We start from the raw sequence: 72,089 nt of genomic DNA, 5'->3' as shown, positions 1-72,089 counted from the left end.
AAAACTTGTTAAAAACATATAGTGAGCTCAAGATCGGCCCTTACCTCTTGAAGATCGAGAGGAAAACAACCCTAGCTCGAAGATGGGAGAGATTTGAGTTCTTGAACCTCAAAGCTCCAAAACTCGCTTTAAACTCGAAAATCTTCAAAACAAGGTGAAAACTCATAAGAAAAACATGAAAACTCGAAGGGAGAAGCTCAAAACAGAGGAGGGGCGGTGGAGAACTCACCTTGGCCAAAAACGGGAAGAAAAGCTTGCCCGTTTCGGCCATGGGGTCCTTTTATAGGGCTGTCCTTACCACCTTTCGGCGGCCTAACGTGCCCCCACAGCGCATGCAAGTTCAGCGGCCGAACATGAGGTTCGGCGGCCGAACCTTGGCTGATTTAAACAAGGCTTTCGGAGGCCTAAAGCGCTCCCAAAACCTCCCCACGTTCAGCGGCCGAACATGACTTTCGGCGGCCGAACCTGGCAAAGTCTCCAAGGCCCTCTCCACTCAAAACTTGGATTTATTTTCATTAAAAACCATAAAATACATCAAAACATTTTAAGAAAACATGGTTTTACCCTTCTAGAGGTCTCCGATATCCGAGATTCCACCGGACGGTAGGAATTTTGATACCGGAGTCTAGCCGGGTATTACAAGCATGGACTCACTGTTGGCCGAAAATGGGGAGAAAGCTCGCCCATTTCGGCCATGGAGCCCTTTTATAGGGGCCTCCAGACCACCTTTCGGCAGCCTAAAGTGCCTCCAAAACTCATACAAGTTCGGCGACCGAACATGAGGTTCGGCGGCCGAACCTTTGAAACTTTCAGAAGCCTAACTTGCCCCCCTAAACTATCCAATGTTCGGCGGCCGAACTTGAGGTTCTGCGGCCGAACCTGGAAATGCCTCCTTGGTCTTTTTCATTCAAAACTAAATTTCCTTTCTTGCTTAAAACCATAAAATACATTAAAACATTTTATGAAAACATGGTTTTACCCTTCTAGAGGTTTTCGACATCCGAGATTCCACCGGACGGTAGGAATTTGGATACCAGAGTGTAGCCGGGTATTACATTCTCCCCCCCTTAAGAACATTCATCCCCGAATGTTCACCAAACAAACATAGCATGGCATAAAACATAAACATTCATATAAAACACATAACACTTACTTTAAAAAAGATGAGGATATTGCTGGAGCATGGACTCCCGTGTCTCCCAGGTACACTCTTCGATGTTGTGGTGATTCCAAAGGACTTTCACCATCGGGATTTCCTTGTTTCGCAACTTTCTAATCTGGGTGTCTATGATTCGCACTGGTTGTTCAACATAGGTGAGATCTTCTTGGATCTCCACATCAGGCTCACTAAGAACCTTGCTCGGATCTGACACGAACTTTCTTAACATAGAAACATGAAATACCGGATGGATTCTCTCCATAGAAGCAGGTAAGTCCAACTTATACGATACATTCCCGATCTTTTGCAAGATTTCAAAGGGTCCGATGTACCGTGGAGCTAGCTTACCTTTCTTCCCGAACCGAATCACCCCTTTCATTGGAGACACTTTGAGCAATACCAAATCCCCCTCCTGAAACTCTACTTGCCTTCTACGGATATCTGCATAACTCTTTTGCCTGCTTGCAGCAGTCTTGATCCTTTCTCTGATTATGGGTACCACTCTGCTGGTGATCTCTACTAGCTCAGGACCTGTCAAGGCCCTTTCTCCAACTTCTTCCCAATAGACAGGCGACCTGCACTTTCTTCCATACAAAACTTCATATGGAGCCATCCCTATGCTAGCATGATGGCTGTTATTGTAGGCAAACTCCACTAGAGGTAGATGCTGCCTCCAAGAACCGCCAAAATCTAGCACACATATTCTGAGCATATCCTCTATTGTCTGGATGGTCCTCTCTGACTGTCCGTCCGTCTGAGGATGGAAAGCAGTGCTAAAATCCAACCTGGTACCCATAGCGTTCTGCAGACTCCGCCAAAACCTGGAAGTGAACTGGGGCCCTTTATCAGACACTATTGAAACAGGGACCCCATGCAGCCTGACAATCTCATCTACATACACCTGCGCCAACTTGTCCACAGAATAGCCACTCCTGACCGGGATGAAGTGAGTAGATTTGGTCAGTCTGTCCACAATCACCCATATGGAGTCCAATCTGTTGGACGCCGCCGGTAGCCCCACCACGAAGTCCATAGCTATATTCTCCCATTTCCACTCTGGAATAGGTAGTGGGTTAAGCATTTCAGCCGGCTTCTGATGTTCCAGCTTCACCCTCTGACATATTTCGCAGGCTGACACAAACTGTGCCACTTCTCTCTTCATAGCTGGCCACCAATACACTCTCTTCAGATCTTGATACATTTTGGTGGCTCCAGGGTGAACACTGTATCTGGCATTATGAGCTTCCCTCATAATGTCTCCCTTCAGTCCCACGTCATCTGGTGCACACAATCTATTCCCATAGCGGAGGATCCCCTTACTGTCAAATCTGAACTCTTCGTTCTTGCCTGACTGAACAGTCCTGGCAATCTTTACTAACTCTGGGTCCTCATGCTGTTTCTGAGCCACCTGCTCCAGAAACATGGGTGCCACTCTCATCTGGGCTATCAAAGCACCTGTACCAGACAACTCCAACTGTAGACCTTCATTGATGAGCTCGAAGAACTCCCTCACTACTGGCCTCCTCTCTGCTGAAATATGGGACAAACTGCCAAGTGATTTCCGGCTTAAGGCGTCTGCCACAACATTCGCCTTACCCGGATGGTATTGGATCTTGCAATCATAGTCACTGAGCAGTTCTACCCATCTTTTCTGCCTCATATTCAATTCCCTCTGACTCAAGATGTACTGCAGGCTCTTATGATCTGTGAAGATCTCGCATTTTACCCCATAAAGGTAATGCCTCCACATCTTGAGTGCAAAGATTACCGCTGCCATTTCTAGGTCATGTGTAGGGTAATTCAACTCATGCTTCTTTAGCTGCCTAGAAGCATAAGCAATCACCCTTTCATTCTGCATTAGCACACAATCCAGTCCCACACGGGACGCATCACAATACACTGAGAAGTCTTCATTACTAGTTGGCAGAGCTAACACTGGTGCTGAAGTCAACCTCTTCTTGAGCTCCTCAAAGCTTTCTTCATACTGGTCGGTCCACACAAACCTCTGATTCTTCTTAGTCAATCTAGTCATGGGAGCTGCAATCTTAGAGAAGTCCTGGACGAACCTCCTGTAGTAACCTGCCAAACCCAAGAAGCTCTTGATCTCTGTCACTGTGGTGGGTCTAGGCCAGTTAGCTACAGCTTCCACTTTCTTGGGGTCTACCTCGATTCCATTTTCTGACACCACATGCCCCAAGAATGAAATGCTCCTCAGCCAGAATTCACACTTGGAGAACTTGGCATACAAGCCGTGTTCCCTCAAGGTCTGCAAAACCAACCTCAGATGATGGGCATGCTCCTCTGCATTCCTGGAATACACTAAGATATCATCTATGAAGACAATAACAAAGTGATCCAGGTATTGACTGAAAACTCTGTTCATGAGATCCATGAATGCTGCAGGGGCATTGGTTAACCCGAACGGCATCACAAGGAACTCATAGTGCCCATATCTGGTTTTGAACGTTGTCTTCGGCACATCCTCTTCTCTTATCCTCAGCTGATGATACCCCGATCTCAGATCTATTTTGGAGAAACAACCTGCTCCTGCTAGCTGGTCGAATAGATCGTCGATCCTTGGCAACGGGTACTTATTCTTGGTAGTGACCTTGTTCAACTGCCTGTAGTCGATACAAAGTCTGAGAGATCCATCCTTCTTTTTCATAAATAGCACTGGAGCACCTCAAGGCGAGGTACTCGGTCGGATGAATCCTCTATCTACCAACTCTTGCAACTGCTCCTTAAGCTCCTTCAATTCTGCTGGTGCCATTCTGTAGGGAGGGATAGAGATCGGTCTAGTTCCAGGCATCAACTCAATTTCAAACTCTATCTCCCTAGCAGGTGGTAAACCTGGCAGCTCGTCTGGGAACACATCTAAAAACTCACTGACCACGGGTACTGAGGCGGGCTCTCTGACATGACTATCCAGCTCTCTCACATGAGCTAGAAAACCCTGACAACCCCTCCTGAGTAGCCTACGAGCCTGTAGGGCTGATATCAAACCTCTAGGTGTACTCCCCCTGTCTCCTCTGAAGACAACCTCTGACCCATCCTGACATCTGAACTTGACTACCTTGTCTCTGCAATCCAAGGTAGCACCATGGGTAGATAGCCAATCCATCCCTAGAATGACGTCAAAATCTGTCAAATCTAGAACCACAAGGTCGGCAAAAAGGCATCTTCCCTCAACAAAAACTGGACTACACTGGCAGACTGACTCTGCCATTGACGGGTCACACTTGGGTCCACTGACCCATAGGGGACACTCTAACCTAGAGACTATCAAACCTAATCTCTCGACGGCCCTCGGAGCAATGAAAGAATGAGATGCACCAGGGTCCATTAAGGCATAAACATCTGAACAACCAATGATGAGATTACCTGACACCACGGTGTTTGATGCATTTGCCTCCTACTGTGTCATGGTGAAGATCCGCGCTAGAGCTGATGGACCTTCACCTCTGAAACCCGCTGAAGAAGAGGCTGCCCCTTTCCCTCTGCCTCTGCCACTAGCCTGAGTCGCGGCTGGAGCTGCTGGCTGAGCCACACTACCAGAAGCTGTCTGCTGAGACTGTGCCATAAAAGTTGCTCTAGGACACTCCCGAGCCATGTGTCCCTCCTGCCCACATCTAAAGCAGGCTGTCGTCCCAACCAGACATACACCCTTGTGCGGCTTCCCACACTTCCTACATACTGCATTATCTGCACCTGAGCTCGAGCCACTTCCTAATCCCAGACCTGACTTGATCTTGTTCCAGAACTTGTTCTTCTTTGACTTCTTGGTGGTATTGCTCCACCTCTTACTGCCAAAACTCAAAGAAGAAGGGTCTAACCTTCCCCCACCTGGGGTCTTGGAACCAGAAGGCTGTGCCATTGACTGCTTGAATTTTCCCTCGATGATTGCACTAGCCTCTATCCTCCGGGCCATATCCACTATGGTATGGAAACTCTCCCTCTCTGCTGACTGAATCAAGGAGGAATACCTGGAATGGAGCCTCATGATATACTTCCTTGACTTCTTCTGATCTGTTTCCAGATTCTGCCCAGCAAATGGCAATAGCTCCAAGAATCTGTCTGTATACTCATCCACACTCATCTCTTCCGTCTGCCTCAACTGCTCAAATTCGATCATTTTCAATTCCCTTGAACTGTCAGGGAAGGCCCATCCTGCAAACTCATTTGCAAACTCCTCCTATGATAGGTTGTCCAAACTCGGGTTCACATAGTTTTTAAACCACTCTCGAGCCTTCTTGCATTTTAGTGTGAACCCAGCTATCTGAATGGCTCTACTGTCATCAGCTCCTATCTCATCTGTAATCGTTCTGACCCTCTCAAGATACACAAACGGATCATCACCGGTTTCATACTGGGGAGCACCCAGCTTCATGTAGTCGGTCATCTTGACCTTGCTCCCTCCAGATGAGCTAGGTTTAGGCATTTGGGTTTCTGGGACAGTAGGTGCTGGTGGTGGTGGAGGAGGTGCAGCATCCCCTGGGGTAGGGTTTGCTGTACCTGGGTAGAAGGACGGGAGTGGGTACATAGGGTACTGTGGGTATGGTGGGTAGAAAGGTGGATATGGCATGTGGGAGTGGTAAGGGTTAAAGCTGGGGTAATCCGATGTACCTCCCATCGAATACCCGGGATTCTAAGAAAAGGGTGGGTACTGGGGTGGCTGAATAAATCCCGAGGCCTGAGTGCCTCCTTGGGACTCTCCCATACCCTCCTCCGACATACTCACTCCAAGACTGCCATCCCTCCTCTGATCCACATCCATATCATCCCCCACATCTTCTGACATTCCTCCTTGAACTGTTCCCCTTACTGATCTGCTTCTGTTCATATCCAAAGACCTTCTAGGGTCTCTCACTGCTCTTTCCCTGCTAGACCTGCTAGACATTGCCCTTGGCAATGCAGGGGGATGGGCATTCATGCCCTCATCCTCCGGTGGTACTCTAGTCAATCGTGCAGATCGACGAGTTCCTCTCATCCTGTTTACTGAAAAACAGCACACATCACATAAACATTAGCATCAAATGGTTCAAGTGCAAACACATGAACCCGCATCACATACATCACATACATAGCATATCATTAATGCATATGCATATAATCATGGCATTTCACATCATTATTCAAGACAGGACTCTACATCCTATCCTAGTGGACATGATTTTCCTATTGTGCTTGATCTTCTAGAACATCTATGAGCCCGACACTCTAGGTCCGACTGTAACAGCCCGCTTACCGGACCATCACCGGCACTAGGATCCAGATCGGCTTAAAGCCGCCGGGACCCGTAGTAAGCCTACTGTCAACTCTGTGTACCTGATAAATCCCATACATGATCATACTTAAGCTTAAAACTGTTACTTACTCTTTTTTTTTTCTTTGCTTGACTATCTTTTCTTTCTGTATAACTTCCACTAAGCCTGGACTATGCATGCTCTGTCTGTATGCACTCGAAGAGTGATACCTGCTATGGTACCATACAGTAACTACAGAGATAGAGATACTACCATGCACCAAGCCTAGCTCTCATAACAACATTATCTCAAACATATATAACATAAAAAGATCATGTATAAAGGAATAACAAGCACTAGGGCCAAGCACAATTCTATAACTCAGTACATAACTTACTATTACATCATTTCTATACATTACATAAACTCTGTACTGTACATCATTATCATGTCCACTATTCTATACTATTACATATGCCTTTTACCCTTGCTATCTCTTTCTCTTTCTCTTCTCTGAGGCCCTGTAAAATGGGGTTAGGGAGAGGGATGAGCTACTAAAGCCCAGTGAGCGGAATCTATAAAAAACATCACAATTAAAACATGCTATCATATGATGCATCACTGCACAAACATTTCACATCTCGGATTGGACATGATCCCAAAACTCCCTCTGTCAGTGCCCGGCCCCCAAAGAAGCTCACACAGGACTTTCACTAATCTACTCATGGTGCCCGACCCTAAAAGGGCTCTCACAGGACTTATCCAAGTAAAATGCCCGGCCCCAAAGGAGCTCACACAGGACATACAATAATGACAGACTTATGGGCTATTGAGATCGCCTCGGTCCAATCCACATATACAAGTAATAATGCAATGCATCAACTTGGTGTATACTAATGCAGAACATCCTACATACACATGGCATTAATGATGCATGAATCATGCTAAAACAGTTCTTAACTTTTAAAATAAAGTTCTGTTCCACTCACCTCTGTCAACTGCTGAGCAGTCTCTGTAACTCTAACTCTGTGGGCCTCCTTGGTCTCTCGGGTCCGTACCTACACAGGTGGACTCAAATGAGGACCAAACTTACTTAAACATAACTCTTACTATCTCCCCAAAACCCCTCTAAAACATCATAGGCATGCATGGAAAAATGGGCAAAAGAAGGCTGGACTGGGCACTTTCGGCGGCTGGTTCGGCGGCCGAAACCTCCCTCCAGAGACGAAACTCATGCATGTTCGGCGGCACCTTCGGCGGCCGAAAGTCTCATCCAGAGACGAAACTCATGCACTTTCGGCGGCCGAACTCCCTCTTTCGGCGGCCGAAAGTCTCTTTCTCACCCAAAAGCCTAGCTTTCGGGGGCAAGGTTTGGCAGCCGAAACTGCCTCCACAAGGGGTTCGGCGGCCGAACCTTGCTTCGGCGGCCGAACCTGGATTCTCCAGAAAGGCAGAATCCGAGCACAACTCATGCTCACAGCCTCCAAACTCTTAGCAAACACCCATAACATGCATACCAACACTTCTCAACTAACATATAACATAACTCAAGCATATAGAGGCCTAAAAACTAGTTCAAGCCCCAAAAACAACAACAAAACACATATGAGCAACATATGCTCAAACTCATGCTTATACCCCAAAACATGCCATAAACCTCTCCAAAACTTCTAAAACTTGCTTAAAACATAAGGGGAGGTGAGGATCCATGCTTACCTCTTGCAGAACTAGAGGATTGATGATCCAAGCTTGGAGATGGGGAAAAACTCAATCAAACTCTCCAAGTGCTCAACTTTGCTTCCTTTTGCTCAAATCTCTAAAACAAAGTTCAAATCAAGTGAAAACATGCAAGATTTGAGGAAAACATGAGAAATCACACCAAGGAGAGCTTAAACCTACCTTTGACCCAAAAACAGAGTGTTTAACACTCAAGTCTCGGGCAAAAGGGGCTTTTGTAGTGGCCAACCGACTCTTCCTTCGGCGGCCTAACGTGCATGCGAAACCATGCAACTTTCGGCGGCCGAACTTCACCTTCGGCGGCCGAACCTGGCTTTTGTCCCCTTGGCCTTTTCATTTCAAAACTCAATTTTCTTAACTCAAAACATGCAAACATGATAAAAACACTTAAAATACATCTTAAAAACCTTTCTTATACCCTTAGGGCAAGCTCCAACATCCACGAATCCCGACTTCCAACGGAAAAACCGCCGGAACGTAGGAATTCCGATACCGGGGACTAGCCGGGTATTACATTCTCCCCCCCTTAAGAACATTCGTCCCCGAATGTTCCTCTCTAACTCAAACATACTCCAAACATAACATAAGGCACATAAAGAACAAAAGAAACTAGAACTAACCTCAAAAGAGATGGGGGTACTGTTGGAGCATAGACTCCCTTGTCTCCCAGGTGCACTCTTCGATATTATGGTGGTTCCAGAGGACTTTTACCATCGGGATCTCTTTGTTCCTTAGCTTTCTGATTTGGGTGTCAATGATCCGTACTGGCTGCTCTACATACGTGAGATCACCTAGGATCTCCACATCTGGTTCGCTGAGAACCTTACTCGGATCTGACACAAACTTCCTTAGCATCGAAACATGGAAGACTGGATGGATTCTTTCCATAGACATAGGCAAATCAAGCTTATACGACACATTTCCGACCTTCTGCAAAATCTCAAAAGGTCCAATGTACCGCGGAGCCAGTTTACCTTTCCTCCCAAAACGAACCACCCCTTTCATTGGAGACACCTTCAACAAGACCAGATCCCCCTCCTCAAACTCTATGTGCTTTCTGCGAACGTCTGCATAGCTCTTCTGCCGACTAACAGCAGTCTTAAGCCTCTCTCTGATGATGGGCACCACCCTGTTTGTGATCTCCACTAACTCAGGCCCTGCTAGGGACCTTTCTCCAACCTCTTCCCAACAAACTGGTGACCTGCACTTCCTTCCATACAGAGCTTCATATGGGGCCATCCCTATGCTAGCATGATGACTATTGTTGTAGGCAAACTCCACTAAGGGTAGATGCTGCCTCCAAGATCCGCCAAAATCTAGCACACACATTCGAAGCATATCTTCTATGGTCTGGATGGTCCTCTCTGACTGTCCGTCAGTCTGTGGATGGAAAGCAGTGCTGAAGTCTAATCTTGTGCCCATAGCCTCTTGCAGACTTCGCCAAAACCTGGAGGTAAACTGGGGTCCTCTGTCAGACACTATAGAAACAGGAGCCCCATGTAACCGCACAACTTCCTCAACATATACCTGCGCTAGCTTGTCCACAGAGTAGCCACTCCTGACAGGAATGAAGTGAGCAGATTTAGTCAGTCTATCCACAATCACCCATATGGAGTCTAGTCTGTTGGACCGAGGCGATCTCAATAGCCCATAAGTCTGTCATTATTGTATGTCCTGTGTGAGCTCCTTTGGGGCCGGGCATTTTACTTGGATAAGTCCTGTGAGAGCCCTTTTAGGGTCGGGCACCATGAGTAGATTAGTGAAAGTCCTGTGTGAGCTTCTTTGGGGGCCGGGCACTGACAGAGGGAGTTTTGGGATCATGTCCAATCCGAGATGTGAAATGTTTGTGCAGTGATGCATCATATGATAGCATGTTTTAATTGTGATGTTTTTTATAGATTCCGCTCACTGGGCTTTAGTAGCTCATCCCTCTCCCTAACCCCATTTTACAAGGCCTCAGAGAAGAGAAAGAGAAAGAGATAGCAAGGGTAAAAGGCATATGTAATAGTATAGAATAGTGGACATGATAATGATGTACAGTACAGAGTTTATGTAATGTATAGAAATGATGTAATAGTAAGTTATGTACTGAGTTATAGAATTGTGCTTGGCCCTAGTGCTTGTTATTCCTTTATACATGATCTTTTTATGTTATATATGTTTGAGATAATGTTGTTATGAGAGCTAGGCTTGGTGCATGGTAGTATCTCTATCTCTGTAGTTACTGTATGGTACCATAGCAGGTATCACTCTTCGAGTGCATACAGACAGAGCATGCATAGTCCAGGCTTAGTGGAAGTTATACAGAAAGAAAAGATAGTCAAGCAAAGAAAAAAAAAAAAAGAGTAAGTAACAGTTTTAAGCTTAAGTATGATCATGTATGGGATTTATCAGGTACACAGAGTTGACAGTAGGCTTACTACGGGTCCCGGCGGCTTTAAGCCGATCTGGATCCTAGTGCCGGTGATGGTCCGGTAAGCGGGCTGTTACAGATTGGTATCAGAGCATAGGGCCTCTAGAGTACGGTGTGCTGAGCTAAAATGCTCAGGGATTAGAGAGATCTCACATCGGAAAGAGGTTGTTTTAGAGGGCAAGCACAATAGGAAGATCATGTCCACTAGGATAGGATGTTGAGTCCTGTCTTGATGTGTAATGCCATGATTTTATGCATGTGCATTTAATGCTGTGCTATGATATGTTATGTTATGAGTTGCGGGTTCATGTTGTTACATGGATCCTATGATGCTAAAGTTTTTGTTATGTTTTCAGAAGCTAAGATGAGAGGCACCCGTCGATCCGCTAGATTGACTGGAGCTCCGCCCGAGAATGAGGGTATGGAAGGGCGTCCCCCTGCTTTGCCAAGAGCTATGTCCCAAAGGGCAGGCAGAGAAAGATCATCAAGGGACCCTAGAAGGTCTTTTGATGAAAGCAGGAGGGAGACAGAACAGAGAAGAAGATCTAGTGATACAAGGGAAGAGATGGATGTGGATCCAAGAAGGGATGGAGGGTTAGGTGTTGGCACTACGGAGGAGGATGTGGGATCATCACAGGGAGGCGGTCAGGCCTCGGGGTATGGTTATCCACCCCACTATCAGCCCTACCCACAGGGCCCAGGATATTCGATGGGAGGTACATCGGATTATCCTAGTTTTCACCCATATCCCACATATATGCCTTATCCACCGTATTACCCCCCATATCCACCATATCCCATGTATCCACCCTCACCTTTTTACCCCAGTCCAGCATACTCTACACCAGAAAGTTCTGCACCTCCCCCACCACCACCACCAGTGGTACAACCAGAAGCCCCAGTTATCCAAACGCCTCAACCTGGCCCATCTGTGAGGAGCAAGGTAAAGATGACTGATTACCTAAAGTTAGATGCTCCTAAATATCAATGCAGAACATCCTACATACACATGGCATTAATGATGCATGAATCATGCTAAAACAGTTCTTAACTTTTAAAATAAAGTTCTGTTCCACTCACCTCTGTCAACTGCTGAGCAGTCTCTGTAACTCTAACTCTGTGGGCCTCCTTGGTCTCTCGGGTCCGTACCTACACAGGTGGACTCAAATGAGGACCAAACTTACTTAAACATAACTCTTACTATCTCCCCAAAACCCCTCTAAAACATCATAGGCATGCATGGAAAAATGGGCAAAAGAAGGCTGGACTGGGCACTTTCGGCGGCTGGTTCGGCGGCCGAAACCTCCCTCCAGAGACGAAACTCATGCATGTTCGGCGGCACCTTCGGCGGCCGAAAGTCTCATCCAGAGACGAAACTCATGCACTTTCGGCGGCCGAACTCCCTCTTTCGGCGGCCGAAAGTCTCTTTCTCACCCAAAAGCCTAGCTTTCGGGGGCAAGGTTTGGCAGCCGAAACTGCCTCCACAAGGGGTTCGGCGGCCGAACCTTGCTTCGGCGGCCGAACCTGGATTCTCCAGAAAGGCAGAATCCGAGCACAACTCATGCTCACAGCCTCCAAACTCTTAGCAAACACCCATAACATGCATACCAACACTTCTCAACTAACATATAACATAACTCAAGCATATAGAGGCCTAAAAACTAGTTCAAGCCCCAAAAACAACAACAAAACACATATGAGCAACATATGCTCAAACTCATGCTTATACCCCAAAACATGCCATAAACCTCTCCAAAACTTCTAAAACTTGCTTAAAACATAAGGGGAGGTGAGGATCCATGCTTACCTCTTGCAGAACTAGAGGATTGATGATCCAAGCTTGGAGATGGGGAAAAACTCAATCAAACTCTCCAAGTGCTCAACTTTGCTTCCTTTTGCTCAAATCTCTAAAACAAAGTTCAAATCAAGTGAAAACATGCAAGATTTGAGGAAAACATGAGAAATCACACCAAGGAGAGCTTAAACCTACCTTTGACCCAAAAACAGAGTGTTTAACACTCAAGTCTCGGGCAAAAGGGGCTTTTGTAGTGGCCAACCGACTCTTCCTTCGGCGGCCTAACGTGCATGCGAAACCATGCAACTTTCGGCGGCCGAACTTCACCTTCGGCGGCCGAACCTGGCTTTTGTCCCCTTGGCCTTTTCATTTCAAAACTCAATTTTCTTAACTCAAAACATGCAAACATGATAAAAACACTTAAAATACATCTTAAAAACCTTTCTTATACCCTTAGGGCAAGCTCCAACATCCACGAATCCCGACTTCCAACGGAAAAACCGCCGGAACGTAGGAATTCCGATACCGGGGACTAGCCGGGTATTACACCGACCATATGAACCTAGGGCTCTGATACCAATCTGTAACGACCCGAAAATCGGACCGCTACCGGCGCTAGGATCCAGATCGGCTTAAGGCCGCCAGGACCCGTAGCAAGCCAAACCTTCATCCTGAATACCTGCTTAATCCCATACATGATCAACAATTACATAAAAATTTAAAACTTTCTCATTTAATCATTCATTCTATCATTCATTAATCATTCATTCTATCATTCATTCTTTCATTCATTCTTAACCTGTGCAAGCACAAATCATAATATAAACCTCGCACTGGAGTCCTCATCAATTACTCCAATGGGGTAACATAACATACATTAAGCCTGGTTTACAATAATCATCATTAAACATTTAAGATCATGTACTAGAAAGGGATTAACATAATACTATGGTCAAGCACAACTCTAAACTTCCATAAGCATCAATACATTACATTTCTATACCATGCTTTTACATTACATCATATTCATGTCCACATCTAGCTATTACATAACATGACTCTACTCCTGCTGACCTCCTGGTCTACCCTGTACCTGCAAACCTCGGGTTAAGGGAGTAGGGTGAGCTACTAGAGCCCAGTGAGCAGAATAATAAAACATTGCATTTAAAACATATGCTATCATGGAATGCATCACAGCACAGACAAATCACATCAAGGATGAACTTGTCACCAATAGCCCTCTACATTTCCATTAGTGCCAGAACGTAGAATGGGTCCTGGTCTTTCTCTTACATAACATAACATAACATAACATTCCAAGATGCTAGGGACGTAGAATGGGTCTTCCTGGACTTCCATACCGTATCATCATCATATCATGACATAACATACGAGGGCTAATGGATCACTCAACATTCATCCACATCAACAACATAATATGCAATGCAACATATTCGTGAATACTAATGCAAACACCCTAACATATCACATGGTATCCATGATGCGTGAATCATGCTGAAATATTCATTATTTACTTTAAAACATAAAGGGTTATTCCACTCACCTCTGGCTAGCTCTGATCAGACACTGGAGCAGCTGATTCACTGCTGGGGTCCTCGGTTCCTCGGGTCCGAACCTACACAGGTGGACTCAAATGAGGGACCAAACATACAAGAACATGACTCTAAAATACTCCCCAAAATTCCCCTAAAACACCTCAAAACAATCATAGAAAACATGCAAAGGAGGGCTGCACAGGGCACTTTCGGCGGCAGGTTCAGCGGCCGAAAGGCCCTCCAGAGCCGAAAGTCATGCACTTTCGGCGGCCGAAGGTTCCCTCCAGAGATGAAACTCATGCATGTTCGGTGGCACCTTCGGCGGCCGAAACACCCTTTCAGAGCCGAAAATCCTCTTTTGGGGGCAGGGTTCGGCAGCCGATACATGCTACCACAGGCAGGTTTGGCGGCCGAAAGAGCCTTCGGCTGCCGAACCTGAGTTTTTCCCAAAGGGCAGAAACTCAGCTCCAACATGCACAAAAGCCTCCCAACTCATTCAACATGCATTTACCTATTCTACAACAAGCAAACTCAAGCCAACAAGCACATGGGGGTCTCAAACTAACTTAAACCCCAACCAAAACACATCAAACATGCATATTCAACATACATTGTTCATAAATACACATTTAACCAAAAACTCATCATAAACCTACACATGCATATCTACCCCAAGAAACTTCATAAAACTTGGTTAAAACATGAAATAAACTATGGATCTACTCTTACCTCTTGAAGAACCAGAGGAGAGACGATCCTAGCTCGGAGATGGGGAGAAATCAACTCTTTGGTCTCCAAGCTTCAAAACTTGCTCTTTTTGTTCAAATATCTTCAAATCAACATAAAACTTGTTAAAACATGAAATATCGGAGGAAAAACATCAAAGATCAACCATGGGAGAGCATGGACTCACCGTTGGCCGAAAATGGGGAGAAAGCTCGCCCATTTCGGCCATGGAGCCCTTTTATAGGGGTCACCAGACCACCTTTCGGCAGCCTAAAGTGCCTCCAAAACTCATGCAAGTTCGGCGGCCGAACCTTTGAAACTTTCGAAAGCTTAACTTGCCCCCCTAAACTATCCAATATTCGGCGGCCGAATTTGAGGTTCGGCGGCCGAACTTGAGATTTGGCGGCCGAACCTGAAAATGCCTCATTGGTCTTTTTCATTCAAAAATCAATTTCCTTTCTTGCTTAAAACCATAAAATACATTAAAACATTTTATGAAAACATGGTTTTACCCTTCTAGAGGTTTCCGACATCCGAGATTCCACCGGACGGTAGGAATTCCGATACCAGAGTCTAGCCGGGTATTACATTTTCGACATCCGAGATTCCACCGAAAAAATAGAAATTCCGATGTCGGGGTCTAGCCGGGTATTACAAGTTAGATGAGAACAATACATATTTACACGGTCATGTCAAAGAAGACTTGTATATGCTACCACTAGAAGGGTATGACAGAGCTTAACTAAGACAAGTATGCAAATTGATTAAAAGCATCTACAGCCTAAAACAAGTAGGGAGTATGTGGAACAAACAACTTACCAACTGCTTGAAACACTAAGGATTCAACCAATCCACTTTTGACCACTGCCTGCTCATAAGATAACAAGAGAATAAATTTTTAGCCTTACTAGTTTATATTGACTATATACTCATAACAGGGTAATCAAAAGAAGACATATCAAGTGTAAAAGCTCACTTAGATGGACTCTTTACAATTAAAGATTTGGCGTATGTCATATACTTTATGGGGTTAGAAGTCACTCATTTTGAAACCGGTATTTTCCTTAACCAAAAGAAATATGTGTTAGATATTCTCCAAGATACTGGATTCACACATGCTAAAACGTCTGATATTCCTTTACCACAAGGACTCAAATTAGACAATGAGACTAGACCAGTCTTACAAGACCCAAATAGGTAACGAAAGCTAATAGGTAAACCAAGCCAGACATCTCCTTTGCAACCCAATACTTCGGTTAGTTCATGCAACAACCACGCCAACAACATTGGGATGCAACCTTTCATATACTTCGTTACTTAAAAGGTTGTCCAATACGGGATTTATTCTTTCTAGCCCAAAATAACTTCAAGATCCGAGCTTTCTCCAACGCAAATTGGGCTTCTTGCCCAATGACCAAAAAATCCCTCATCGATTATTGCCTCTTTCTTAGAGAATCACTAATATATTGGAAAACCAAAAAATAGAACACTGTTAGTAGATCTTCTGCAAAAGCTGAGCATCAAAGCATGGCAATCACAGTATGCGAACTTTAATGGATCACTTACCTATTAAAGGAGTTCCGTATACAGCCGGAGCTCCCCATTCCTTTGCATTGTGACAACCAAGCAGCTCAACATATAGCAGCCAACCTCGTATTCCATGAAAGAGCAAAGAATCTGGACATCGATTGCTACATTATCCATGATCAACTCTCCATAGGCTTTGTTTCGACGATGCATGTACCATCTCACCAATCGTAGATAAAGAAGTAAAACGATAATGTTTTATTTATAAATACAACTCTTCCTAGATAATTCTAGAAAGATATAGAGAGTTTTAGTTTGTTAGCCTGTTAAGAATCTATTACATCCAAACCGTGTATATAAACATTCATGCATAATCAATGGTAATTCAATTTTTTCCTTCCTAAAATTACAATTACTTTCTCAAAGGTCGAGAGTTTCATTCTCATGAATGGTCTAAATATTCGCTCGAAGCATTTTACCTCTTAATGGGCTGATCCGGTGCAAACTGAATAATTTGAGCAGTTTTGATTACCATCCCTTCTTGTAGAGTAAAAATAAATTACTAGAAAACCATTTGCTAACTTTTAGAAATCTCCAATTGCATTTTGAATGCTCAAATGAGTGTAAGCTTGAATGTCTTTTTTCAACCAAAATTTATTAAAATTGAAAATTTGACTTAAAATTTAGTTTTTAGATGATGATGGAGGTTCTATTAATAAGAAGTATTTGGAATAAAGATGGTCTATATTTTTTAAAGATATTCGTGATGTGAAGAATATCATGAAGAGATGGTAATAAGATTAAAATCTTAGAGTTTACAAATTAAAGGTAATTGTTTTTGAATTTTGTAGAACTAGTGTAGCCAAAAATCAAATGAGTCATTGGATTCATCTAAGATGGATGAAATTCAATCAAATCTAGTCATTTTCACAATTCTTCCATTTGATTGTGCGGATTTTCAACATAAGCATTGACGAATTTAAAGGTAGGCAGGGCTATGGCTTCCCTTAAAATTTTAATTTTTAATTAAAAATTAATTGAATTTGAATTTGATTAAATACGAGTCTATTTTTAATATAATGTTTTGCTCATTTTTTTAAAAAGATGAAGCGTCGGAAGTAAATTAATTATGATTTTATTTTTAATGTAATGCTATGTTTAACCTCTTCCAAATAAAACTTTGACTTTTTATTGGTCTAATTTAAAAAAAATTAATGAGTTTAGAATTATATTTTTACTAAATTTATTTTAATTAAATTATAATTAATTTAATATAATTATATTAAATTTAAATTTATTAAATATATATTTTACTTATAATAAGATAAATACCATAGTAGTGAAGATTTTAACTTTTAAATATAAATATTACATCCATCAATGGAAATTAAAAATATATATAATTTATTTTTTTTTTAATTTTAGATCAAATATAAAATATATTTATTATTTAATTTATATAAACTCAAAATACAAAATGAGTGAATTTATGAAATTTAGACTTTATAATTGATAATTTTTATCTATATTCCTCAATTAATTTCGTGTTCATATTTTTTTTATCTACAATTCATTTCAATAAACTGCTCTTTTGTTACTTTATGTTCCAGAAAAATCCATGTAATACCCGGCTAGACTCCGGTATCGGAATTCCTACCGTCCGGTGGAATCTCGGATGTCGGAAGCCTCTAGTAGGGTAAAACCCTGTTTTTATGAAATGTTTTAATGTGTTTTATGTTTTAAGCATGAAAGAAAATGAGTTTTTGCATGAAAATAGCATTGGAGGAAAACTCAGGTTCGGCCGCCGAACCTCAAGTTCGGCCGCCGAACATGCATGCGTTGCGGGTGTGCTTTAGGCCCCCAAAAGCATAAGTGAGGGAAGTCCAGGTTCGGCCGCCGAACCCCAAGTTCGGCCGCCGAACATGGCATGCATGCGGAGGCACATTCGGCCCCCGAACGTGGTCTGGCCAGCCACTATAAAAGGGTCCTTTAGCCGAAAACGGGCGAGTTTTTTCCCCATTTTCGGCCAAGGTGAGTCTCCGCCGCCCCTCACCCATCTTTGGCGTCTTTCCTCTAGATCTTTCAAGATTTTCATTTGTTTTAACTTTGTTTTGAAGATTTGAGCTTTTGAGCAAAGTTTTGGAGCTTGGAGGTTCAAGAACCCACTCTCTCCCACCTCCGAGTTTTAGGTCGTCTCTCTCTCGATCTTCAAGAGGTAAGAGCCGATCTTAAGCTCATTGCATGTTTAAAGTAAGTTTTAAGTAGATCTATGGGGGTAGAATGCATGTTTAGGTTATGGTTATGTTTATGGGTATAATATGTTCTTGAACAATGTGGATGCTTGATGTGTTGTAGATGGGGTTTATGATGGTTTGAGGTCCCTAGGAACATGTATGCTTGTGTATGTGTGTTGTAGAATAGGTTTAATTCATGTTGGAAAGGTTTGGAGGCGAAATGTGCATAGGGAGCCAAGTTTCTGCCCTTTGGCAGAAACCAGGTTCGGCAGCCGAAGGATTTTCGGCCGCCGAACATGGCAGGGGAGGCAGCCTTTCGGCTGCCGAAGCTTGCCCCCGAAAGGAGACTTTCGTCTCTGTCTGGCAGTTTCGGCCGCCGAAAGTGCCGCCGAACATACATGAGTTTCGTCTCTGTCTGGGAGTTTCGGCCGCCGAAGGTGCCGCCGAACCTGCCTGACTTTCGGCTCTAGAAGGACTTTCGGTCGCCGAACCTGCCGCCGAAAGTGCCCTGTCCAGGCCTCCTTTGCATGTTTTTCTATGGTTGTTTCTTGATGTTTTAGGGGGTTTTTGGGGAGTAGTTTATAGTTATGTTTAGGTATGTTTGGTCCCTCATTTGAGTCCACCTGTGTAGGTTCGGACCCGAGGAACCGAGGACCCCAGCAGTGAGTTCAGCTGCTTCGGTGTTGTCAGAGTCTGCCAGAGGTGAGTGGAACTAAACTTGATCCTTTAAATTGAGAAATTAAATGTTTTATCATGTTTCATGCATCATGATTATGCAATAGGATGATTGCATTAGATTTCACGAATATGCCGCATTGCATCGATTGTTGTTGATGTGGGTGAATGTTGGATGACCCAATTAGTCCATGACAGGAAGACCAGGACCCCATTCTACGGCCTGGCACAGAGTAAGGAAAGACCAGAACCCCATTCTACGGCCTGACACGGTTATGGGACTCGAAGACCAGGAGCCCAGAGGAGGCCCTGGGGCAATGGTAAGTAATGTATGTATGACAGGAAGACCAGGACCCCATGCTACGGCCTGGCACAGAGTTAGCTTGGACTAATTGGTGACAAGTTCACCCAACCCTTATGTGAATTGTCTGTGTTATGACGCATTTCATGGAGCATAGTGTTAATATGTTTTTATAGTCCTACTCACTGGGCTTTTAGCTCACCCCTCTCCCTTTTCCCCCAGACTTGCAGGTACAGGATAGAGCAGGAGTCCGGATAGAGTAAAGAAGTCATGTTTATGTAGTAGTTAGTAATGGACATGATCATATTGTATTGTAATGTTTTAATCAGTATAGATGATGTTTATGGATGCTAGAGGTGTGCTTGACCATAGATTGTTGTTATCCCTTTTATTACATGATCGTAGAGATTTTTATGATGTTTATGTAAACCAACTCAACACATGTTATGTCACCCATTTGGGGGCACTGATGAGATCCCACAGAGGGATCAATGTTATGTTAATGTTTATGCACAGGTTGAGTTTGGTTGATGAGTATGGAAAGGAAAGCTTTAATTTTTATGTATGTTGTTGATCATGTATGGGATTATACAGGTTTATAGGTTATATGTCAGGCTTGCTACGGGTCCCGGCGGCCTTAAGCCGATCTGGATCCTAGCGCCGGTAGCGGTCCGATTTTCGGATCGTTACAGAATGGTATCAGAGCCCTAGGTTCATATGGTCGGACCTAGAGTGTCGGGCTCATAGATGTTATAGAAGGTCAAGCACAATAGGAAAGATCATGTCCACTAGGATAGGATGTGGAGTCCTGTCTTGAATAATGATGTGAAATGCCATGATGATATGCATATGCATTAATGATATGCTATGATATGTGATGTATGTGATGCGGGTTCATGTGTTCCCACATGAACCATATGATGCTAATGTTTATATGATGTGCACTGTTTTCAGAAAACAGGATGAGAGGAACTCGTCGATCTGCACGATTGACTGGAGTGCCACCTGAGGATGAGGGCACGAGCGCCCGTCCTCCTACATTGCCTAGGGCATTGTCTAGTAGGTCTAGCAGAGAAAGAGCAGCAAGAGACCCTAGAAGGTCTCTGGATTTGGGTAGGAGCAGATCAGTTAGAGGAACAGTTCAGGGAGGAGCGTCTGAGGACATGGGGGATGATATGGATGTAGAGCAGAGGAGGGATGGCAGTCTGGGAGTTAGCATGTCAGAAGAGGGAATGGGAGAGTCCCAAGGAGGCACTCAGGCCTCGGGATTTGTTCAGCCACCCCACTACCCACACTTCTCACAACATCCCGGGTATTCGATGGGAGGCACGTCGGATTACCCTAGCTTCACCCCTTATCCCACACAGATGCCATACCCACCATACTACCCACCATATTCACAATACCCAATGTATCCACCCCCACCTTACTATCCAAATCCAGCAAACCCTACCTCAGAAAATGTTGCACCACCTCCACCACCTACAGAACCAGCAGCCCCAGTTACTCAACCTTCTAGACCTAGCTCAGCCAGTGGGAGCAAGGTCAGGATGACAGATTACATGAAACTGGGTGCTCCTCAGTATGAAAAAGGGGATGACCCATTTGTATATCTTGAAAGGGTTAAAGTGATCACAGAGGAGATTGGGGTTGATGACAGTAGAGCCATTCAGATGGCTGGGTTCACGCTTAAGTGCAAGAAGGCACGAGAGTGGTTCAAGAATTATGTGAACCCAAGAGTGGACAGCATGTCCTGGGAAGAGTTTGCAAACGAGTTTGCAGGATGGGCTTTTCCCGATAGTTCAAGGGAGCTGAAGATGATAGAGTTTGAACAGTTGAGGCAGACGGATGAAATGAGTGTAGAGGAGTACACCGAAAGATTCTTGGAGCTGTTGCCTTTTGCTGGGCAGAGTCTGGATACAGATTTGAAGAAGTCAAGGAGGTATGTTATGAAACTTCATTCCAGGTATTCCTCCTTGATTCAGTCCGTGGACAGGGAGAGCTTCCATGCCATAGTAGATATGGCTAGGAAAATGGAGGCCAGTGCCATCATTCAGGGGACAGTTAAGCAGACAGTGGCACAGCCTTCTGGTTCTAAAACTCCGGGTGGGGGAAGATTAGATCCTTCTACCCTGAGTGCAGCAGCTTCAGGCAGTAAGAAATGGGGTAAGCCCAAGGGTAAGAAGAACAAGTTCTGGAATAAGGTTAAGTCTAGTCTGGGATTTGGAAGTGGCTCAAGCTCTGGTGCGGATAATGCAGTTTGTGCGAAGTGTGGTAGGCCACACAAGGGAGTATGTCGGTTTGGGATGAACGCCTGCTTCAGATGTGGTCAGGAGGGGCATATGGCTCGAGAATGTCCAAGAGCAGTCCCGATGGCTCAGTCCCAGCAGACAGCTTCAGGCAGTGTAGCGCAGCCAGCGGCTCCAGCCATGACTCAGGCCAGTGGCAGAGGCAGAGGAAGAGGGGCAGCCTCTTCTTCAGCGGGTTTCAGAGGTGAAGGTCCATCAGCTCCAGCACGGATCTTCACAATGACACAGCAGGAGGCAGATGCATCTAACACCGTGGTGGCAGGTAACTTAATCATTGGTTGTTCAGATGTGTATGCCTTGATAGACCCTGGTGCATCTCATTCTTTTATTGCTCCGAGAGCCGTGGGGAGGTTAGGTCTGATGACTTCTGGGTTAGAGTGTCCTCTCTGGGTCAGTGGACCCAAGTGTGATCCATCAGTGGTAGAGTCAGTCTGCCAGTGTAGTCCTGTGTTTGTTGAGGGAAGATGCCTGTCCGCCGACCTGGTGGTTCTAGATTTGACAGATTTTGACGTCATTCTAGGGATGGACTGGTTATCTACCCATGGTGCTACCTTGGACTGCAGGGACAAGGTAGTCAGGTTCAGAGGTCAGGATGGGTCTGAGGTTGTCTTCAGAGGAGACAGGAGGGGTACACCTAGAGGTCTGATATCAGCTCTTCAGGCTCGTAGGTTGCTCAGGAGGGGATGTCAGGGGTATTTGGCTCATGTGAGAGAGCTCAGCAGTCAGGTCAGAGAGCCCGCCTCAGTGCTAGTGGTTAGAGAGTTCTTAGATGTGTTCCTAGACGAGCTGCCAGGTTTACCACCTGCTAGGGAGATAGAGTTCGAGATAGAACTGATGCCTGGAACCCGACCGATCTCTATCCCTCCCTACAGGATGGCGCCAGCAGAATTGAAAGAGTTGAAGGAGCAGTTGCAGGAGCTGGTAGACAAGGGCTTCATCCGACTGAGTACCTCACCCTGGGGTGCTCCAGTTTTGTTCGTAAGAAAGAAGGATGGATCCCTTAGACTTTGTATCGACTACAGGCAGTTGAACAAAGTCACTACCAAGAACAAGTACCCATTGCCGAGGATCGACGATCTATTCGACCAGCTAGCAGGAGCGGGCTGTTTCTCCAAAATAGATCTGAGATCTGGGTACCACCAGCTGAGGATCAGAGATGAGGATGTGCCAAAGACGGCTTTCAGGACTAGATATGGGCATTTTGAGTTCCTTGTAATGCTGTTCGGGTTAACCAACGCCCCTGCAGCATTCATGGATCTCATGAATAGAGTGTTTAGCCAGTACCTGGATCACTTCGTTATTGTCTTCATAGATGATATCCTAGTGTATTCCAGGAATGCAGAGGAGCATGCCCATCATCTGAGGTTGGTTCTACAGACCTTGAGGGAACATGGCTTGTATGCCAAGTTCTCTAAGTGTGAGTTCTGGCTGAGGAGCATTTCGTTCTTGGGGCATGTAGTGTCGGAGAATGGGATAGAGGTGGACCCCAAGAAGACGGAAACTGTGGCTAACTGGCCTAGACCCACTTCAGTGACGGAGATCAGGAGTTTCTTGGGTTTGGCAGGTTACTACAAGAGGTTCGTTCAGGACTTCTCGAAAATAGCAGCTCCTCTGACCAGACTAACCAGGAAGAATCAGAAATTTCTGTGGACCGACCAGTGCGAAGAGAGTTTTGAAGAGCTTAAGAAGAGGTTGACTTCAGCGCCAGTTTTAGCTCTGCCATCTAGTGATGAGGACTTTACAGTCTTTTGTGATGCGTCCCGTGTGGGACTAGGTTGTGTACTGATGCAAAATGAGAGGGTGATTGCTTATGCTTCGAGGCAACTAAAGAAGCATGAGTTGAATTACCCCACACATGACCTTGAGATGGCGATAGTAATCTTTGCACTCAAGATGTGGAGGCACTACCTCTATGGGATAAAATGTGAGATCTTTACAGATCATAAGAGCCTGCAGTACATCCTGAGTCAAAGAGATTTGAACTTGAGATAGAGGAGATGGGTGGAGCTGTTGAGTGACTATGATTGCAAGATTTAGTATCATCCGGATAAGGCGAATGTCGTGGCAGACGCCTTAAGCCGGAAGTCACTAGGCAGTCTATCCCACATCACGACAGAGAGGAGACCAGTGGTGAAGGAGTTTTACAAGCTCATTGATGAAGGTCTACAGTTGGAGTTGTCTGGTACAGGTGCCTTGGTTGCTCAGATGAAAGTGACACCCGTGTTTCTGGAGCAGGTGGCTCAGAAACAGCATGAGGACCCAGAGTTAGTGAAGATTGCCAGGACTGTTCAGTCAGGCAAGGACAGTGAGTTCAGATTTGACAATAAGGGGATCCTCCGCTATGGGAGTCGTTTGTGTGTACCAGATGACATAGGGCTAAAAGGAGACATTATGAGAGAGGCTCATAATGCAAGATACAGCATTCACCCCGGGGCCACCAAGATGTATCAGGATCTGAAAAAGGTTTATTGGTGGCCAGCTATGAAGAGAGAAGTGGCACAGTTTGTGTCAACCTGCGAAGTGTGTCAGAGGGTGAAGCTGGAACATCAGAAGCCGGCTGGAATGCTTAACCCGCTACCTATTCCAGAGTGGAAATGGGAGAATATAGCTATGGACTTCGTAGTGGGGTTACCGGCGACGTCCAACAGATTAGACTCCATATGGGTGATTGTGGACAGACTCACCAAATCTGCTCACTTCATCCCTATCAGGAGTGGCTATTCTGTGGACAAATTAGCGCAGGTGTATGTTGAAGAGATAGTCAGACTGCATGGGGTTCCTGTTTCTATAGTGTCAGATAGAGGATCCCAGTTCACCTCCAGGTTTTGGCGGAGTCTGCAGGATGCCATGGGTACCGGGTTGGATTTCAGTACTGCCTTCCATCCACAGACTGACGGACAGTCAGAAAGGACCATCCAGACTATCGAGGATATGCTTAGAATGTGTGTGCTGGACTTTGGCGGTTCTTGGAGGCAGCATCTACCTTTGGTGGAGTTTGCTTACAACAACAGCCATCATGCTAGCATCGGGATGGCTCCATATGAAGCCTTATATGGAAGGAAGTGCAGGTCACCTGTTTGCTGGGAAGAAGTTGGAGAAAAGGCCTTGGCAGGGCCTGAGCTAGTAGAGATCACCAGCAGGGTGGTACCCTTAATCAGAGAAAGAATCAAGACTGCTGCAAGCAGACAGAAGAGTTATGCAGACATCCGTAGAAGGCAAGTAGAGTTTCAGGAGGGGGATCTGGTATTGCTCAAGGTGTCTCCAATGAAAGGAGTGGTTCGGTTCGGGAAGAAGGGTAAGCTGGCTCCGCGGTACATCGGACCCTTTGAAGTCCTGCAAAGGATTGGGAATGTATCGTACAAACTGGATTTACCTGCTTCAATGGAGAGAATCCATCCGGTTTTTCATGTTTCTATGTTGAGAAAGTTCGTGTCAGATCCGGGCAAGGTTCTTAGTGAGCCTGATGTGGAGATCCAAGAGGATCTCACCTATGTTGAGCAGCCGGTACGGATTCTGGACACTCAAATCAGGAAGCTGAGAAACAAGGAAATCCCGATAGTGAAAGTCCTTTGGAACCACCACAATATGGAAGAATGCACCTGGGAGACACGGGAGTCCATGCTCCAACAGTACCCTTATCTTTTCTAAGGTTAGTTCCTTGTGAGTTTTATGTGCTTTGTGTGTATGTTATGTTGTATGCCTTGCATGTGCTAGTTGAGGAACATTCGGGGACGAATGTTCTTAAGGGGGGGAGAATGTAATACCCGGCTAGACTCCGGTATCGGAATTCCTACCGTCCGGTGGAATCTCGGATGTCGGAAGCCTCTAGTAGGGTAAAACCCTGTTTTTATGAAATGTTTTAATGTGTTTTATGTTTTAAGCATGAAAGAAAATGAGTTTTTGCATGAAAATAGCATTGGAGGAAAACTCAGGTTCGGCCGCCGAACATGCATGCGTTGCGGGTGTGCTTTAGGCCCCCGAAAGCATAAGTGAGGGAAGTCCAGGTTCGGCCGCCGAACCCCAAGTTCGGCCGCCGAACATGGCATGCATGCGGAGGCACATTCGGCCCCCGAACGTGGTCTAGCCAGCCACTATAAAAGGGTCCCTTAGCCGAAAACGGGCGAGCTTTTTCCCCATTTTCGGCCAAGGTGAGTCTCCGCCGCCCCTCACCCATCTTTGGCGTCTTTCCTCTAGATCTTTCAAGATTTTCATTTGTTTTAACTTTGTTTTGAAGATTTGAGCTTTTGAGCAAAGTTTTGGAGCTTGGAGGTTCAAGAACCCACTCTCTCCCAACTCCGAGTTTTAGGTCGTCTCTCTCTCGATCTTCAAGAGGTAAGAGCCGATCTTAAGCTCATTGCATGTTTAAAGTAAGTTTTAAGTAGATCTATGGGGGTAGAATGCATGTTTAGTTTATGGTTATGTTTATGGGTATAAATGTATGTTCTTGAACAATGTGGATGCTTGATGTGTTGTAGATGGGGTTTATGATGGTTTGAGGCCCCTAGGAACATGTATGCTTGTGTATGTGTGTTGTAGAATAGGTTTAATGCATGTTGGAAAGGTTTGGAGGCGAAATGTGCATAGGGAGCCAAGTTTCTGCCCTTTGGCAGAAACCAGGTTCGGCAGCCGAAGGATTTTCGGCCGCCGAACATGGCAGGGGAGGCAGCCTTTCGGCTGCCGAAGCTTGCCCCTGAAAGGAGACTTTCGTCTCTGTCTGGCAGTTTCGGCCGCCGAAAGTGCCGCCGAACATACATGAGTTTCGTCTCTGTCTGGGAGTTTCGGCTGCCGAAGGTGCCGCCGAACCTGCCTGACTTTCGGCTCTGGAAGGACTTTCGGCCGCCGAACCTGCCGCCAAAAGTGCCCTGTCCAGGCCTCCTTTGCATGTTTTTCTATGGTTGTTTCTTGATGTTTTAGGGGGTTTTTGGGAAGTAGTTTATAGTTATGTTTAGGTATGTTTGGTCCCTCATTTGAGTCCACCTGTGTAGGTTCGGACCCGAGGAACCGAGGACCCCAGCAGTGAGTTCAGCTGCTTCGGTGTTGTCAGAGTCTGCCAGAGGTGAGTGGAGCTAAACTTGATCCTTTAAATTGAGAAATTAAATGTTTTATCATGTTTCATGCATCATGATTATGCAATAGGATGATTGCATTAGATTTCATGAATATGCCGCATTGCATCGATTGTTGTTGATGTGGGTGAATGTTGGATGACCCAATTAGTCCATGACAGGAAGACCAGGACCCCATTCTACGGCCTGGCACAGAGTAAGGAAAGACCAGGACCCCATTCTACGGCCTAGCACGGTTATGGGACTCGAAGACCAGGAGCCCAGAGGAGGCCCTGGGGCAATGGTAAGTAATGTATGTATGACAGGAAGACCAGGACCCTATGCTACGGCCTGGCACAGAGTTAGCTTGGACTAATTGGTGACAAGTTCACCCAACCCTTATGTGAATTGTCTGTGTTATGACGCATTTCATGGAGCATAGTGTTAATATGTTTTTATAGTCCTACTCACTGGGCTTTTAGCTCACCCCTCTCCCTTTTCCCCCAGGCTTGCAGGTACAGGATAGAGCAGGAGTCCGGATAGAGTAAAGAAGCCATGTTTATGTAGTAGTTAGTAATGGACATGATCATATTGTATTGTAATGTTTTAATCAGTATAGATGATGTTTATGGATGCTAGAGGTGTGCTTGACCATAGATTGTTGTTATCCCTTTTATTACATGATCGTAGAGATTTTTATGATGTTTATGTAAACCAACTCAACACATGTTATGTCACCCATTTGGGGGCACTGATGAGATCCCGCAGAGGGATCAATGTTATGTTAATGTTTATGCACAGGTTGAGTTTGGTTGATGAGTATGGAAAGGAAAGTTTTAATTTTTATGTATGTTATTGATCATGTATGAGATTATACAGGTTTACAGGTTATATGTCAGGCTTGCTACGGGTCCCGGCGGCTTTAAGCCGATCTGGATCCTAGCACCGGTAGCGGTCCGATTTTCGGGTCGTTACAATCCATTTATCATGTTATAAAAAATTTTCATATTATAAAAAGAAATTAATATTTGCAGTCATATCTCCATTCTCTTTCTCTGTCTCCTCCTCATCTTTCTTACTCTCTCTCAGTTATTTTTATTTTATTTGAATTTTATTTGTTACAATTATTAATTTAAGTTTTAATTATTTTTGTCACATTTTATAAATTATCAATTAACTATTATGTTTTAATTTATAAAATATTATGTTTATATATGATTTTTTTAAAATATTTTATTTTACAATGATTTAAAATACTTACTAAAACAAAAACACTTTATATAAAAGTAAATAATATAGTATTAATTTCATAAAATAATAATTTTAATGGTTTTTTTTTTTTTTTTTCTGAAATAGAAAGGAAAAATGTAAGAAACGAAGTACTTGCACAATCCAGCTGATTACGATATTCCCGGATTCCGGAAGCATCCACTGCTGAGCATACACAGCGACTGATCATTACCGAGACACAGATCCAATCGGAAATAAACCCTAGCTAGAATAGGACTACCGGAGATAACAACAATAGTTTTCGTCGGAACAAATAGAAGATGGCAGAACCAACTGTTAGGGCAGAAGAGGAAGACGAGGAAGGAGAGACAGGGAAACAGGAGAAATCGGAGGTGGTGAGCAGGAAAGGGAAGAGGAAGGAGAGGAAGAAGATGAAGAGGAAGCAACTGAGAAGGGAGATTGCTGAGAAGGAGAGAGAAGACGAGGAGAGGAAAATGAACGATCCGGAGGAGCAGAGGAGAGTGAAGGAGATGGAGGAGGAGGAGAGGCAGAGAATGGAGAGGGAGAGGATGGAATTTATAGAGAGAGAGAGGAAGTGGCTGGAAGAGATGGAAAGGAAGAGGAAGGAGGAGGAAGAAGAAGAGGAAAGGAGGAAAGCCTTGGAAGAGGAAGAGTCTAAGAGATTGCAGGTAACTTTTTTTTGTTTTTTTGCCATTTTGCATATATTTGACTAATTTGCGTATGTATTTTTCTTTTCAATTCCCTCAGTTTCTTGTGGATTCCATCTATGCTTGGTTGCTGAGATATGCTAAACTAATTGCATACTTGCTATGTAATCGCTGATAAAAGTTGGGATACCTGTGTCAAAAGGGGTTAGGGTAGAATTGTTGTCCTACAATCATAAAAAATTTATCTCGTTTTATACTTCTCACATTATCTTACCCTTATGAACTGAACCCTGGGATTTGAGATATTTCGGTTGAGCAATCCTTAACTGTAAGGAAAGTTCCAGAAAGCAGGAAAATGATTCTTCCTCTGCGTCAGATGCGATAAACTCACTCTATGTTGTGTGGTTTCTCTCTCTATGTGTTTTCTGAGGTGTAAAAGAATGGAGTGGGAGTATTTGGTGTTGTGATTAGTACTTTCAATTCAAATACTTTTTTCCCCATCTGGCAGGTTGAAAAGGAGAATGAATGTAATGAGGATGATGATTGGGAATATGTAGAAGAGGGGCCTGCAGAAATTATCTGGCAAGGAAACGAGATAATTGTTCGGAAGAAAAGGGTCAGGGTTCCAAAGAAGAGTGCAGATCAACAGAATAAAAATGAGGTGAAGCAACATTTTTCTCCAGCTTCGATTATAGTAGTTTCTAGTTTTATCTTTGTTTTTCTCATTTGTTTTGGCTGTTACAGAAATTTTATTTGAAGATGTTATGCATTGCTTTGCAGGATTCTGATAGACCTACGTCAAATCCTCTTCCTCCACAATCTGAAGCTTTTGCTGATTACCAAAATGCATCAATGGCTTCAGCGGAACAGATGCTTGATAATGTAGCTCAACAAATACCTAATTTTGGAACTGAACAGGTATGCTTTTGTGTTAGTTAACTTATCAGAATGACCTCGATTCATGCTATTGTTTCTAATTCTCCATGTATTGACTTGTGGCTACCTTCAGTGTTATGGTTTTGATTTATGAAGGATAATTTGTCTAATCTCTCAGCTTTCTCTTGGCAGGATAAAGCTCATTGTCCTTTCCATTTAAAGACTGGAGCTTGTCGGTTTGGCCAGCGCTGCAGCAGAGTTCATTTTTATCCTGATAAAGCATATACGTTACTCATGAAGAACATGTATAATGGTCCTGGCCTTGCTTGGGAACAAGATGAGGGGCTCGAGGTCTGTTAAATGCTGCCTTCTGTGTCTTGTATCCTAATATCAGATCTTTCAAGCTTCTGATTGTGGCAGAATCATCATAAACATATTCAATTTTTTTTTTGTTATTTGATAAAGCATTTAATCCATTTTCTGCTTGTATCCTTATTTTTTTCAGAAAGAAACTTAAATTTTTAGTAGAAGTTTGATGTCTACAGTTCAATATATTACATCTCTGACATTCAGTCTTTGCTGTCATGAACTAGTTTATGAATGAACTTGGAATTTTTTATAATTAAGGTAAGCTGAAAGATTAGGCATCACATTTCTTAGCACACTTCATTTTAAAACATTTTACCATGTTGATTATGCTTTTTAATGATGAAAGATTTGCTGTCTACTTACCTAGAAAAGTTTTAAGCAATTGAAATTTTTTTACTTGTCTGTCTTTGATATTGTGCTTTTGTAGTCAAATACTGCACAAAACAGCAAGTGCCTCTTGTATTTGCTTTAGGAAATAATGCATTAGGAGTAAGAGTACATGTCATTATAAATTTGCAAATGCTTCTTGTATTGGCTTAGGTCACATTTGTCTTCTTTTTCTAAAATTTTCAATGGGTTAAAAAAAAAAATCTTACTCTTAATATTTTAATTTCATGTCCTTTGAAACTTTTTCATTCGTTTCAGCCTTTCTTTTAGTTGATAATATTAATCCTCTATTGTATAGTTTTTTTACCACCTTTTTTCTTCTTCGTGATTACTTTTGTTGTGCTTGACAAAAGTTAAGAGTCAGAGTTTCCTTACAAGTGTTACTTTGATGGAAGTCCATGGTTTTGGCCTTAGTTGGGCGAAGAAAATGATTTTGTTCTCCTGTATCCTCCTTACTGAAAATGGAATTATGGGGCGGTCACTGAATTTCTCTTGTTTATCTTAATTTTGTTAATCCATGTGAATGGCATAATTGATCTTGATATTAGTTCTGTGCAGTTATCTTATGTTTCCTTTTCTTCTCCTATTCCTATATCTTATATTAGATTTGAGATGTGGTAAGTGTGCCTAGAAATGTGTTGCCATCAATGAGGTCTTAACTCCTAACAACTTTGACTTTCTATTTTAGCATGTTAATTTGTTTATATTTCAAATTTGAGGGTTTTCTGGCTTAGAAATTATTTGATAGTTTTACTAGTTTGTTGATTTCACCATGAATTTTGAGTCTTTTGGCTCCTTAACCATTAGTAGTTGTTGGGCATATCTGGGACAGCGGAGCTATGTTCTTGATGACAGTTATTGCTTTTCAAGGATACCATTTGAAGGCAGCAAATTATATTTGTATGTGTTACAGTAGAAATATTCACATGCTTTAGAATGTGTTCAGAAAAAATGGAAAGTGAAAGAGCTTACTTATATTTTATGTTCTTCACTTAAATGATGACTACAGGATAAGTGTTACATTATTATATGTAACAAGGACTGCAAAATGTAAAATGTTTTTAAATTATTTTGAATTAACTATTAAGATGGTGTGATGTAACATTAATTAGGGCTTCATGAGTCTGATTGTTTTGGTAACATCAGTCATCTGGTGCTTTGCATTTGCATATCCTAGTTAACATTCTTAGAGTTTATTTTGTATTTATCACTATTTTGTTGGGGATTGATTATATTTACATTGTGAGAGACTTTAGTCGGAAGGTTCATCAGTTGCTTCTTTTGTAGTATATTTGCTTATGTATTACAGGAAAATTGCTCTTGATTTGTCATGTTCCTATTTCAGTATACGGATGAAGAGGTTGAGCGCAGTTATGAAGAATTTTATGAGGATGTGCACACCGAGTTATTGAAGTATGGGGAAATAGTGAATTTTAAGGTTGCTAATTGCACTCGCATCTTTTTACTAGCCTGCAGTTTATATAACATGTTTCTGACACACTTCATGATCAATCTTCTTGTCTTTTACCTTTGAGGAACTTGTGTATTACTTTTTTAAACATCCTGTTATTTCAAGGCTTGTGGATTGACAAAATGAAGAATATGGGGGCCAAACCAACTAATAAGAAGGATAGTGTTTCACTTCCCAGAGAAAATATAGCTGATACCTTTCACTCTGTCTCTGCTCAATCTCATCTCAAACCTGCTAAAACTGATCCAAGATAACTTAGAGCATTCATATTATTCTTTTCTTTAACATGAGGTTCTTATGCATGTTTATTCTCTCCTTGTCCTCTTTACTTTTCCTTTGGAATAATAAATGTGATGCTCATGGCAGGTTTGTAAGAACGGTTCGTTCCACTTGCGAGGGAATGTTTATGTCCAATATAAATCGTTGGATTCTGCTGTACTTGCTTATCATTCTATCAATGGTCGCTACTTTGCTGGAAAACAGGTACTAGTTATCATTCAAATTCAAGCAAGTACTTTTGTGGTTTTAGCTTGCAAATTTGTTGTCAGCTCGGTCTAGCTGATTTGTTGGCATTTAAGGATTTTTCCAGTCATCTTCGACTCTAGAAAAGGTTATGAATGTATGTTTATGTTTTGAGGTTATTGTGTCAGTTGCATCCTTCTTCTATATTGGAACCTAGAAATTCAAACTCTCAGCTCTTTTCTTAATGGTTTTTGGAAAGGAAAATAATGTTTTTGTGACAAATAATGTTTTTGTGACAAACAATGTGACGTGGTGGTGGCCATCTTGTGAGTGGAATAACTATTAACACCATATCGATGGTTTTCGAATTCAAGAAGCAATGCTGAATTCAACGGAAGAGAGCCTAGGAAGAAAGGTTCTTGGTTAACCCTGGGGTCATTCCACCTTTAGAATCTCAAAATTGCACTGATTTCATACTTTATATGACATATGCTTTTGCATATACCTGCGTGAACAGTAGAAATAAATGACACTATGTTTTCAGTGGATGAGTCTGTGTGTTGTTTTTCAGTGCAGGGGTGAAATGTAGTATGTGTTTTGTGCTGCTGTGTAGTTTGTGCAATCTGTGCTTGCTACTCCCAGCTTTCCTTGAACTACTTTTTGGAAAAGCATCAAATAAGTTTTGAAAAGCATCACCAAACTCAATGTAAAATGAAGCTATATTTCAGTGTAGTTATGGATATGCATCTGCAGTGTTTTCAAAATTTAGCTACTTCATTGTTCAAAGTGATCAATTGATTTCATGGCGTTGCTCTATTAGTAATTTTTTTCATAAGCAATGCATTTTTAATCAGGGAGCTATCACATGATTCTTTGTAGGTAAAATGTGAATTTGTTAATGTGACAAGATGGAAGGTTGCCATATGTGGAGATTATATGAAGTCAAGGTTCAAGGTATATGTAATGTGCTACTTCTCTCTCTTCTATCTTAATTAGGGATATCCTCCTTATCAGTTGATGTGGGGTTATAAGGTACCATTTTAGGTAGAAATAGAACTTTCACATACAAAAAGAAGGTTGATAATTTCCTGAAAATTTGCTGCATTTGATACCTTTCGTTTTTGTATACGATATTTTATTTTTTGGTACTTGTACTAATGATTTTGTGTTATCATCTTATCATCAGACATGTTCCCATGGAACGGCTTGCAATTTTATCCACTGTTTCCGAAATCCAGGTGGGGACTATGAATGGGCTGATTGGGATAAACCTCCACCTAGATATTGGGTGAAAAGGATGGCTGCTCTATATGGTTACTCTGATAAATCTGAATACGAGATGGACAAAGAAAAACTTGAGCATAGGAGAATGTCTAGAGTACCAGCTGATACAGACAGGTATAAACTCAAAGAATTGGTAGTGGATCAACATACATTAGTGGAATTTCTAGTAGTGATGAATTTATGCTTTCTTGAACAAGAATAGTGATTGCAGAATTCTGAAACTGCATTTCTAAGATTTTCAGTTAAATCTTCTACTTTCTTTAGGGATAAGATTATCGTAGATTAATGATATTTGTGAAGTTTGTGATTCATATATATCTTTTATGTAGTCTAAAGTACTTTGCAAGGGTGTTGTTTTTGTGGTTCTAAACTTACATGCTTTTAGTCATGATCTTTTATTGCAAACTCAACCTATGCTCTCTGTTTTGTTTCTTTTTGCTTTCTTCCCACTCTTTCCTCCTTAGTCTTCAATGCACATGCAAGCGATGAGGCATTTCTGCTCTTATATGTCAGTTACTTCCTTTGCTCAGAATTCTAATTCTTTTATTCAGGTTTCGTGCAAGATCTAGATCTAGGGGTGTGGATCACTTGCTCCCTTGTTCTGGTAAAAGCAGTGACCATGAAGATAGGGTTCAGCAGGGCACTCACTGGCATAGGCATAGAGATGATGACCGGAAACGAGATAGAACCCTTGATGAAAAATCATGCGAAAAGGGCTATTATAGTAGTGATCACAGAAGTCATGATTCTAATTCTGATGGAAGCTGGTCGGATAGGGATTTTAAGTTGGACAGGAAACAAAATAAGCATCGTAGTTATGTGAGAAAAAGGTCAAAAGACCAACATGAAGTGTCAGAATGCTCTAGTGATTGGGCTGGTGGGAAGAGTAAGCAGAGCATCGATGAGGCTGATTCTGATAGGAGCAGAAAAAGAAAAAAAGCACACCATGCACACAACAAAAGTTCAAAAATATTGGAAAAAGAGGCATTGCTGGATGATAATAGAGATATGAAGAATGAATCTCATGCAACGGATGGATATAGGTCGGATAGAGACAGAGATAGAGAAAAATGCAATAGGGCAAGAAGCTCAAGACACCAGAGCAAAGCAAGGTCCACAGATTATCATGGAGATGTAACTATTGGTACTGGTTCCATGGAAGAGTTGTCGCACAGAGACAAAAACAAGGGCAGACTTGATCATCCCATAAGGAAAAGCTCAAGACATAAGAGCAATTTTTCTGATTTCACAGATGATCATTGGGATGATAGGCACAGGACTTATGATTCTGATTCCAATGATGAGTGGTTAGATAAGGAAATACATCATAGTCATAAAAGGAGACGCTCAAAGAAAATTGAACTAGAGATTTCAGATGATGGATGGGTAATTGCAGAGAAGTTGAAAGAAAAGTCTTACTGTGAGGAGACTGAAACAGGAAAATCTCACCTAAAAAGAAAGACATTGGATCGTCCTTTGAGCAGAAGCAGCCATTCAGGCAGAGAAAGTAATGAAACAAATTCTCATGAAGAGGAGTTCAATTACGTGGACCCATATAATGAAAGATACATGTTTGATCATGATCCAAGATACAAACCCATTGAAGAAATTAATGGGCAGGACCGGTGGAAACCTGAAAGTCCTGATAGAGATGGAAACTCTATTTGAAAAATCTGTTAGCGTCAGGAGTAATGGTTCTGGCACTCCGGGTCAATATGATGGAAGATCTAATTAATAGGATGGGGCTTCTGGTTGGTTACAGAACAATGACATTGAAAAAGAATGTTTGCTAATCTGAAAAAAAAAACACTCCTTTGGAACCCCATAGTTCTAATAATGAAGTTGGTGCGTTGACAAGACTGTAAATTAAGTTGTTGGGGCTAGATATGTTGCAAGCTTTACCATGAATCCGCATCGAAGAGTCGAGGGACAAGATCACTAGAAAACTTGTGGACAAGTATGCAGATTTCGCCTGATGAGGAGGACCCATCTTAAAGTATCTGGGTCATAAATGGCACATGATAACAAGGTGTGTCTTGTAATACCAGGATTTTATTTTCTTGCCCTCCTTTTCTATTTAAATCTGAGCAAAAAGAAGAAGAGTGGCCTTGTTGCTCTATATTTGGAGAATTTGGCTATTTCAATTTGAAGTCTGGAGGGATAATCTGAGTATCTGTAAATGTGGTCAAGTTTTGAATGTATAAAAATCATAGGTTTCCATTTAACTGTTCTTGCATTCCAGCTTCGGGCAGAGTATAAGATTGAACGAACGTCTAATTTAACCAGTGTGTTTCCCTATGAAAACATGGGGGCTGTTTCACTGTAAAGTAAAAGATTCAAATAAAATCAAAGTACACATAGTGTGTTGATCTTGAATTATAATTAGTCTAGTAGTACGTGTATTTAAATAAATTTGAGAGATTTTAAATTTAAATAAATTTGAGAGATTTTAAATTTTATTTTTTAATTTTTATTTTAAAAAAATATATATAATGTGCATCACATAAAATTATTTCTATTATAAAATATGTTTATTTAATTTTTTAGAATAAAAAAATATTCAATTTTATTCCATTTAACTCGGTATTTTATGAAAGTAATTATGACACTCCTAAAATCCCAATAAACAAAACATTTGAATAAACCATCAATTAGTCAATTGAAAATGATACAATATTATGGTCATCAAAATTTATATAATTATAAGAATTAATTAAAGTATAATAACTAATTATCAAAATTAAATAAATTATAATAACTTATCTAACTCTACTTTCTCATTAGAAAATTCTACTAATTTGAGCACCATTGGTAATGAAACGAGGATATGGGAGTTGACCGATTTCAGAAAATTAATGATTTTCTTATTTATAATGTTGAGAAATAAAAGATATTAATAATTTTTATGTATAAAAAAATTAGTGATATTAATAAAAATATCAAAATCTAAAAAATAATTTTTTTTAAAAAAACATAAATTATCTTAACAATGACTTAAAAATAAAATATTTTATATTAATTAATTTTTATTAAGAGCTCAAATGTAAAAAAAAATCTGAAAACTATTTATAAAAAAATAATTTTCATACAACAAACAAACAGATCCTAAATTATGTAAATTTAATTTTTGTAATAATTACTCAATTATAAAGAGTGAAATTTTGTGCAAAAACCCAACTTGTTGGGTAACCTTTTAGACCAGTTAGAGAGCCCAATGACATTTATTTAAAAATAAATAAAGACAAAAAAAAGTGAAAATGCCCTGTGACACTAGAAAGAGCGAGAAGAGCAGCAACCAGATGACTGGTGAGAAACCAGCAGCAGGTACAGTGGAACACAACTCAGCATTCTGCAAGTGAGAAATCTCGTCCTTTTTTCCTTTTAATCCGTGCAATTTTAAGTTTAATCCATGCTCCATTTTATCTAATTGTCATAGATATTTGTCTGGTTTCTCTTTTATATCATAATGAAAGCGTGAACCTTTGTTGAATATTTCTACACCATTTACCAAATTGGGTGCTTGTTTTATGTGGCAAGCAATGATCAGTTCTTAATTCCCTGTTTTTCTGCTGATGATTGACATGGGTATTTCATAGAATTAGGCAATTGATAGTTCTTTCCATGATTTCATTTTCTTGCTTGATAATTTCTATTCATTTCAGTTATAGAACAATCATTGAGTACTGGGGGATCTCTTTCTTAACATGGAACCAGACATCCTCAAAATCTTCCATGAAAGAGGAAAGGAAGGAGGAAGTAATGTCCTGAAAATGGAATCACATAAAAGTGCATGATTTTATATGCTATTTTCAACTTATTGATAATGTATGCAGTTTCTGGTTTCATCTTTCTTTCTTATACACAAGGCACTAACCCTAAAAATTGAAAATTTATTGCTGATATCATTATTTCTCAATAAAACTTTTTCTTTTTTTTTCGCTTTTTGTCCATTAGCTTTAAGAAAGAAAAACTTTTGCTTTTTGACTAGAGACGTTTGGAACTATCTTATTTTGTTTGCTAGTCTAGCTTCAAAAATTAAATTTGGACACAGATTGCTCATATCCTCCAGATTCTAACTGTATTTAATTATAATGACATAGCTCTAAACTGAAAGAGAGTTTCATCAGCTTCTTCTTTATGCTGTAAATCATTCTCTTTTGTAAGTTAATCAACAGCATACTTTATTCTTTCTTTGCTTATTTGGTTCTGATGCTGTCTGCAGATTTGGAAGGATTGATGTTTCTACAAATCTTGATTGCTCTCCGAATTCACAGAGAATAGCAAACAAACAGAGGTCATATTTCTTTCTACATTATGAAACATTTTTCTATTTAGATTCCACTGTTTATTCATTGCATCTTATCTCCTTTGAAAAGCTGGCAACTCCAATGAGCTTTGCTTCTCTGTTGATGATTATAGAATGCAATGATAAATGCCTTTAACATGGGAATCTTTACTGATCACGGGAGGGATTCTACATTAGACTGCTGTCAATTGCTGCCATTCATAATTTGCTTTATCTTCTGAACTTGAATCATCCTTTGCCCTCAATTGATATCACCACATTGCATTTGATTCAGAAAGAGTAGTTGAATTGCAGAAGTTAAGGTACTAAAACAATTTTTTTTTTAAGGAAAAAAGAAGAACAAGCGAAATTCAGACACTATTTAAAGTGCATTAAATATGAAATACAAAAGTATGAAAGCTAAGGCCAACACTATGCTTATAAGTTGTTTGTTAGATGTCTCCCTTAAGATCTTATTTAACACTTGCTTCTTTCATCAGATAATGATTGCTGCAAAAACTCAATAGGCCTTCAATACAGTTTCCCTTGCCATTGTCTTGTTCTTGGCTACCATGAAACCTCCTTGCAATTTATCATTCTTTTCCTCCACCACCACTGTCACATATGCTTTCCATAATGACCACACAACTCCTAAAGAAACCAAGGAAATTCCCATTGATTCCCCTTCCGAGGTTCCTGTTGTTGCCACAATCAACCATCTTCCTCAACCAGATGCTGCCACCAAGATCCAATCTGCCTACAGGGCCCATGTAGTCCGCACTCTCTACAGAAAGATCTCATCTGTCAATTCTGAAGCTGATCAACTGCAGCGCCAAATCCAACGGCAGGAGACAGTGGATGCCATTAGGACTGATGAACGAGAGAAGCTCAAAATTAATGAGGCCTTGATGGGGTTACTCTTAAGGCTGGACTCTGTACCTGGGTTTAATCCGATGATAAGGGAGGCACGGAGGAAAGTGAGCCATAGGATAGTGGGGCTGCAGGAGATTGTGGATGGGATATGTGGAAGTGATGGCCCTGATTGGTATGTTGGTTGTCGATATGTAAAGGATTGGGATGAGATGGTGGCAGAGATGGAGAAGGAGGTATGTAAGGAGAGAGGCGGCGAGGAGATGGAGCAGTTTTGTGCTGAATATCTTGGGTTTAGATGCTTGAAGAGGTTTCTGTATGAGCCATGAAATTGTTGAGGTTACTGCCTATTCTTGTGGAAGCATATGTATAAATGGAAGGATGTCATGGTTATTTTCTTGTAATGGTATATGCATATAACGTAACATATGTATAGATGAAGGCTAGCTCTAAATGTGTATCTTGTTTGTAGTAGATACTTTCTCTGCAGCCATTCAAGTTTGGATGATAATTAATCTTTGCAAGAAAGATCATTTTTACCCTTAAATTTTTGAATGATGTCAAAAAAAATCTCAAAATTAAGTTTTTGGTCAAATTAACTCAAATCTTTTGTTTTTAGTCAATATTTACCCAATTTTTGGCAAAAAATAATAAAATAATATTTTTTCTTAATTTGTATTGATAAAATATTAATTATGATATTTTTTTTCAAATAAAAATTATTTAAAATTTTAGTTAAATAAAAATGAAAGCTCAACTAAATTCCAGATCTATGATCGTATATTTTCTTCTCTTTTCTTTTTCTTTCATCCTCTTCAATCTCTGTGTAACATCACCAATATCAAATGTATCTATTTTTTTTGAAATAGGGGGTTGGGGGAGTCGAACCTCAAACCTCCTCTGATCTATCAGGATGCACTTTTCACCGGGTTAAGTCTCGGAGTGCATCATCAATGTATCTATTTTCTTTTTCCTTTTTAATTTAGAATAATTTTTTATATAAAAAATATCAAAAATTAATATTTTATTAATAAATGATTAGAAAAATTATTATTTTATTATTTTTAACTAAAAATTGAATAAATATAGACTTAAATCACAAGGTTTGGATGAATTTATTAAAAACTTAATTTTAGACTTTTTTTTAGATTATCAATCAAAAGTTTAAGGACAAAAATGATTTTTCTTCTATTCTACCTCTTTCCAATTGGTTTTTATTGTTGGAATTTAAATTCAAATTAGTCAACCGAACTGAGCTGAATTAATTAAAATGTTAACTAAGTAAAAATGAAATTGAGAAAAAATACAAAACGAAAAAAAACACTCATCATATTTATCAAAATTTACTCATGAAAGATATAAAAAATAAAAATAATAGTGAATACTAAATTATAAGATTTTCTTATTAATTTAAAAAATATAATTAAATTTTAATAATAAATATAAATATTAAAAAATTTTAGTTATTAGACAATTACACAATAAAAATTCTATTACTTGAAAAAAATAAAAATTAGTTAGCATTGAAGTAGGATATCAAATTATGCAAAATAAAAACTAAATATAAATTCTAAATAGTTAGACTATAGCATAAGAATAAAAATCCTTATTAAATTAAAGAAATAAAAATTAAAAACATATAAATAACAAAATAAATATATTATCAAAATATAAATATATGTTTAAGTTAATCACTGAAATTACTCGTATTAGGAGCATTTTAATTTTTTAAAATATATTAAAATATATTTAAAATTTTCAAAAATATATTAATTAAAAAACTAATTTTAATTATTAAATATTTTTATTATTTAATTTATATGATATTAAAAAAATTTATTTATTAATTTTTCAATTTTTAAAATATTTATTAACCAGTCCTTGAAATATATCTTAAACTTTTTTACATTATTTTTCAAAAACCTATGGAAGTAATTTTACGTTACTCTGTTGGTAATGACGAGGACCACATAAAAGACCATTATACCCTTGTCTCACAGCAATGTATAAATTGTCCTCCTATTAAAAACTAGAAACACTTGTACTTACAACACCTTCTGTAATTGTTCAATTTCCCTCAAAACCAACAATGGCAGAGCTAGTTCTCTTCGATATTATTGGGAACATCATTAAAAAATTAGGTTCAAGAGCCATTGATGAGATTAACCTATATAGGGGCTTCAAAGACTTCACAAACTCAATAGAACGGTATCCACCATCAAAGCACTGCTTCTTCATGCGGAGGAGATGTCGTCGGAGAATGTTCAAGTCAAAGATTGGCTTTCAATGCTCAAAGATGCAGTTTATGATGCTGATGATTTGTTGGATGAGTTATCGCTCAAGGCTTTGCAAAAACAAGTGATGACTGGCAAAAGGGTGGCCAAGGAGGTACGCCTTTTCTTTTCCATCTCAAATCCTTGTGTTTATGGTCTTAAAATGGCTCATAAGATTAAGTCAATTAGAGATAGATTGGATGAGATTGCTCCGAATAGGAAGTTTTTCTTGGAGAAACGTCCTGGGGAAAGATTTATTGCAGCTAAATTTAGGGACCAAACTCACTCCTCCCCACCTCAAGTAGTTGTTGGGAGAGAACATGACAAGGAGGCCATTATTGAGCTTTTGTTGACCTATGATGATAATGAGAATGTGTCAATTATTCCCATAGTTGGAATGGGTGGATTAGGAAAGACAACATTAGCTCAACTTGTATACAATGATGAAAAACTTGAAGGGCAATTTGAGCTAAAAGCATGGACATGCGTTTCAGATAATTTTGATTTAAAATTAATAGTCGAGAAAATTTTAGAATCGGTTTCTTGTCAAGAAACTTGAAGAGTTTGTATCTCTTCAGAACAGTTGAGGGCTGGTCTTTATTATCTTTGAAAAACTAACTTTGGTACTTTCATCCTCTATGAATTCCCATTTACAGTAAAAAATCTCGCACTTATTTGAGTACTAATTGGTAATACGTCCCAACTTCTTCTGTTATTCATTTTCCTATGAACAGGAAGATCTAAAAACTGCAGTAAGAAATTTCATCTTAAACAAGGTTGGCATAAGGACAACGCATCGAAGGTTTATTGATTTCAACCTTAAATATGATTCATCAAACTTGTGACATCCCAGTGAATGATAGTACTTCAGAATTGGTAAGTAACTAAAGATCAATGCCAGAACAGAATTGTTGTGGAATTTTTTTCCTTATGCTGGTAGGATGTGATTATCTTGCAAATAAGTATGTCTACAAAGAAAAGTGATTGAATGTTTGAGGGAATCAACGTAGCTTGCCTCGATTTCAGACATTACTAAATTGCTAGTTGGTAACTGGAAAAAGAAAGCATGGAAATTGAAGACATTTAGTTTTTTCCTGTTTTTCACATGAATGTCTTGTCTGACAGGGATCAAGATTGCTGGTTGAGTAGATTTGTCATGACATGAAGATCAGTTTTTATCCAAGTTGAGAGTTTATGAAGGTAAAATATTGACACTTCATGCTTGGCAATATTCTTTAGCTTATGTAGTTGGTCTAATGCTTAAATTAAATGTTTTTTTCCTCTTGGGAAATACCTTCTTACATCCTCAGTATACAAAAAACATAGAAATTAGGTTTTATGTTTTTAATAAAACCCTTACCATATTTCATATTGATAATTTATTTGTCTTTTTAAACCGAATACTTGTAATTTTCCATAAACTGACTTGGAACATTGTTCTCTGCATGTTAAAAATTGTATTGAAGTCCTGTAAAAAATGATTCATTCCAGTATAGATCTATTGGCTTTCCATACGAGTTTGATGAAGGTGATAAAATCTGAAAACCTTGCATATAAGTTTGTAGTGGAAGTATTGATTTTCTTTCCAATTATTTTGTAAAAAAATATATTCAATTAAAGATGCTTGATGTACTCTTAACAGCATTCCAGGTTCTTCACAAAGTCCATCTCTTACAATTCTCGTTTGAAAACTGGTATTTCTCTAAAATTGATAATTAAATCTTAACATGCATCAGCTTCATCAACGTATACGTACAGAAGGTATATCTTGAAACATGGCTAATTCAATTCTTTTGATGGTGAACACTGCAAATCTCTGAGATTAGCAGTAAGAGCTGGTAGTGGAACAAAACAAGAAACATCAGACAACATTGAGAACCTTTCTTTAACCTTTTCCAACTGGTCTCCACGTGATCGCCCTTAACTCTTTCCTATACAGACAAGCCGAATCAGCCTCCATCCCCAAAATGTACCTCGTCTTCTCTCCATCCATCTTCTTCTTCTTCCTTGATAACATTCCGAAACCCAGATGTACTAGACTCTCCATTTCAAATTTTACTCTGTTTTTGAGCTGAAAGTTGTGTGCTTTTTCAATACGAAAGAAGAGTTCACAGTGCTCCTGCAACAGTGAAAAATGTGTTATGTGGGCAAAGCAACAAAGATCTTTATTTTTGTAGTGACAGTTCTCATCGTTCTTGGTCTTACATTGGGATTCGGGCTCTTTCGCCACAAATCTCATAAATGCTCTGGTGATTCTTGCCACTCTTCGCCACCCATTACTTTTCCTAACCCAAATACTCCTGTTAATCCATCGCCACCGGATTCTAACCCTTTTTATACCGATACTCAGCCTACCCCTCCTGGCTCCAATCCAACTTCTCCTCCTCCTCCTCCTCCACCTGATCCTACTCTTGCTCCTCCTCCGCCAGCACCATTGGTATTGTCTCCGCCTCCGCCGCCAATTGGGCCTTCTATAACAGGGTCGCCACCGCCGTCGTACAGTCCACCGAGTAATACGGTGTTGGTGACTCCGGGTCCTGTGCATGCTTAGTCGCTTACTAGTCGAAGGTTCTTTAACTTTTTTTTGTTAAATTTTTGACGGGGTTGTATAGAGGTGGTATTAAGCTGGGGCTACTTTTTAATTAATTTTTAAATCTTTCTGGGGTTTGGATTGTAATGGTAGATCCTGCTTGTCGCAATTTTTGAGAAATTAAATTCGTTGCTTCTTTTATTTAGCTGATTAAGCAAATGTGTACCATATTTTCCCTGTTTTCTCCTTTTTGGCATCGACATTATGTTGTAGAATGTGGTAATTTTCATTAAATGAATAGTTGCTATAGCTTCATCACTTGCTATATTTTCAAGATAATTTATACAATAAATGAAGCACAGCGATATTCTGCAATAAGAAGTTGTAGTAAAACTGCTGCGTTGACATTGCATACCGAAAATTCATTTTTGTTCAAGCGCTTTTTGAAAATTCATTTTTGTTCAAGCACTTTATGAAATTTTGAATACCTTCCAGCAAAATAACCCTTTTCATATTAGAAATCTTATCGAGTTCCTGTGATTATACATGGAGATAGAAGAAGCTGTGGTGAGTCTAATAGCTATCCATGTGTTAAACAAACTTCAATTCAAGGGGTAAATCATAAAGCAGTTCTGTTTTAAGTTTTTCTAGGAAAAATTATTATTTAGTTTATGGGTTATTGACTAACTCGTAAATCAGTCATTTGATTTTTAAAAATTGGAGTTATGTGGAAGGAGGACAATTTAAACTGAAACAGCATTTGTTTAAAACCGTACAATACTTAATTTGAAAAATCAAAAAAATTGGAGTTACGTGGAAGGAGGACAATTTGAACTGAACCAGCATTTGTTTAAAACCGTACAATTAATTTGAACTCTTTCAAATTAAGTAAGCCTTAAGAATCACTAATCATATTATCTCGATAATCAAGGTTGATTTCAGACTATCTCATACTATCTCGATAATCAAGGTTACATAAAGATTCTAACAAAACCATCAAACAACATATAATTACAAGTCTCACAATATCTCTAAGAAAATAGAATGGGTTATGAAAACTCGTGAACAGTTTACTTATTTTATTTTGAGGGTAAAATCATAATTATATATTTACATTAATTCAATCATTACAATAATTCTCACATTACTTGAAGACATGGGATGATCTACAAGAAATAAAGGCACAACTTTAACAATATTTCAAATCCATGATGCTCAGCTAAATACAGTTTTCATTGTTGGCCAATTAGTCCCTTCTCTGAAAAGTCTTAAGAACAAATAGAACTATAATAAAAAGATATCAATATGTTTAGAATGACACTTTCCTTAATAAATAAAACTCTAGGCCCTTGACACCTAGACAGCTTGAGCTTACTATACATAAAAAATAATAATAACGCATCACTTTAAAAATTAAAATTTAATAAAATCAACCACTTAATCTCTACATTTTCATTTCTTATATTAAATTATAATAATTTAATCTTTTAATTTTTTTTATAATAATTTAGTCGTTTTAATTTTAATAATTATAGTAATTTATTTCTTTTAATTTGACTTAACTTCAATTCCTAATTGATTAATGATAAATTTAATAAAATGGTTATTTTATTAATAAAATAAAAATTTAATATTAAATTTTTTTTTTGAAAAAATTTATATTACTGGTCCTTAAAGAGGTAAAGCGAAAAGTATAAAGTTTAATTGTACCAAACGATCGATTACAGAAAAAAGGGTTATCAACTATTGCCTTTTTTGCTAGACAATGAGCTGCTTTATTCTTCTTCCTATGGACATGACTAAAAGTGATATTTGAACAACTTGCCATAAGAAAAATAGAGTATGCTATTATCCTTTTTGATCGCCAGACTAGGCTTAGCTCCTCTTAAGACTTGAACAACTTCCATAGAATCTCCTTCGATATAGACTCTTTTGACCTTATAATTAGCTACTACACTAACTGCCATAATTAGCTGCTATACTCACCGCCTCTCTTGCTGCTATCATTTCTAGAGTTAAAGGGTCAGTTATCCCTATGATTCTCTTGCACCTCTAGCTCAGAACCGTTCCTTCCTCAGTTCGGACAATCATTGCAATTGATCCTCTATTTTCTATGCTATCCATTACCCCATCAAAATTGATTTTAACTGTTCCTTTAGCAAGTCTTTCCCATCTCATATCAATTTGATCAATTTGTGATTGTATTAGACACATATTTGGCAGACTACTTAGAAACTCATCCAAATATCTCAATGCTGCACTTACTAAATGATCTGATTATATTTTTAAAGATGTGCTCATTTTGCCCTTTCCATAACTGCCATAATAGAAAGATTGTCATTCTCTCCCACTTGGCAGTGTCATCATTGCTCCTTAGGACTGACTTAATTTCATTCCAGTATTCTTTCAGTGATGAGCTGTTCAAACCTGCTCCCTCAACATTAAGGACAAGATCAACCAAACTTGTATTGCTCGAGGACATTGGAAGAAAATGTGGCATGATGATTCTGTCATACCATAAAGCTTACAATTAGAGCACGAAGAGATTCCCAGGCGATACAACCTCTCATTTGTTGGTAGACGGTCATGAAGAAACTTCCACATCAAGACTGCAAGCTTTGGAGGGACTTTTAGCTTCCATAGCTCTTGCCAAGTCTAAATATCACCATTTGGACAATATTGATCCACTATGGTTCGTTCCGAGATAAACAATCGGTCCTTTAAATCATAAGCTATTCGGTATCCGGATTTGACCAAATATTCTTCTGGTTTGACTACCGGATTTGACCAAATATTCTTCTGATTTTGAAAAAAGTCAAACACGTTCGTCCTCTCCTCTAAACAGATTGATCGGAATTACCATAATATTTTTTATTTCAATATCTTTAAAAACTCCTTTCAATTTTTAGATGACTTAAGAGTGAGAAGCTGTGTTCTAACAATTGGGATACCCAATGTATTGATGGCTTCGGATCTTGCTTCACTCTAGGGATTTGAGGGAAGGTTTTTAGGATTCAATTAGCATAGTATAGAGCTTCCATCATTGACATTCCACCATATCCCTTTCTCTAGGACTTGCCGACCCCACAGTATACTTTGCCATGCCTAGAATGGTCTAGAACCTTGTGCAGCTTTCCTAAAATCTGAATAAGAGAAACATTTGCCTTTGAGAACCCTTGCTAGTAGAGAATTAGGCTGTTAAATGATTCTCCATCCTTACTTAGCCAAAAGAGTCATATTGAAGCATTCTAAGTCTCTAAAACCCAAGCCACTATAACTCTTTAGTTTGCACATTTGGCTCGTGAAATCCAATGAATTTTCCTTTCATCTTCTTTTTGATCCCACTAGAACCTTGCTAACAAGATATTGACTAATTGACAAAAGGATGAAGGCAACTGAAAGCAACTCATAGCATAAGTTGGGATTGTTGAGGCTACTGCTTTAATTAAAACTTCTCTACCTCCTTATGACAACATCTTCACTTTCCAACTGGTAATCTTTCTCTAAATTTGATCTCTAATTTCTGCAAAGGATTGGGATTTAGATCTAGTGATTGCTGCTGGTAGGCCTAGGAATTTATCTTGACCACCTACATTATGCACTCCCAACCATGATGCAATATCTCCTTTAACCTGTGTTGGAGTATTATGGCTGAAGAACAAAGAAGATTTAGCAAGGTTGATGGTTTGACCACTAGCCTTTGCATATATATGCAGGATAGTTCGAATATACCTTGCTTGAACCATGTCCGCTTTAGTGTAGATGATGGAGTCATCAGCAAAAACTAGGTGCTTGATTTTTGGACCCTGTCTAGAAATAGCAATTCCTTCCAGGGGTGATGTTCTAATAAGATGTGAAAGCCCTTCTGTACAAATCAAATATAGGAAGGGTGATAGTGGATCACTTTGCCTTAACCCTCTCGATGGCTTAATTAAACCAAATCTATGACCATTTATTTACACTGAGTATGAAACTGATGATACACATTCCATGATCCACCTGATTTAAAGCTCATGAAATCTCAGGCATTTTAGCATATATCCATAAAGACTATTCCACACAATCATATGCTTTGCTGAAGTCAAGTTTGAAAGCCATACCTCTCTTGCCCCCATTTTGTTGTTTCTTCAAAAATTGGACGATCTCATGGTTTAGAATGATGTTTTCTGCAATTAATCTCTCTCTAGTAAAAGCTTTTGCTCCTTACCAATGATAATTGGCATTAATGGTTGCATACAGAGTACCAAAACTTTAGATATGATCTTATAAAACCATTGCAGAGGCCAATAGGACACAGATCTTTCATATTAACGACATTTTTAACTTTAGGAATAAGTGAGATCATTGTGTGGTTAGCACTTTTAAGCATTTTACTATTTTGGAAGAAACTAGTCACTGCAGTGGTTACTTCATCTCCCAGGATGTGCCAGTAATGCTGATAGCGGTTGTCGAAGTCGTAAAAAATAAACCTATTATCAATCAACAAAATAATTTGTAGATAGTGGTAATAGAGTCGAACCACAGGGATTTAAAACTACGAATTTTCCTAATAATGACTTGGACAAGTAAATAACAAAATTAAATAAAAGAGGAGAGTTTTGTTTTGATGATAATGAATTAAAACTGAATAGCAAGAGAAAGCGATAATTAAAAAGATGGGTAAATCAATGTGAGAAAAGCTCTAGTTAAAGTATGGATCTATTTCAGTTGTTTAGAATTGATCATTGATTCTTTGATACTCCTATTTATTTCAATAAATTAGTTTAGGTTGTGAAAGACGCTTCTCACAACCAAATTCCTCCTTAGTTTTAGTTTGACTAGGAAACGTTCGCTAATCAAACACTAGTCAATAAGTTGCCAAGGAACATCCTTGGAGTTTTTTACTTTTCAACTGTTGACTGCATTAAGACTTAGAAAAACCTAATTCTAACATTGCCAACCGCGTGGTCAAGTTTAGATTATACAACCAAGTGTGCTTGTGTTCAAACAATCTAAGCAATTACGGACCTAAATTATTTAAACTAACAATTTATCACTTATGCAATTAAAAGCAACAGGCCTTAATTGATTTTAATAGCAAAACAATAATAGTATGAAGAACAAGTTGCATAAATATTGAAAAATAGAAGTTTAATAATGGAGTTTTAAATCTCTCAATTCATCACAAAACTGAAATTTCCCAATTTCAACTAGAAAAGAAGGAGTTTAGCCACTCATGGTGGACAAAAGTACACAAAAAGAAAGAAGAAAAATAGAAGAAGAAAGCTGTTGTGTTGCTGCCAAAATTTTGCAGTAATTCCGATGCCCCTTTGCTGGTTTTGGAGCTGTCCCTTTTATAGATGGAGAGTCCTAATTCATTTAGGACTTGGAATTATTTTTTAAATTGGACTTCATGATGGTCTTTTAATTCCTCCTTGCTTTTGTATTTTATAGTGAATAAAATTTCTTTGGTGAAGGATTCTCTTTGGTGTGCTTTTAGGGTTGTCATAGGATTGATCTTGTAGTATTTGAAGTAGGATAGGACTTCAATGCTTTTGAAATTTGATTTTTTCCTTTTTCCCGCGCTGCTGTCCTCCTCTGCGTCAGTTTGATTTGGGCAGTGATTTGCCCAAATCGCTTGCCCAAATCATTTCTGCAAGTCAGTTCCAGTTTTCTGCTTCAGCTTCCTGCGAGTGATTTGGCCAAATCACTTTGACCCAATCAATTTTTCAGCTTTTTCTGCACTTTTTCTCCAACTTTTCATTTTCTTTATTTTCTACAAAAACATCACAAAAACATAATTAAGCTGAAAAAATGTGTAATTAGATAATAATAAAAATAATAAAAATGTGGCTAAATTATGTTTGATCAAATGCTAAAAGAAAAGGCAACTCTTTTGATCTCCTCTCTACTTACAGGTTGGATTAGTCATTCATTCATATCCATATCCATTTTAGCTTGAAATGCAGTAAGTTGATCAATATTGGTGGGATTAGAAGATGTATACAATTTTCTGAAATAGTCTAAAGCAATTTGAGTAATTTGACTCTGAGAGGTTCTCCACACTCCTCTGTCATCCTGCAACCTTAATATGTGATTTCTCCTTCTTCATGGAAATACACTTGCATGAAAAAAGACTGTATTTCTATCCCCTCTCTATAACCAATTTATTCTTATTTCTATCCCCTCTATGTAACCAATTTTTTCTTACTTTCTATACCAAGTAACACTCCTCATTCTGAATTTCAGTTTTAAACTCATATTCTAACCACTTAACTTTCTTTTCATTCCAAGTTGGTTTACTCTTTACTTCATGGAGCTGTTTTTGAATAGATTTTATGCATTGCCTTGAATTCGGGTTGGATGTTCGCTTCCATTCCACTAATATTTCCCTGCAGGATTTGATTTTCTCAGCCACTTGGTACATAGCATTCCCAAACACTTGCTTCTACCATGTTGTCTTAATAAGCTCCTCTGTTTCATTAATATTCAACCACCTTTCATCAAAATAGAATAAGGTTTTCAGCTTTGGACAATTGCTATTTGTGTTAAGCAAAATCGACCTGTGATCTGATTCATCGTCTTCTAAGGGCATAATTGAAGCATTGGAGTAGCAGCATAACCATTGCAGAGACACCAAACCTCTATCTAATCTTTCCCGAATGTTTGCATTCTCTCCTCTTTTATTATTCCAGGTAAACGGATCAGCACTAAAACCTCGGTCCTTTCCATATCCTCAGTGAAGTTCCTGAAGGCTTGAATCTTTGATAGAAAATGCTGATCTCCTCCCAACTTTTCTAATGGTAGCAAGAATGTGTTAAAATCTTTCATCATCAAAAGAGTGGGATGGAAAGACCATTTCAAAGATACCAGGTTACTGTATTGGCTTTCCCGAATATTATGAGCTAAGATGTACCAAAACAAAATCTCAAACAACATCCGTTTGTAAATCATTAACAACAATATGAATATAGTGGGAATCACTAGAGTTAACATTGATAATAAAAGCATCATTATAGGTAATACAAAGCTCCCTAGCTTGACCTTTAGGGTCAACACAAAATAAATTATGAAAATCCTTACATCCCTATACAATTTTTTGCACCTTCATTGCACTGTTTTTAGTTTCCAGGAGACACAAAATATATGGAGAATGGATCTTTAGCATCCTTTTAAGATTATGGATTGTCAGGGGGTTTCCCGCACCCTGACAATTCCATGTTAAAATCTTCATTTGGTTGATTGGGACTATTTGGGTTTGGTTTCCTCCACCCTTGCAGTAAAAGAGATTTCTGTCTCTAGACACATTTTCTTGTTCTTATATGTCTCTTTCAGCTTATTTCCTCTTCCAAAACAACCCATTCTCCTCTTCTTGTGGCTTAATTTCTTCCAGAGTTACTCCTAAAGGAGCATGAGTTTTTTTTGTCTTGCAAGCCTTTTCCAGTAGTGCTTAGTTGTTCAGTTGCTGTTGTTCATTCATCTTGTTAGTCTCTCCACCTTGATGTGCGATTTCAGACCTAAACTCCCAACCTTGCTTTTGTGAATAAAACATAGTAAGGGCCATAGGAATAAGATGGTCTAATGACGTCATTTCTTCAGACCCTAGTCCGTTATTTGGGATCTGAATTGGTTTGAATTTGTTGGCTGGGCCTTTCTTCCTTTCCTCCCATTTTCTAGCTTTCTGTGTGAGAGTATGGTCTTTTCTATCAGTTTCTTTGGGCCCAGCCTGTGGGTGTGACTTGGAGTCGAAATGGGCCTCTTCCTGCTTTTTGAAACTTTGGTCCATATCTTGGCTCCCTATTTCCCCTCCTTTTGCGCTTTGCACTTAAGATATGTTCCTTGTACCCACAAAGTTCATTATTTCATCGTAACTTTCCTTCTGACATGCCACTTCAATCACCAATACTAAATGATCGAGGAGAAACAGATACTTTCCAAAAAGCTTATTAGTATTAAATTCCTCGTACCTTTTGCTTCTTCATGTATTCTTCAAAAAGGCTCTGGATCAATGGTTTGGATAGTAAGTGGGCTTACTGGGCATCAGATTATTGCAGGTATGTTGTCAAATCCATTTCGGTCTCCAAGGTTTTATTGGAAACAAAAGGTGTATTCCGATGTCACTATGGTTTGGTTCCTTTTCGAAATAGGACCGTCTGAATTTTCAGACCATCATGACAGCTGCAACATGCGGTGGTTTGTAGCTATTTGCTTTGGTGGTTCAAGGTTAGAAGTCAAAAAAGGTACACTTGTTTCTAGTATTTGCAGGTTTTGCATTTGTGGTTTGAGTAAGTGCATCATCATGTGTTGTGTTTGATTTTTGGTTAGGGAAGATTGTGATTGGGTATGGTCTTGGTTGTGTCCATGAGGGGTTTGTGGATTTTGTGGTTGCGTGGAAGGTAATGATGAGATGGATGTACACATTGTTGAAGGTGGCTTCGAGACTCTGCCTTCTCCCACCGATTGCTCTTTCATCCAAAATCCAAATCAGTTCTTCCTTGCTCTAAGATTGCTACCCTATTCTGCTTCTTGTAGTGAGAAAGACTTGTTAAGATGTTCCACAATACCACATTTGAAACATATATCTAGCATCCTCTCCTATTTTATTGTTACCCATGCAACAAACTCATCCAAACGCTTGCTATGAAAGCCTGGGCATAAGAACTTGGTGATGTGAAGATTGACTCTTATCCTTAAGAAGTTTTGGGTATCCAATTTGCCCATCCTGTGTGAGATCTACCTCTACAAACTCTCCAACTAGGTTCCCAATCGCCATTGCATTTTGTTTGTTAACTTGGTTTGGAGCTAGATGATGAGCTTAAATCCAAAAGGGAAAAATTAAAAAATTTAAATCTTCGAATGCCAAATCTAGGGGCCATTCTCGGATGCACAAGTGTTGATTATGGATTGTTCAAGGTCTGTTGTTGAGCACATACCTAAAATCCACTTCATGCTCAAAGGTAAACTGAAACAGATTTGAGCGAAATGAACTATATCTTTGAGAGAAAAAAAAATTGAAATAGATTTGCCCCTTTGGAGACAACCATGTAAATCTTTCTAGTACACCAAGGCATGCTTAGAGCCGCTCTAACTGCTGTAGTATTCAGAATTTTATAGGATATAATTCCACTAGAATGTAATTAGTGGCTAAGATCGGAATTGGATTCATCCTCTATTATCTTCTGAGCACTGTATATTCTTTGCTTTGTTAATGAGCTTAGAGACGTTTTGTTCTAAATTTTCCATCAAGCAGGGGTTGAGGAGTTAAGGCGGTAGGTGGGTGGGAGTAAAGAAGGTGAGCTTTTAGGAAAAGGACGCGGATGAGAGGGAGTGTTAGAAACAGTTTGGAGAGGCGAAAAAGCTAGAAGTTGGTAAGTAAAAGGAAACATAGGAAATTTAAAAAAGATCTCAAGGAATAAAAAGATACCCAACAAAAACAAGCAAACAAACTGGTATTGAAACCAGAGAGAAAATTCAAAGCTACACGGGCAGAACTCGATAATCCAATATTAAATTATTTACAAAAAGAAAAAGTAGGAATTAAATTGTACATCCTACTAAATCTCAATGACTTGCTACTAAAAGTTATTTTTAGTAAGAGAGTCACTCCCCCTGCCCTGCACGTGGAGGATCGGGGATCTCAACGCCTATCAATATTCTTGTAAAGCGATTCCATGTGAGGTTTCCATCAACATCAAATTGGTGTGGGCTTGATCGAAGATGATGAACTGTGATTGAGTCTCCCATTTGAAGATTTGGTTCAAATTCTGAAGTTACTTTTCTTTTCTAGCCTCAACTGAGATTGATCCAACAACAATCAAACCTATGATTATAGCTTGCACCTTCATCATCAATCTGTACACCAAATTAAAAACTCATAATTAATTAAGTTTTATATATATTATTTCAATAATTATTTTTTTTTTTCATTTTAATCTGTCACATATAAGAATATAATTTAATATGCAAAATAGAATACTAATGAAGAAAAAAAACATGCAATATGAAAAGGATGAAAATTTGTATACCTCGCCATCACCAACAATTGATGGAGCAAATGACTTGTGTGAGATTATATGAAATCTATGCTTCTATTTATAGACTTGAAAATGAAACTTCAAAGAAGGTGGCATCAATTAATTATAAATAAATAAATAAAATCGAAAATTAAAAAAAGAAATCAAATTGGGTGGTGGCTCTTAAATCAATCCACAAGTCAGTCTATCGATGAATTATAATTAGAATTGCATCTCTTTTTTTTTTTTTTAGTTAATGGTGAATTGGTGTAATTAAAATTTTAATTCTTTTTTAGTTAATGGTAAATAGGCTTAAGTAAAATTTTTCAATTAAAGAAATCTTTTGTAAGGACACTTGTAAAGATATGATTGGAACACAAAATGCAATTGTGGGTGTTTTTTTTTTCTCTCATAATCTAATTATGGCTCCAATCCAAACTAAACAGGAATAGGCTTCTAATTAATTAATAATATGTTTGTGTGTTTTCCTTTCCTTTTCCTGTTCTTTCTCGGAAAACAGAAGTCCAATCCAAACAGGATTTGTTCTCTCTCTTTATATGTATATATATATCTATATATCATAACACTCCAACAAATTCTATATTCCCTTGTTCGATCAAATCATTAGCAAAACTATCATCATAATCATGGCTTCCACAGCAAAACTGCAAGTAAACTTGAGATACAAAAAGTTTGATCTTGAAGAGAATTGTCCACCAGTTCTCCACATCAGAATTCTTCCAAGCTCCACACACTGTCAAGTATGGGGCAGCCAACTCGAAATACGAACTCAAATCATGGGTAACACTGTAGAGCTCACTGAAGAACAATTTCTCTGCGATGATATTTCTGAAATAATCTCAACCTTGTTGCCTTGTTCCATAGACATACATCCCAAGCTCAGAAGCTTTGTCATCTCCAAGATAATATGCAACGCTATGGATGTTTTGGCAGAGATTTCCAGGATTAAGAAGAAATGGGTCATGAACGTAGAGATTCGTATTATTACCCAATATGATATTGAAGAAGAAGAAGAAGAAGAAGAAGAAGAAGAAGATAGAGATTCTGTTGAGCAACTTAATGGCCGTTTCGTTGCAGCAGCGAGGTTATAAATCGAAGGGTTGGAGAAGAAGAGATTAAAAGCTAATAAAAGGGAAAGCAGATCTGAATGGAGAAACTCCGAGTTGGGTCGCTATTGAGTTGCATGTTTCATGGTTCAGTGTGTCGGTTTAATGCTTAAGAGTCCTTTCTGTCCTTGTCATCGTTTTAAGATGCATTTATCCAATTGGTCGAAAAAAATTCAATCGTTTGCGTTATTTAAATTTTGAATAAATTAAATCAACGTGTGCATTAAAATATAATTTTCATTAATTTTTAAAATTAAAATTAAAAATAAATAATCAAATTATTAAATACATAATTCATACGATAATAATAATAAATATTTTACAACAGTTATATATTATTTAATTCAAAATAGTAATATATATAAGATAATTAAGAACAATTTATTTGTTATAAATTTTTATAATTAATTTTAAAATTAAATATATCAGTTACTATAATTAAATATTAATTAATATTTTTTTATATATAAAATTAGTTTTTATAATAAACACAATGTGTTAAAAGTAAATATAATGCTCTACTGTAACCAGCAGTTAATATCCATCATGGAGTTCCTTCTCCATCTATGGCAGGAGAAAGTGTCGTCCATGGTAATGTCCTCAGCTTTCCTAATGCTAGTCTAGTTTTTTTTTTTTTTTTTAAATTAAACACGCATCAAGTCTTGCCTATAGACTTTTTGGGAGCAAAAGACTTGTTGGTCCAAGTCAAGCCCACCAACGCCCGGTCGCATTTTCCGAGCACCTTGGCAACTTCAATAATTTTCATAATGAATCGGAAAATTCAAAAAATTATATAGATTATTCAATATTTATTTGTAAGAACACAATGTGTTAATTAAATAAATTTATCAATACTCCACTGTGAGTTCAAGTTACATAATTAAATGTAAAATTTATATAATGAAAAGAATATTCACATTTATTTATGAATATCACAACAAAGCAAATTTAATAAAAAAAATTCCATCCCAATAATATATATATTTTTATATATACTATTATTTTAATCTTACACCGTTTCTCTTCACTATATAATTAAAAAATTTCTTATGCACATTCTATGTAAGTATACCTATATAATAAAATTTAATTAAATGTAAAATTTATTATAATTATACTTTATTTATTATTTATTTATTGACTAGATGTATATACATAATTATGTTTAATAATTTCTCGCATAATTAACTATGATGATAGGTGCAACTGATGTGAAGCAATTAATTTTGAATTTTATAGCAAATTTAGACCGAATTTAATTTATGCTACCAACGTTTGTTGGAAACTCACGATAACTTTTCGAAAAGAAAATTTTAAGATGCACGATTTTTAAAAGTGTGACAAGAGCGGTAGACTTGATTATAAAATTCGAGGTAAAAATTTCATTCTTTAGGGATCAATTTTATATTTTTATTATTTTTTAAAATTTTTTCATATTTTTTTATATTAGAGTTTTTGCTATTATAAAGAGTAATTTTCTTAGCTATTTTGAGGGACTTTCAATTTTTAATAATTCAATAAGAAATTTTGGCTTTTAGTCTTTCGTATTCTAAATTTCATTTTACTCAAACATTATTGGTTAAAACTCCTGAAGGAGTTTAATCAGTCCTATTTCAGTTGGTATTAGAGCGAAGTTCATCCATGACCGACAACCAAGAGGCGCGACTCGCTGTAATTGAGGCATCCTTAGCAGAATTGAGAGAGATGATCGAATAGCTAGCCCTATAACGGGATAACAACCAACCCACCGCAGCCGAACGCCCACAGTCAGTTCTAAATCATGTGGTCACAAATCCTATGGTTGTAAATTTCGAATAGGATTATCACGAAGATTACAAAAAAAAGATAGACCTTCAAAACTTTTTCTGGATGTACAATCTGTCCTTAATTGGTTAGCGGAGGTTGATCGATTTTTTGAAATTATGAACGTGGAAGAGGATTGAAAGGTTCTGATTGTGCCTTATAAATTAAAGTGTGATGCAACAATATGGTGGAATTCTGTTCAAAACGAAAGCTATTTCAGGAGGCTGGAACCTATACGAAACTGGTTGTTGATGAAGCAGATGATTGAACAACGATTTTTGCCTAGTGATCACGCTTAGGTTATGTATAACTGGTATCATGATTATATTCAAGTGAGTCGAAGGGTGAATGAATATACAAAGGAGTTTTTGAGGTTGCAGGCGAGGTGCGAAAACTGTGAGAATGAAGTCCAGCAGGTTTCTCATTATCAGAGGGGACTGAATCACGAAATTCACTGTATGATGGGAGTAGCTGCAATTTTCACCTTGGTAGATGCCATTGAGACGACAAAAAGAGCAGAAGAACGTGTTGATTGGCAGCCTCGACATCAATGTAAGCCAAATTTTAATTACAGAAATTCTGGTTCGATAGGAATTCAACAGTATAGAGGTAATTACAGCGGACAGTCTTCTAGGGTTATAAATTCTGGCAATCCTCAAAATACTGTAAAAGAAAGGAGAGATAGTAAGGGAAAAGCTGTCATTAATACAGCAGTCATCAATACAGCAGACAAAGAAAGCAAACCAATCCTTATTAGAAACCAACCAGAGACCTATGTTCTCACTACATGCAACCTAGTCATCGATCGAATAATTGTCTAGAACACAGAAAACTTAATAATGCTCGCGATAGATTAATGTAGCTGAGTAGGTGGTTGGATCTGAGGAGGAAGTGGATGACGACGATGGATCTATTGTTGGTTCTGAAGATGGAGAGGTTACCTATGTGATGAAGAAAATTCTATGCTCGACGAAATAGGAGGATGAGACACAAAGGAGAAAGATTTTCCAGATGAAGTATCGAGTGGGAGAAGCGATTTGCAGGCTAATTATCGATAGTTGTAGTTGTGAGAATATGATAGTTAAGCAATTGGTGAAGAAGTTGTAGTTGCCTACACAGCCTCACCTTTCGCCCATACAAAGTCGGGTGAATTAAGAAAGGTTCGACAATTACAGTCAACATAATCTATATCGTGCCTATTTCGATCAGTAAATCTTAGACTGAATCTGTTAATTGTGATGTTGTAGATATGGATTGCTGTGAAATTTTATTAGGTCGTCTTGGTAGTTTGATGTTGATGCATTGCATAAGAGAAAGGAGAATTTATACATGTTTACATTGAATCAAAAGAAGATTATTATTTTGCCTTCTAATTTTGCGAAACATTCTAAAGTGGATGAAAAAACTATTGTTGCTGTTTCTATAAAGGTGCAAAGCTATCTGGCGTAGTTGAGAAATCTGAAGGCACACTGACTTTATTGATGAGTGTAAAAGGTACAGTAGAGGATGCACTATTTTTACCACCATTTGTCAAAGAGCTGTTGAAGGAGTTTTCTAGGGTAGTGGAGGAAACTTTAAACCTTCCACCTTTGCAGGATATCAACATCGGATTGATCTCATTCTGGGATCAAAATTACCGAATCTGTCTCATTGCAAAATGAGTCCAAAGAAGAGCGAAATCGTCAAAAAACAGGTTGAAGAGTTATTAAAAAAGGGGCACATTCAGGAGAGGAATTTGGAGAATGTGTGTGGATGGTAGAGCCATCAACAAAATTATGGTTTAGTATCGATTTCCTATTCTTCGACTAGATGATATCAGGGTCTAGAGTTTCTCTAAGATCAACCTTAAAAGTGGCTACCATCAAGTTTTGATTAAGGAGAGAAATAAATGGAAGACAACTTTTAAAACTAAGGAAGGCTTGTATGAGTGGTTAGTTATACCATTTTGTTTGACGAATGCACCTAGCACGTTCGTGCGACTTATGAATCAGGTTTTGCATCCTTTCCTACGCAAATTCATGGTTGTTTATTTTGATAATATCTTGATTTTTAGTCGTAGTGATCAAGTCATGATAACCTTGTAAGAAAGTGAGCTAGTTATTAATTTGAAAAAAATGCATCTATATGACGGAGCGAGTTCTATTTTTTGGATTTATTATTAGTGCAGAAGAGATACACGTTGATGAGAAGAAGGTAGAAGCAATATGGAACTGGTCTATTCTAAAAAATATTTCATAAGTTCGCAACTTTTATAGACTTGATACTTTCTATCAGCGGTTTATCATAAATTTTAGCAGCTTTGTTGCCCCTATTATAGATTATTTGAAGAAAGAGAGAGTGCAAAAGTTTACTTGGATTGACACTGCCGACAAGAGCTTTGAGGAGATTAAAGATAAGCTTACTTCTGCCCCTATTCTTGCTCTACCTGATTGTGATAAACTGTTTGAGGTTGAATGTGATGCTTGTGGAGTTGGCATTGGCGGTGTGTTATCGCAGTCTAATAAGCCTATTGCATTCTTTAGTGAGAAATTGAATGACGCTAAAAAGAAGTGGTCTACTTATGAGCAAGAATTATATGCAGTGTTCCGGACCCTTAAAACTTGGGAATAATATCTGATAGGGCGGGAGTTTATCATTCACACAAATTATCAATTTTTGATTCACTTAAGACTCAAAAACATGTGAATAATATGCATACTCGATAGGCAACTTATTTTGGAGCTTTTTATTATGTCATAAAATATAAAGCTGACCATAGTAATAAGGTAGCAGACGCTTTGAGTAGGAGGGCTGCTTTATTGATTACAATTAGTAAGGAGATCGTGGATTTTGAATTTTTGAAGAATTTATATGATGCAGATGATGATTTTGCTGATATATGGGCGAAGATCTAAACTCGCTAGCCTGCTGATAGATTTTTGATACATGATAGCTTTCTTTTTAAGGAGAATAGGTTATGTATTCCTCACCTTTCTCTGTGGAAAAAATTGATTCGAAAGGTCCATGAAGGAGGCTTGAGTGATCATTTGGGGCATGATAAGACTATTGCTGATTTAGATGAGTGTTTTTATTAGCCACAATTTAAAAAAAAAGATACATGTCGAATGGTTTAGAAGTGCCCAGTTTGTCAAACTCAGAAGGGTAATTTGCAGAATACGGGCTTATACACTCAATTGCTTATTTCAAAATATCCTTAGGAGGACTTGTTTATGGATTTTGTTCCTAGCCTTCCACATACTCAACGTGGATCTGATTCTATTTTTGTTGTTGTTGAAAGATTCTCTAAAATGATGCATTTCATTCATTGTAAGAAAACTAATGATATTTCTCATATTGTAAAATTGGCTTTCCAGGAGGTTGTTTGTTTACATAGCATTCTTAAGACCATTACCTCTGACAGAGATGTGAAGCTTCTAGTTCACTTTTGGGTGACTTTATGGAAGCGTTTTAGGACTGAACTTCGATATAGTAGTACTGCCCATCCCCAAAATGATGGCCAAACTGAAGGTTGAACCGCACTCTTGGCAATCTTCTGCGTTGCATCTGCAGTGATAAGAAAAATGCTTGGGATCTTGCTCTTGCCTAAGCAGAATTTGCTTACAACAGCTCTGTCCACAGTTCTATAAAAATGTCACTCTTTGTAGTTGTGTACAGGAAAATTTCTGCGTATATAGTTAATTTTATTACCCTTCCTATAGGTTTTCATAATAGTATTGCAACAAACAATTTGGCAAATCAACATGTGGAAATTTTCAAACAGGTACAACAGTGCCTTATGGAAGCTAATGACAAGTATAAAGTTGCAGCTGATAAACACATGCATTTCAAGTTTTTCAATGTCGGTAATTAAGTAATGGTGTATTTGCGCAAAAAACGTTATGGAAGACAGAAAAAGCTTGATCCAAAGAAAATTGGTCCATTCCAGATTATTTAGAAGATTAATAGCAATTCTTATGTTCTTGACCTCCCAGATTATATGAAAATTTTCAAGACGTTTAACGTGGCGAATCTATTTTAGTATCACTCTGTTAATGACAACTTGAGATCGAGTTCTTTACAAGTGAAAGAGAATGATGCGGAGCAATTGGTCTTGAAGTTTATAGCAGACTTAGACCAAACTTAACTTCTACTGTCGACGTCCATTAGAGGCCCGTGATAGCTTTTTGAAAAGGAAATTTCGAGACGCACGACTTTTAAAAACATAGCGAGGATCGTAGGCCTGATCACAAAGTTTGAGTAAAAAATTTCATTGTTTAGAGGATTAATTTTGCATTTTTATTATTTTTTTAAATTTTTTCATAATTTTTCATATTAGGGTTTTTACTATTATAAATAACCATTTTTTTTTAATGTTTGAGAAAATTTTCAATTTTCGAGAATTCAATAAAAAATTTCGGCTTCTAGCATTTTATTTTCTAGTTTTTGTCTTAACTAAACGTTATTGGTTAAAATTCCTAACATAGTCTAATAAGTCTTATTTCAATAATTGACACCATCTAGAGCATGACTACAAGAATCACGACCTTTACAGGTAGAAGGTCCCTTTTGTTGTAGTCTTAGCATTATAATTTGATTGTATCTTAAATCGATAATTTGCTGAGAAGGCTATAGAGTTTCATATCCTCAGTGAAGTTCCTGAAGGCTTGAATCTTTGATAGAAAATGCTAATCTCCTTCCAACTTTTCTAATGGTAGCAAGAATGTATTAAAATCTCTCGTCATCAAAAGAGCGGGATGGAAAGACCATTTCAAAGATACCAGGTTACTGTATTGGCTTTCTCGAATATTATCATTAGAGCTAAGATGTACCAAAATAAAATCTCAAACAACATCCATCTGTAAATCATTAACAACAACAAGAATATAGTGGGAATCACTAGAGTTAACATTGATAACAAAAGCATCATTCTAGGTAATACAAAGCTCCCTAGCTTGACCTTTAGGGTCAACACAAAATAAATTATGAAAATCCTTGCATCCTTATACAATTTTTTGCACCTTCATTGCACTGTTTTTAGTTTCCAGGAGCCCCAAAATATCTGGAGAATGGATCTTTAGCATCCTTTTAAGATTATGGATTGTCAAGGTTCCCCACACCCTCACAATTCCATGTTAAAATCTTCATTTGGTTGATTGGAACTATTTGGGTTTTGTTTCCTCCACCCTTGCAGTGAAAGAGATTTTTGTCTCTAGACACATTTTCTTGTTCTTATATGTCTCCTTCAGCTTGTTTCCTCTTCCACGGCAACCCATTCTCATCTTCTTGTGGCTTAATTTCTTCCAGAGTTACTCCTAAAGGAGCATGAGTTTTTTTTATCTTGCAAGCCTTTTCCAGCAGTGCTTAGTTGTTCAATTGTTGTTGTTCGTTCATCTTGTTAGTCTCTCCACCTTGATGTGCGATTTTAGACCCAACCTCCCAACCTTGTTGTTGTGAATAAAACATAGTAAGAGCCATAGGAATCAGATAGTCTAATGACATCATTTCTTCAGACCCTAGACCCTTATTTGGGATCTGAATTGGTTTGCATTTGTGGGCTAGGCCTTTCTTCCTTTCCTCCCGTTTTCTAGCTTTCTGCATGAGAGTATGGTCTTTTTTATCAGTTTCTTTGGGCCCAGTCTGTGGGTGTGACTTGGAGCTCAAATGGGCCTCTTCCTGCTTCTTGAAACTTTGGTCCATATCTTGGCTTCCTATTTCCCCTCCTTTTGCGCTTTGCCCTTAAGATATGTTCCTTGTACCCTTAAAGTTCATTATTTCATTATAACTTTCCTTCTGACGTGCCACTTCAATCACCACTAGTAAATGATTGAGGAGAAACAGATACTTGCCAAAAAGTTTATTAGCATTAAATTCCTCGTACTTTTGCTTCTTCATGTATTTTCAAAAAGGCTCTAAATCAATAGTTTGGATAGTAAGTGGGCTTACTGGGCATTAGATTATTGCAGATATGCTGTCAGATCCATTTTGGTCTCCAAGTTTTTATTGGAAACAAAAGGTGTTTTCCGATGTCACTATGTTTTGGTTCCTTTTCGAAACAGGACTATCTGAATTTTCCGACCACCATGACAGCTGCAACATGCGGTGGTTTGTGGCTATTTGCTTTGGTGGTTCAAGGTTAGACGTCAATAAAAGTACACTTGGTTCTAGTATTTGCAGGTTTTGCATTTGTGATTTGAGTAAGTGCATCATCATGTGTTGTGTTTGATTTTTGGTTGGGGAAGATTGTGATTGAGTATGGCCTTGGTTGTGTCCATGAGGGGTCTATGGATTTTGTGGTTGCATGGAAGGTAATGATGAGATCGATGTTCACACTATTGACGGTGGCTTCGAGACCCTGCCTTCTCCCACTGATTGTGCTTTCATCCAAAATCCAAATCGGTTCTTCCTGCTTTGAGATCGCTACCCTTTTCTGCTTCTTGTAGTGAGCAAGACTTGTTAAGATGTTCCACAATACCACATTTGAAGCATATATCTGGCATCCTCTCATATTTTATTGTTACCCATGCAACAAACCCATCCAAACACTTGCTATGAAAGCCTGGGCATAAGAACTTGGTGATATGAAGATTGACTCTTATCCTTAAGAAGTTTGGGTATCCAATTTGCCCATCCTGTGTGAGATCTACCTCTACAAACTCCTCAACTAGGTTCACAATCGCCATTGCATTTTGTTTGTTAACTTGGTTTGGAGTTAGATCACGAGCTTAAATCCAAAAGAGTGAAGTTAAAAAATTTAAATCTTCGAATGCTAAATCTAGGGGCCATTCTCAGATGCACAAGTGTTGACTGTGGATTGTTCAATGTCTGTTGTTGACACATACCTAAAATCCACTTCGTGCTCAAAGGTAAACTGAAACAGATTTGAGCGAAATGAACTATATCTTTGAGAGAAAAAAAAATTAAAATAGATTTGCCCCTTTGGAGATAACCATGTAGATCTTGCTAGTACACCAAGTCATGCTTAGAGCCGCCCTAACTGCTATAGTATTTAGAATTTTATAGGATATGATTCTACTAGAATGTACTTGTGGCTAAGATTGGAATTAGAATCATCCTCCATTAATTGTAGAGTATCCTCTGAGCACTGTATATTCTTTGCTTTGGTAATGAGCTTAGAGACGTTTTGTTCCAAATTTTCCATCAAGCAGGGGTTGTGGAGTTAAGGCGGTAGGTGGGTGGGAGTAAAGAAGGTGAGCTTTTAAGAAAAGGGCGTGGGTGAGAGGGAGTGTTAGAAACAGTTTGGGGAGGTGTGAAAAAACTAGAGGTTGGTAAATAAAAGGAAACATAGGAAATTAAAAAAAGATCTCAAGGGATAGAAAGATACCCAATAAAAACAAGCAAATAAACTGGTATCCAAATCAAAAAGAAAATTCAAAGCTACACGGACAGAATTCGATAATCCAATATTAAATTATTTACAATAAAAAAAAATAGAAATTGAATTGTACATCCTATTCGATCTCAATGACTTGCTACTAAAAGATATTTTTGGTAAGAGGGTCACTCCCCCCTGCCCTGCAGGTGGAGGATCGGGGATCTCAATGCCTATCAATATTCTTATAAAGCGATTCCATGTGAGGTTTCCATCAACAGCAATTTGGTGTGGGCTTGATCGAAGATGATGAACTGTGTTTGAGTCTCCCATTTGACGATTTGATTCAAATTCTGAAGTTACTTTTCTTTTCTAGCCTCAACTTAGATTGATCCAACAACAATCAAACCTATGATTATAGCTTGCACCTTCATCATCAATCTGTACACCAAATTAAAAACCCATAATTAATTAAGTTTTATATATATATTATTTCAATAATTAGTCAATTTTTTTTTTCATTTTAATCAGTCACATATAAGAATATAATTTAATATGCAAAATAGAATACTAATGAAGAAAAAAGAATATGCAATATGAAAAGGAGAAAAATTTGCATACCTCGCCATGACCAACAATTGATAGAGGAAATGACTTGTGTGAGATTATATGAAATCTAATGCTTCTATTTATATACTTGAAAATGAAACTTCAAAGAAGGTGCCATCAATTAATTATAAATAAATAAATAAATAAAATTGAAAAAAAAAAAAAAAATCAAATTGGATGGTGGCTGTTAAGTCGATCCACAAGTCAGTCTATCGACGAACTATAACTAGACTTGCTTCTTTTCTTTTTTTTTTTTTTTAGTTAATGGTGAATCGGTGTAATTAAAATTTTAAGTTTTTTTTTGAGTTAATGGTAAATAGGTATAAGTAAAATTTTTCAATTAAAGAAATCTTTTGTAAGGACACTTGTAAAGATATGATTGGAACACAAAATGCAATTGTGGATGTTTTTTTCTTCTCTCATGATCTAATTATGGCTCCAATCCAAACTAAACGGGACTAGGCTTCTAATTAATTAATAATATGTTCATCTGTTTTCCTTTCCTTTTCCTGTTCTTTCTCGGAAAACAGAAGTCCAATCCAAACAGGATTGGTTCTCTCTCTATATGTATATATATCTATATACCATAACAGTCCAACAAATTCTATATTTTTTTGTTCGATCAAAACACTAGCTAAACTATCATCATAATCATGGCTTCCACAGCAAAACTGCAAGTAAACATAAGATACAAAAAGTTGGATCTTGAAGAGAATTGTCCACGAGTTCTCCACATCAGAATTCTTCCAAGCTCCACACACCGCCAAGTATGGGGCACACAACTCGAAATCCGAACTCAAATCAGGGGTAACTCTGTAGAGCTCACTGAAGAACAATTTCTCGGCGATGATGTTTCTGAAATAATCTCAACCTTGTTGCCATGTTCCATAGACATACATCCCAAGCTCAGAAGCTTTGTCATCTCCAAGATAATATGCAACGCTATGGATATTTTGGCAGAGATTTCCAGGATTAAGAAGAAATGGGTCATGAACGTAGAGATTCGTATTATTACCCAATATGATATTGAAGAAGAAGAAGAAGAAGAAGAAGATAGAGATTCTGTTGAGCAACTTAATGGCCGTTTCGTTGCAGCAGCGAGGTTATAAATCGAAGGGTTGGAGAAGAAGAGATTAAAAGCTAATAAAAGGGAAAGCAGATCTGAATGGAGAAACTCCGAGTTGGGTCGCTAATGAGGTGCATGTTTCATGGTCAGTGTGTCGGTTTAATGGTTAAGAGTCCTTTCTCTCCATGTCGTCGTTTTAAGATGCATTTATCCAATTGGTCGAAAAAATTCAACGTTTGTGTTATTTAAATTTTGAATCAATTAAATCAGCATATGCATTAAAATATAATTTTGATTAATTTTTAAAACTAAAATTAAAAATAAATAATCAAATTATTAAATACATAATTCACACAATAATAATAATAAATATTTTACAACAGTTTTTTTTTGGAACTGAATATTTTACAACCGTTATATGTTATTTAATTCAAAATAGTAATATATATAAAATAATTAAGAATAATTTATTTATTATAAATCTTTATAATTAATTTTAAAATTAAATATATTTATTGACTAAATGTATATATATCTGAATGTGCTTAATAATTTCTCGCATAATTACCCATGACCACCGGTACAACTGACACTACCTACAACATGACTACAAGGATCAGGACCTTTACCAGTAGAAGGTCCCTTAGCTAGTAGCCTTCGCATTATAATTTGATTGTATCTTAAAACGACAATTTGCTGAGAAGCAGAAGGCTGTAGAGTTTCATATTTCCTCAAATTTTCCTTCGCTTTCTTCTGGTTTATTTTCACATCTCCACAAGCCAAGAAGCTAGCCGTCGTCCTAATATTTGCTTTTCCTGCAAGTTGACAAGCAATTTCCTGTTTTCTTCCCTCTCGATAAGGCAAGCTTTCAAGTTCAACTCCAATTGAACAAGAGATTGATCCACCAAGAATCAAAACTAAGAACAGCAGCTTCATCAACAAGCTGCAAATATATATCTAGTTTACAAAATATATATATGAAATTTGGTATTAAGAAAAGAAGATTTACCTCTCCTTAGCGCAAATTTTGATGGATTTGGTTGAATGCTTATTGTGCCTTGGTGCAGCTCATGCGTAGTATTTATATATACTTGAAGGCTAATGCCTTTTTTTTTATTTTTAAAGATAATTTATAAAAGTACCCTTGAATATTTTATTATTAATAATTTCTTTCTTATCATAAACTCATTAAAATATCCTTAAATTATAACTTTGTCAAACATTTTACTTAATTTATTATTTTTAAGTATATTACAATATATTACGTCTTCAAATAAATTACTATTTAATATTTAAATTTTATATTTTTAACATTTCAGATTTATTTAAAAAAAATAAAATATCCGTCGCTACTATAAATATATTTTAATTTTCTTTTCCTTTAGACACTACCAACTAAATGACCAGGAGGTTGGAAGTGTTGAATAGAATCAAAAACTAAAAATGTTTCAATGAAATTTATTTTTAGAAATGAGATTATTTTTAAAAATATTTTTTGCAAATCATTTTTTTTTTCAAAATGCAAATTTGCATTACTAAGGCCTAAGGGCAGAAGATAATGCTTATAATTAATTAAATATTCTGACCAGGAGACTTTTTGGTATAAAAATACTTTTTTTTTTGTGAAAATTTAAATGGGTAGCAATTTTCAAGTCAAGCCTACCGCGTTTTTATTTTCCACGTTGGGATGATACACTAAAATAATTTAAATTTTAATAAATTTAAATTTTATGTAAATATATTTTTTGTGGTAATATTAATTTAATAAATAATTTTTATTTTTTATTATATATCTTAATATCATTGATTTGATACACCACAGCTCAACTTATTGTTATATATAAATATTACAAAGTCGAAATTGTTATTTTTATAAGTATTTTTTTTTTAAAAAAAATCAGATTAAAGGTTTAATAATTTGTATATTGATAATATTATTAAAATCTAGTCCAAAGATTATGAAATCAAAAGTTTATATGAAATTTCTTGTACGCCATATAATCAATAAAAAAATATATTATCATTTTAATAGGCACCATGATGATGAGTCGTTAAATTTATTATTTTTTTATATTAATTTTATAATTTTATTATATTTTTAATAATAAAAAATAAATTTTTATTTAAAATTTAATCTTAATAGATTTAGAATTTAAAAGTGTTAACAGCAGAAATTATTTTAGAGTTATTTTAAATTAAAAAATTTCGCTTCTCCAAGATCTTGATTCAAGCACAACGGTCAAACAGATAAAATTCAGATTTAACTGTTGTATAAAATTTAAATTATTTCATATAGTTACAAATATGATCAAATTAAAAATTAAGATAATAATAGAATGATTTATATGTAAAGAGCTGTTTAATTAGGTGTAGGGTGCATTTCTTAATTCATTTCTTCTCTTTTATCTTTCGATGTCTTCAGCATCTTTGTGCTGAAATTTTTTTTTTTTTTATATTTTTCTGCATTTTTATAATGGATTTCATTAGCTAAATTTTTTTATCATTTAAAAATTAATCAAATTGAAATTTTTATAAAATTGTGTTATTTAATCTCATTCTCCTTTCATCTTAAATTTATGTTTTCATTTTTTTTTATTTTTATAAAATTAAATTAATACAAATAACAATTAATATATGTATTTATATTAAAAAATTAAATAATTTATTTATAATTATTAATTAAGTTTGAATTTTATTTTATTTGTAATTAATTAAATTTATACGATTTATTAAAATTATTAATTAATTGTGTAATTATATTTTAAGGATTCAATGTGCGTTACTCACCATAGTTTTAGTTATAACCCATCATAATTTTAAATAAAAAAAAATTACTTTTTTTTTTATTGATATAGTGTAATTAACATATTCATTTCTCTATTTTTAGAACCAATATTTTTGTCTTTAAAATTTAATTTTGTTAAATTTAGAAATTTTTCCATAAAAAAGACTGTTAGTATAAAAAAAATAATCGAACTACCCATTCTAAAATCCAACACTTTAGTTCTTGAAATTTAATTCATATAAATTTATATTCTTTCTCTTAAAGAATTGAAGGAAAAAATACAATTTCGTTCCTAAGATATTACATAATTAACAGATTTATTTCTCTATTTTTTGAATTCAACAGTTTAATTCCTGAAGTTTAATTTCATCAAAATTCAAGGAAGAAAATCTCAAATTCAATCTCTATGAACAAATAAAAATTTCAATAAATTTAAGATTCAAATTAAGTAAAAATAATAAAAATTTAAATATATAAAATTTAAATTATTAAAAATAAAAAATTAAAATTTAATAAAAATTATTTTTATGATACTGTTAACTATCGATCACTGCTCGCAATTTTAAAAAATTTATTAAAACGTTTTTTATATTTTAAAAGTCTACTATTTAGTCTTTCTATTAATTTTAACCGTTAAATATTATAAAAAAATTAAAATATCTCTGATATAGAGGAATTAATTAATAAATTTTTTAATAATTTGAGAGATCAATTAATAATTTTTTTTAATCTATAGGAACTAAATAATAAAATATTTAGAGATAAATTAATAGAAGAATTAATTAGTAGATTTTTAAAAGTATTAGAAATATTTTAATATATTTTTTAAATTTAAAAAATTAAATAGCAAATTTTTCCATACAATAAAAATTAAATAATAATTTTTTTATTTTATTATTGATAAAAATATTTTTGAAATTATATTTATTCTTTATTTTTAATCAAGCGAATATTATTGATTTCACACAAATTTTTTTAAAAGAAATTTAAATTTTAACGAAATTAAAATTTAAAAAATTAAAAAAATAAAAAAATAAATTCATTAATGGTAATATATGTCAAAAACTCAAAAACAATCTTTCCCTAAAATAATACAATATTTCTTAACTAGTTAGGATGTAGGGGACCTACCTGTTACGCGATGAGGGCATTCTGGGGCAGAGCTATGCATGGGCCTAAGAGGCCATGGGTCTTTTCTTGAAATTTTTTAAATTATTTAGAGAAGTTCAATTAATTTTCTATTAATTCAAAAAAAATTACTATTTGAATCTTTTAATTTTTATAAAATTTATTAATTTATTCCATTTAAAAATTATCTAATTAAATTTTTTTTGTATTTTACAAAATTAAATTTTTAATTTTTATATTAAAAAATCATTAATTTATCTTGAATATTTATATTATTTAATCTATATAATTTTAATTATATATATTATTTAGTCTCTATAATTTCAGATATTCATAATATTTAATTTATTTAGTAAAGAGTAAAAATAAATTGATTAACTATTTTTTAAAATAAACTAAATAATTTAACTTCATAAAATATAAAAGTATTTTAATGAATAGATTTTAACATAGAGATAAACTAATAATTTTTTAAAAAATTTGAAAATTTGATAATATTCACTCATAAATAAAACTCCTAATATCTAATATTATTTTTACAGCAACTAGCTTCGCCCCATATTCCTCTCCATCTTTATTTTTTTACAAGTCAAAAATTTTATTTTTAATCTTTATAATTTAACTCCAAATATTTTATTTAATTTTTTAAAAAAAAATATTTATAAAATAAAATTATTCGTTTATTATTTAGTTTATTTTTATATATCATTTTTATTATTAAAAAATAAGAATTCTTTTTTCAATTGCTCTAATTAAATTTAAATATCAATTTAAAATTTTCTTCTTTAGTATGCATTTGGATGGAAATCTTTCTGAAATGAACGAAATTAAAGGTATTGCTAAAAAATGGAATTGGATCTCCTGACTTAAGTTTTTGCATTGCCACTGGAGCATTATTTTTCTTTAAATATATATATATATATATAATATATTTTAGAAATAAATGTTTTAATATATTCATTATAATAATATAGAAGATAGATAATGAAAAATTATCATAGTTTTGCTTCTAAATTATTATTGTGGTTTAAAAGACTTTTCAATATGTTACAAATGATGATAGAGGTGGATTAATATGTTATCCAATGTTGATAATTGATCATATTATAAACCTTTTTTAATCTTTAGAGTTATATTATGTTTCTATTTTAGGTTAAGTTACAAAGCTAATGAAACTGCTCATTAAGGAGGACGACGTTATTACATAGTAGTTTACTAGCCTTGTATGTTGAAAAGAATTTGTAATTGCTATGGCTCGGTATTTTCACCAGTTTTGATTGGTTGAACCATTGTGTCTCGATAGTAATATATATGCCGATGTGCCGATGTGACTCACTATCATCTTATTCAATTATTTTATGGCTAAAAATAAGCGATATTCAATTAAATTGATTTAATTAGTTTATAAATAAAAATAAATAATATTTAATTTAAATCAAAAAAATTGACTGAAAATAATTAATTTAAAAATTCAATTTAGCATTTTATGGGATATGATTTTTCCACTACTAGAATGTACTTGCGGCTAAGATTGGAATTGAAATCATCCTCCATTAATTATAGAGTATCTTCTGAGCACTGTATGTATATTTTTTACCTTGTTAATGAGCTTAGAGACGTTTTGTTTCAAATTTTCCATCAAGTAGAAGTTGTGGCGGTAGGTGGGTGGGAGTAAAGAGTGTGAGCTTTTAGGAAAAGGACGTGGGTAAGAGGGAGTGTTAGAAACAGTTTGGAGAGGCGAAAAAGCTAAAGGAAGAAAACATAGGAAATTAAAAAAAGATTTCAAAGGATAGAAAGATATCCAACAAAAACAAGCAAATAAACTGGTATTCAAACCAGATAAAAAATCCAAAGATATACGAGCAGAACTTGATAACCCAAAATTAAATTATTTACAAAAAGAAAAAATAGGAATTAAATTATATATCCTACTAAATCTCAATGACTTACTATTAAATCTCAATGACTTGCTAAAAAAAACAGAACTCAATGACTTGCTATTAAATTATTTACAAAAATAAATAAAATCGAAAAATTAAAAAATAAATCAAATTGGGTGGTGGCTGTAAGTCAATCCACAAGTCAGTCTTTCGACGAATTATAACTAGACTTGCTTCTTTTCTTTTCTATTTTTTTTTAGTTAACGATGAATCGGTGTAATTAAAATTTTAATTTTTTTTTAGTTAACGGTAAATAGGTGTAAGTAAAATTTTCCAATTAAAGAAATCTTTTGTAAGGACACTTGTAAAGATATGATTGGAACACAAAATGCAATTGTGGATTGTTTTTTTCTTCTCTCATAATCTAATTATGGCTCCAATCCAAACTAAACAGGACTAGGCTTCTAATTAATTAATAATATGTTTGTGTGTTTTCCTTTCCTTTTCCTGTTCTTTCTCGGAAAACAGAAGTCCAATCCAAACAGGATTGGTTCTCTCTCTATATATATATATCTATATACCATAACACTCCAACAAATTCTATATTCCCTTGTTCGATCAAAACACTAGCAAAACTATCATTATAATCATGGCTTCCACAGCAAAACTGCAAGTAAACATAAGATACAAAAAGTTTGATCTTGAAGAGAATTGTCCACCAGTTCTCCACATCAGAATTCTTCCAAGCTCCACACACTGCCAAGTATGGGGCACCCAACTCGAAATACGAACTCAAATCATGGGTAACACTGTAGAGCTCACTGAAGAACAATTTCTCGGCGATGATGTTTCTGAAATAATCTCAACCTTGTTGCCTTGTTCCATAGACATACATCCCAAGCTCAGAAGCTTTGTCATCTCCAAGATAATATGCAACGCTATGGATATTTTGGCAGAGATTTCCA

At 37.2% G+C, this 72,089-nt stretch overlaps 3 protein-coding genes across 8 annotated transcripts; all 3 read left to right on the top strand.

The window, feature by feature from the left end:
* Positions 1-28,077: 28,077 nt before the first annotated feature.
* LOC110624799 (zinc finger CCCH domain-containing protein 5) lies at positions 28,078-35,692 on the top strand. Of its 2 annotated transcripts, XM_021770124.2 has the most exons (9): positions 28,080-28,639; positions 29,127-29,279; positions 29,399-29,536; positions 29,687-29,845; positions 31,596-31,688; positions 32,088-32,204; positions 33,063-33,137; positions 33,370-33,581; positions 34,019-35,692. In XM_021770124.2, exons 1-9 carry the CDS (start codon positions 28,271-28,273, stop codon positions 35,133-35,135), a joined length of 2,433 nt encoding a protein of 810 aa, XP_021625816.1. In that variant the 5' UTR covers positions 28,080-28,270; the 3' UTR covers positions 35,136-35,692. The 2 variants fall into 2 exon arrangements, with proteins under 2 accessions (XP_043816987.1, XP_021625816.1); XM_043961052.1 differs by lacking the exon at positions 33,063-33,137 and having other exon boundaries at positions 28,078-28,639.
* A 977-nt stretch (positions 35,693-36,669) lies between these two features.
* Positions 36,670-39,096, top strand: LOC110624051 (BAG family molecular chaperone regulator 5, mitochondrial). 5 transcript variants are annotated; one of them, XM_021769115.2, is made up of 4 exons: positions 36,670-36,822; positions 37,690-37,761; positions 37,887-38,075; positions 38,253-39,096. In XM_021769115.2, the coding sequence occupies exon 4, from the start codon at positions 38,325-38,327 to the stop codon at positions 38,949-38,951; it is 627 nt and encodes a 208-aa protein (XP_021624807.1). In that variant the 5' UTR covers positions 36,670-36,822; positions 37,690-37,761; positions 37,887-38,075; positions 38,253-38,324; the 3' UTR covers positions 38,952-39,096. The 5 variants fall into 5 exon arrangements, with proteins under 5 accessions (XP_021624807.1, XP_021624804.1, XP_021624806.1 ...); XM_021769117.2 differs by lacking the exon at positions 36,670-36,822 and adding an exon at positions 37,592-37,609; XM_021769112.2 differs by lacking the exon at positions 37,887-38,075 and having other exon boundaries at positions 36,671-36,822.
* Positions 39,097-43,029: 3,933 nt separating this feature from the next.
* LOC110624295 (extensin) lies at positions 43,030-43,446 on the top strand. Its single transcript, XM_021769401.1, has one exon. It carries the CDS (start codon positions 43,030-43,032, stop codon positions 43,444-43,446), a length of 417 nt encoding a protein of 138 aa, XP_021625093.1.
* The last annotated feature ends 28,643 nt before the right edge of the window (positions 43,447-72,089 follow it).

This window comes from Manihot esculenta, chromosome 10 (genome assembly GCF_001659605.2).
Source record: "Manihot esculenta cultivar AM560-2 chromosome 10, M.esculenta_v8, whole genome shotgun sequence".
In the NCBI taxonomy this organism is placed as follows: domain Eukaryota; kingdom Viridiplantae; phylum Streptophyta; class Magnoliopsida; order Malpighiales; family Euphorbiaceae; genus Manihot; species Manihot esculenta.
The sequence above is the reverse complement of the archived record's forward strand: the minus strand, read 5'-3'. Positions and strand labels throughout refer to the sequence as shown.

What these genes read in the sequence shown, in the direction of transcription:
- LOC110624799 (XM_021770124.2), top strand. Translation starts at nt 28,271, where the DNA reads ATGGCAGAACCAACTGTTAGGGCAGAAGAGGAAGACGAGGAAGGAGAG. An exon ending in ATCAACAGAATAAAAATGAG is followed by an intron (nt 29,280 to 29,398) that starts GTGAAGCAACAT and finishes ATTGCTTTGCAG; the next exon opens with GATTCTGATAGACCTACGTC. An exon ending in AACAAGATGAGGGGCTCGAG is followed by an intron (nt 29,846 to 31,595) that starts GTCTGTTAAATG and finishes TTCCTATTTCAG; the next exon opens with TATACGGATGAAGAGGTTGA.
- LOC110624295 (XM_021769401.1), top strand. Translation starts at nt 43,030, where the DNA reads ATGTGTTATGTGGGCAAAGCAACAAAGATCTTTATTTTTGTAGTGACA.
- LOC110624051 (XM_021769115.2), top strand. Translation starts at nt 38,325, where the DNA reads ATGAAACCTCCTTGCAATTTATCATTCTTTTCCTCCACCACCACTGTC.